Source organism: Lactuca virosa, chromosome 7 (genome assembly GCF_052849685.1).
Source record: "Lactuca virosa cultivar CGN04683 chromosome 7, Lactuca_virosa_CGN04683_v6, whole genome shotgun sequence".
NCBI classification, from domain to species: domain Eukaryota; kingdom Viridiplantae; phylum Streptophyta; class Magnoliopsida; order Asterales; family Asteraceae; genus Lactuca; species Lactuca virosa.
The window spans coordinates 246,300,116-246,372,204 of record NC_136432.1 but is presented as its reverse complement, the minus strand read 5'-3'; the positions used below and the strand labels follow the sequence as shown (position 1 = coordinate 246,372,204).

General features: G+C 36.8%; 4 protein-coding genes and 1 non-coding gene across 6 annotated transcripts; 2 read left to right on the top strand and 3 right to left on the bottom strand.

Moving 5' to 3' along the window:
• Window positions 1-13,547: 13,547 nt before the first annotated feature.
• Window positions 13,548-14,309, top strand: LOC145127686 (uncharacterized). The gene has a single exon (XM_079062835.1). It carries the CDS (start codon window positions 13,548-13,550, stop codon window positions 14,307-14,309), a length of 762 nt encoding a protein of 253 aa, XP_078918961.1.
• Window positions 14,310-16,316: 2,007 nt separating this feature from the next.
• Window positions 16,317-20,285, top strand: LOC145126133 (glycosyltransferase BC10-like). The gene is made up of 2 exons (XM_079061539.1): window positions 16,317-17,382; window positions 19,448-20,285. The coding sequence occupies exons 1-2, from the start codon at window positions 16,807-16,809 to the stop codon at window positions 20,087-20,089; spliced, it is 1,218 nt and encodes a 405-aa protein (XP_078917665.1). The 5' UTR covers window positions 16,317-16,806; the 3' UTR covers window positions 20,090-20,285.
• Window positions 20,286-28,116: 7,831 nt separating this feature from the next.
• On the bottom strand, window positions 28,117-31,737 carry GRP23 (glutamine-rich protein 23). Of its 2 annotated transcripts, none has more exons than XM_079059663.1 (2): window positions 29,537-31,737; window positions 28,117-29,191 (listed from the first exon to the last, which is right to left on the bottom strand). In XM_079059663.1, exon 1 carries the CDS (start codon window positions 31,644-31,646, stop codon window positions 29,538-29,540), a length of 2,109 nt encoding a protein of 702 aa, XP_078915789.1. In that variant the 5' UTR covers window positions 31,647-31,737; the 3' UTR covers window positions 28,117-29,191; window position 29,537. The 2 variants fall into 2 exon arrangements, with proteins under 2 accessions (XP_078915789.1, XP_078915790.1); XM_079059664.1 differs by having other exon boundaries at window positions 28,117-28,808.
• Window positions 31,738-31,889: 152 nt separating this feature from the next.
• TRNAR-ACG (transfer RNA arginine (anticodon ACG)) lies at window positions 31,890-31,962 on the bottom strand. The gene has a single exon. It is a non-coding gene; the product is annotated as a tRNA-Arg (tRNA).
• A 27,508-nt stretch (window positions 31,963-59,470) lies between these two features.
• Window positions 59,471-65,007, bottom strand: LOC145125477 (uncharacterized). Its single transcript, XM_079060933.1, has 15 exons — window positions 64,597-65,007; window positions 64,075-64,323; window positions 63,410-63,526; window positions 63,280-63,327; window positions 63,093-63,194; window positions 62,038-62,121; window positions 61,814-61,932; window positions 61,609-61,710; window positions 61,152-61,268; window positions 60,944-61,009; window positions 60,744-60,864; window positions 60,569-60,652; window positions 60,352-60,426; window positions 60,225-60,266; window positions 59,471-59,899 (listed from the first exon to the last, which is right to left on the bottom strand). Exons 2-15 carry the CDS (start codon window positions 64,075-64,077, stop codon window positions 59,801-59,803), a joined length of 1,179 nt encoding a protein of 392 aa, XP_078917059.1. The 5' UTR covers window positions 64,078-64,323; window positions 64,597-65,007; the 3' UTR covers window positions 59,471-59,800.
• Between the last annotated feature and the right edge of the window lie 7,082 nt (window positions 65,008-72,089).

Below are 72,089 nucleotides of genomic sequence, written 5' to 3'. Positions count from 1 at the left end.
CCAAGTGGTTCAACTGGTTTAGGCGCGTTGTTTTTGCTAACCAGTGCGTGTTCGATTCGTGTCATGTACAATTTAATGACCTTTTATGCTAAACTGTCCCACCAAAGCATCACTTTTTCTTCAAGTTGCATTTTCAGCCCCTAATTTATATTCAATTATTCATAATCTTCACCTCTTCCAACTTTTCTTTATGATTCAGAGTCTACCCATTTCAATTTTTTTAATAAATAAGTTTCGCAAGTTACATATTTTGCCACTCAAAATTTATAAAGAAAAATTACATATTTTGCCACTCAAAATTTATAAGTATATTTCTTTGTTTACTCAATTTTAAGTTTCATTTATAAGTTTTCTCTTTACAATTCAACCCCATAAATTATTTTTCACACTCACACACTTATATATATATATATATATATATTTATATATATAGGGGCCCATATTTTTTACTTCTCGTACAGGGCCTTCAAAATCAACGGACCGGCCCTGACTGTATGGACTCATCATCTCCACCTTTGTTTTTCTTTTGTTGTTCCCTTTTCATTGTGATTAAATTTGGACCGAGAGACCCTCCATTTTCAAGCCTCGATCTCTTTTTTTTCCTTTTTGTGATACCTGCGTGAAACAGAAGGGAGGGAACGAACCCCCTCTCTTTTCCAAACTCCAGTTGAAAATAAACAATTAACCCCTTCCATTTTTAATTTTTCAAAAATTAAATCCTAACCCTCAAACTCCCATTTAAATTCTTTAAAAGCATCCCCTCTTAGAGAAATGTTGACAAATCTGGTCCCCAAATCCCAACTTTGAATTAAAATAAACACAATAGCCCCTCACTTGAAAATAGTTTACAAATTTAGTCCAAACCTCAAAAACTTGGATTAAAATTAATTTGTTTCAGCCACTCCCTTAGAAAAAGTTAACAAAATTTAGTCCAAACCTTGAAGTACGCACCACCTATATGGAAAGAAGTGTGTCATGTTCACCAACCACAAAATCCTTCAACAGATTTTCGATCAGAAGGAGCTCAACATGAGACAACGAAGGTGGGTAGAATTGCTAAATGATTACGAATGAGAAATTTGTTATCATCCTGGTAAAGCAAATGTCGTAGCAGACGCTTTGATCAAGAAGGAACGAGCAAAACCACTTTGTGTAAAAGCTCTAACCCTAACAATCCACTCCAATTTTACCACACAAATTCGAGACGCTCATCTGGAAGCCCTTAAACCCAAAAATATTATGGAAGAAAACATGCGAGGATTGGACAAGCAGTTCGACGTCAATGAAGACAGAACATGATAGTTCATGAACCGAATTTGGACATCGAAGTTTGATGAAGTCAGGAACATAGTTTTAAACGAAGCTCATAAGTCGAGATATTCGATACATCCCGAATCAAACAAGATGTATCTCGATCTTAAAAAGCTTTATTGGTAGTCCAACATGAAGGAAGAGATTGCCACATATGTCGATAAATATTTGGCGTGCGCCAAATTCAAAGTAGAGTACCAGAACCCATCAGGACTACTACAACAACCATTGATTCCGAAATGGAAATGGGAACAGATAGCCATGGACTTCATAATGAAGTTGCTGAAAACTTCGAGCAGCATGACACCATTTGGGTAGTGGTTGACCGTTTGACAAAGTCTACCCATTTCCTAGCCATCAAAGAAACCGAAAAGATGGAGAAACTCACCAGGACATACATCAAGGAAATGGTCAGACTGCACGGAGTGCTAATATCTACTATCTCGGACCGAGATAGCATATTCACTTCTAGATTTTGGCAAATGTTTCAGATATCTCTAGGAACAAACTAGACATGATTACCGTGTATCATCCTCAAACGGATAGACAGAGTGAAAGGACAATACAAACTCTGGAAGTCATGCTTCGTGCTTGTGTGATAGACTTTGGTAATGCATGGGATATCCACTTACCACTAGTCGAGTTTTCATATAACAATAGTTATCACACTAGCATACAGGCTCCTCCATTCGAGTCCTTGTACAGGCGCAAATGTTGTTCTCCGCTATGCTGGGCGAAAGTTGGAGATACTCAACTGGCTAGAAAGCACGTAGGGGATACTTTACGCACTGGCCCCGAAATCATTCAGGAAACCAAAGAAAAGATTGTTCAGATCAAGGAACGATTAAAAGTTGCACGTAGTCGTCAAAAGAGCTATGCTAACGTAAGGCATAAACCACTAGAATTCAAGGTAGGAGACCGTGTCCTACTGAAAGTCGTACCGGTGAAAGATTTCATTAGATTTGGAAAGCGAGGTAAGTTGAACCCACGATACATCAGACCTTTTGAAATCCTAGCAAGGGTTGGTCCAGTGGCTTACAAAATCAAACTACCTCAAGAGCTCAACAACATTCACGACACTTTCCACATGTGTAACCTCAAGAAGTGTCTCTCTGACGAGAACCTTGTAATCCCCCTCGATGAGATCAAGGTCAACACTAAACTTTACTTCTTAGAAGAACCTGTGGAGATCATGGATCAAGAAATCAAATGCCTCAAACAAAACCGCATACCTATAGTAAAAGTCTGATGGAACTCTCGAAGAGGGTCGGAGTTTACTTGGGAACATGAAGACCAAATGAAGCAGAAGTACCCACAACAATTCAACGGTTCTCCCTATACTAGTGGAACAAAATAGTAATATAAATGAAATAATTTCGACACGAAATTCCTTTAACGGGGAGGTAATGTGACATCCCGGAATTTAGGTCTAGATCTATAACCAGTCGGTTCACCGCAAACCTATTTGTAACTTGACCTATTGAGTTTTAATGCATGTTTTGGAAAATATATAGTGTCATTATAATAATAAGATATGAATTGGTATCTTACTTCCCGTTGCGGGAAATATCAAACAAATCATAAACACAAACGGTAACTCTAGTTAATACGTCTGAAAAACTGAAATTTTGTATTAAGCATTTGTGAGCAAAGCAAACACTCCAATCTCGTAGTTCATGTTCACCTGAGTCCGAAAATATAAAAGAACGCCCAAAACGGAGTTCGTATGCAAAAGATTCAACTGTTTTAAGAACCAAACCGGTATAACACTGATTTTACATGATCTGCATAAACCGTTTTTAATCCGTTGAGGCACTTGTAGATGGAAATTCCAAGAGCATTTATGGACTCAGACTACAGTCTAATATTGGATTTCATACTCGAAATATTTTTTATAAAAATATTTGTAAAAGTTGAAAAATCAGTCATTTCAGACCAATTAGACGCGAAACTTTAAACGCAATTTCACGGAGTTCTTCAACTCGAAAAATTTATCCATTCAGGTTTTTGGAACCCTTGAATTAAATTCTATCATTCGCCGCCTTTAGAAAAATTATTAGATGTCGGGATTTGGCACATGAACGAGAAAGCCTTTTATGACATTTTTAAGGTCATAAAACATAACCACTTATTTTAGTATTTTAATATTTTATGTTGATGAGGTGGTACTTAAATTTTCAACCAACGCCTTTTTTTCCTCCCTACCCCATTCGTCTCTCTCTCTCTCTCTCTCTCTCTATATATATATATATATATATATATATATATATATATATATATATATATATATATATATATATATATATATATATCTCCCCATATCTCTCCCTCTCATGTCTCTATCCCTTCCTCTACCTTGGACTTTTGTGAGAAGTTAAACCCTTACAATTGATGGTATGTGCAGTAGAAAGTTTCTACTTGACCAAGAGATCAAGCATAATAGGTGAAAAAGACCAAGATTCTTGTTTTGATCCTCTTTGCCTATACACACGTATACACCACCATCCATCATTCTTGCTTGCCTTCTTGGATGATAAATAGGGAGCATGGGTTCATCTTCCTACTCATGAAAAATAACACAGTCTCACTCTCTCACTCTCTCACTGTCTTGCTTTTCTTGGTTTAAAGCTCCACCAAGAACCACCATAAAACACCACCACCAAACCATCATAAACTCCACCTTTATTCCCCCACTTTTAGATTGATCAAACACCACCCAAGCATCCTCAAACACCACCAACTACTGCCTTCCTCTTGTTCTTGGAGCTGTGCCACCGGGAACCACCAGGAACCACCAAACTCCGCCCTTCTTCTTCCTTCGATTCCCGACCAACAGCCCCCACCACCGTATTTTGGCTGTTTCCAATCACCACCAGCCTGCTCCCTCTTCCCTCTCGTCAATATCGCCGACCAGAGGCAAGAATGAAGCAAGAAGAGGTTGTCGGAGCAACATCCTGCCGCCATAGCCACCACTCGCTGCGATATTGTTGCTCCCTTTCCATTGTGATTAAACTTGGACCGAGAGACCCTCCATTTTCAAGCCTCGATCTTTCGTTTTCTTTTTGTAATACCTGCGTGAAACAGAAGGGAGGGGACGAACCCCCTCTCTTTTCCAAACTCCAATTTAAAATAAACAGTTAATCCCCTCCCTTGTTTTTTTTCACAAATTAAATCCTAACCCTCAAACTCCCATTTAAATTCTTTAAAAGAAGCCCCTCTTAGAGAAATGTTGACAAATCTGGTCCCCAAATCCCAACTTTGAAATAAAATAAACAAAACAGCCCCTCACTTGAAAATAGTTTACAAATTTAGTCCCAACCTCAAAAACTTGGATTAAAATTAATTTGTTTCAACCACTCCCTTAGAAAAGTTAACAAAATTGGTTCAAAATTCTCAAACTTGATGTAATTTAATTAAGATTAGTCTCTCATTTAATATATTTTTACAATACAGTCCCGGTTTTGGAGCGTTGCTAGTTCGTGTTCTCGTGGTATTTCCCGGCTCAAATCCAATACTTAGTTAATTCGAAATCACGCTACAAAAGGTGAGTGCTTACGGTCCCTTTTTAATGTTTTATTATTTTGGTGGAGAAGACTTATGAAACATATTTATCGATTATGAAATGTGTTTGCAAAAACGTATATCTAGTTATAATTAATATCATGTCGAAAGTTATAGACTAATTTTATCATGACATGCATATGTTGTAATGGTTTAGAAATGTTATCAACCTTGTAAATATTTTAAACCTATATCATGCATGTACAAAAACATATTAAATATATTTGTATAATTTATAACAAATATATCTTGGAATTTTTACATGCACTCGAGAAACTCACTATCTATTTAAGCGATTAATATACATTAATTTATTTTGGATATATCGAAATTACTCGACTTTTATAGTGAAACTTTATCGTATACCTTAGTTAATAGCCTTTATAGTGAGACATTATTCATTACCTAAGTTTGACTACTTAGTATACCCTCTAGGCTATAACCGTTAATCCTTGGAGCGAGATATGTATGTATAGATCTATACGGGTTGACACCCCTACTTGCGGTTGCTAGCTACAACTTCGACGGATCAATCGAAGTGGGTGATAATTATCTTTAATCTCTATCCACGATGTCTAATAAAGCGTCGTAAGGGGTTATATCTAGTCACATAGCTCGGTTATAGGAATCACTATAAGCATTAACTGGAATATATATCTAGAAACCACGGTTTCAGTTTCTCTTTTTATCAAACATTTTTCAAACATGGTTTTAACTACAAAAGAAATACTTTTTAGTCTTTTTAAAGGCATTATTACTGCAGTTAGTAGAAAACTTGTAACTCTCACCAACCTTTGTGTTGACCCTCAAACTTCATGTATTCTCAGGAGATCATTGGACCAGCTTTTAGGAGAAGAAATGTTCATGGATTTCAGGCAACCTAGTTTTATCTAGTTTTTGTTATATCGGCCTATTGTTAAGGCAAATTCATTAACTTATTATTATTATTTGTATGAACCTTGTATTCAAACCTTAAAGTGGAATGTAACTACTGTGTTATTATTGTTGTAACTTGTGATGTATATTCAATTTGGTTGTGATCCATGAACTAAGTCGCACAGTCTGACATGTTCTGCCGCTTCGGTTGGGGTGTGACAGTGAGAGCTGTAGCAATTGAGCATTTTCTGAGAGGTGAATCTTCTTATTGTACTTGTGGGTTGGATGCACCAATGTTGGCCTACTAAGTTGTTTATGTAGGATGCTAGTTGTCTGTGTGAATCTTACATGTGTTGTATGATTGGGTTGAAATAAACCCCAAGGTTGGGCCCATCATTGTATGATTAGGTTGAAATAAACCCCAAGGTTGGGCCCCAGGGTTGGGTCCATGAGTATGGGATTGGATGAAAGAGACCCCATGGTTGGGCCCCAATGCTAGGCCTATAATTGTATTTTGGGTTGGATTATACCCCAGGGTTAGGCCCAGTTTTATGTTTGGTATGTGGTACTTTGGGGAGCTCACTAAACTTTGTGTTTAAAGTTTATGTTTATGGTTTCAGACACTTCTAGTATGAAAGGGAAGAGCCCGACGTGATGGCACAACATCCCCCTCATGATTCCGTACTTTTGGCTATTTGTACTCTGATGTTTTGACATTGTGTATGGTGATTGACTTTGAAACATTTAATGTATGGAACTAATGATTTTTAAATGAAAAAAAAATGATCATTGTATATTGGTTCGTTACACCTCCAGCTTATGGATGGTTTTAAGAGGTTTTGGAAGAGTTCTGGATGCCTCCTAAATCAGATAAGGAAACAAGATTTGAATAGGAATAATAATATTATTTTATTATTCAAATGTAGGGTTTCAAGTTATCAGGCAACTATATAAAGGTTCCTAACCCTAAACTAAAACTGATCCCTCTCCTTACTTAGAGAATACAAAATTCTCCTCTCTCCTCTCTCTTATTTCGATCCTAGGGTTTCCTAAGGTTTGGGTGTGAAACATTAGAGGCTTCCAAACTATTGGGGCTAGCATTCCAATAAGGGTTCTACAAAGTACATTGCTATTTGTGATAATAGGAATAAGGTATGTAACCAAACTTTGTAATTCTCGATTATAGCTAGGGTTATTTATTTTTTCAAAGTATGTTGTTATTATGAGAAAATCCATAGAATTTTTAGGCTTCATGTGCCCATTGTATCCTTTTTTTCATATAAAATCATTTTTCAAAAATGTTTGTAAAAATTATCAAATCCGTAGTTTCAGTTTGGAATAACACGAATGTTCATCCAAATCACTTGAACCAAGGCTCTGATACCAACTTATCTGTCCTGATTTTCAACCAAATTTTTCACTTTTAAAACATAAATAGAATACCTCCAAACCTTTTTTTTTAGTTGAAAGATCATAGTCTAACATTCATTAAACATAAAAGAGAGTTTAGCAGAAGTCTAAAAACATAATTATTTCTTCGATGCAAGTACAGTCACACTAGAGCCTTCCCACGATCAGAGGAACAACTTGAAAAGCATTTTATCTACAAATGTACACCAAGACTTAGTGAGTTCCCCAAAATACCACATATAACAATATACATACAATGCATACAAATAATAGCCTTCAACACAAAGTTGGTCCGCCCCCTTGACCTTCATCATCAAGCTAGTCCGCCCCTTTGGCCTTCAACTTAAAGTTGGTCCGCCATGAGTATCTTGGTCTTCAGCATAAAGTTGGACCTCCCTCAACTCACAACCTAATATGTCAACACATATAACAGACAAACAAACAAACAGTCCAACACAACATGTAGTTGACTAACTATTCTATTTACCTAACAACACACTTTATCCTAACATACAGAGGATAGATATTGTAATATATAGTATAGTGATAAAACTAGCTTGAATAGTCACGAAGTAGCTAAGTAGATTGGTTTGCAGACAGCTCAACCAACACGTAACAACCTATAATATACTATATTGGTTATGAATATTTGAGCATAACAACTAATATTTAGATGCTTCAGCAATCCCAAAATATACTTTCATGGCTATCAAATAAGATCAGCCAGTCAAGACAGTCATGAGACATGACCATTTCGACATATAGCTTTTTTTTTGAAATCCAACAACTAGGACAACGTATCTATCCAAAACACCTCTCCTGTAAGTAGACCAATCAGTACATAACTGGAATCAATGGATAATCTAACTCTTATATGGTTCATAACAATGATTATGAATATAAGCAACTATAGATAAGAGTAAGTGTAACTTACTCGATTTAACAATATATGAATAGTCGCGAGCAGAACTTCAACGCCATCTTTCTTATATCCTTTCGAAAGTTCCAGAGCTTCGCTAACAAAATTACAGAACGAGAAGTCGAATCACAAGGGACCAAAATTTTCGGACCGAAATACAGTCCGAAAATTTCATTTTTAATTAATCAATAAAATCATAGTTATCAAAATCATTCCATCAAAACACAAGTAATAGTATCTCATATCAAAACATTTGTCAAAATATCAGAGTAAACATCCCAGCCTATAAACATAATGGTGTGTGCACTGCAATCATCCCGAGCTCTTCCCCTTGCTACCGGAATTACCTGAAACCAAAACTGAAAATTGTAAGCACGAAGCTTAGTGAGTCTCCCCAAACTACCACATATCATACACATAACATGCAACTAGGAGATACAGGCCCCGCCCACACTCAATGAGATACGGGCCCCGCCCACACTCAGCTACTATGAGATATGGGCCCCGCCCACACTCAGCTACTATGAGATACGGGCCCCGCCCACACTCAGCTACTATGAGATACGGGCCCCACCCACACTGAGCTACTATGAGATACGGGCCCCGCCCACACTCAGCTACTATGAGATACGAGCCCCGCCCACACTCAGCTACTATGAAATACGGGCCCCGCCCGCACTCAGCTAGTCATGAAACACATACAAGTATCACACAGACAACAAGTATAACTAAGCATATAAATCTGTACCATATCAGCTATCTATGAGATACGGGCCCCGCCCACACTCAACTACTAATCAGATCACATATACGGGTCGACCTTGGTGCCGTAGACTCGTTCCTATTGGAGAAAACTCGCCTCGCACTGCAGACGATCCCTGGCTGCTGGCTGACAGATTCCTGAACTGTCAACATCAAAATAAAACCCAATTAACCATTTGGGTTTCAATGCATCACCATAAATACACACTTGGGGTAAAAGGACCATTTTACCCCTAACATAGCTTGGTCCAAGATCAAGGCCCAACTCATACTCTGAAGGCCCAAAAGTTAATTAATCAACCAATGCCCAACTATGGCCTAGTTTTCCAAATTGGGCCCAAACCCCTCACATGGGCCTTACCCTAAATCCCATACAAATATTCTAGTCCATATACTTGTTCTTAGGTGGCCCATCAATAGCCCAATCACCAAAGCCCTAAAGAAAGGCCCAACCAAAATTAGGGTTTTCACATAAAAATGATGATTAGGGTTAAGTGTTCTTACTTAACCCATTAAGGTCTTAATCCATTAAGTTCATCACTCCACTAGTCCATTCATACAATATAGTCAGACATAATTCAAATTTCCAGTCTAACAGTCCAAACGCGAGTCTCGGCAATCCAAAACTAACATCTTCCAAAATTAGGGTTTCCTAAACCCTAATTAGGGTTTCTAACCCAAGCACATGCCAATTAGTCCAATGATTAGATTTTTAGGTCAATTATGGTTTCATTAGGTCAAGTAGGGTTTCATTAGGTCGGGTACCACCCACTACCACCTCGGTAGTGGTGGTCAACGACGGCTTACGGGGGCAGCCACCACCTCGCGGTGGTGGTGGTTGTGATTCTAGATCCAAAACATGTCCAAGCATATCTCAAATAGCAATCCATTCACACTCAAATGCACACCGCCACCCAACACGACAGTTGGTGGTGGCAGAAGGCGACAGCCACCACCTCACGGTGGTGGCGGTGGGTTTCTTCGGATTTTCCGGCCATACAAATGCATTATACAACATTTCATCCAAAATAAAACACACATACAATGTAACACACAGACGCACAATCATCCTTGTGGCGACCGGCGGTGGTACAAGGTGGAAGCCACCATGGTTGGCCGCCATGGTGGTTCCCTTGCAGTTTCCGGCCAACAGAAAAACGCACACACACTCCAAACACAAGGTCGGACCCCAAGAAAATACATACCAACATAACCACCTCGTGGCGGCATAAAGGCAGTCGGAGGAGGCGCGTCCGAGAATGGCAGCAGACAGCCTTGACGTCGTCTTCAACAACCTTGTCGTTGTTCATGGTGGTTCTTCCATCTGTTCACAACGTCACCGACAGCTAGGGTCACGATGGTGTTTCAAGGGCGAGGAAGTAGGCGGCGGTCGGTCCTTGCGGTTCACAGCTTCACTGGCAACTTGAAACAACATGGCGTTGGACGTTTGACAGCTCACACCGGTGGCAACGTCATCGGCTGGGAATGGTAGGTGCTCGCCGGTCTTGCCTGATCTGAACAACGAAGAGAAGGGTGGTGGCGGCTAGAGTTAACCATATGGTGGCTGTTCTAAGAGAGCTAGGTTTAGGGTTTCCATCAAGGAATGAGTGGGGAAGGGATACCGGATTTAACCTGTGTTCTCTTTCAAACATATGAGCATTTTTTTACAAGTTTAGCCCCTCCACACCAGATTCGTTTTCAATTTAAATCCAAAATTTACCTTTTAGCCCTTGCTTCCATAATTCATTTCATAATAAGTCCTAATAATTACCAAGCAGCCCCTGTCTTCAAAAATCCTTTCAAATTAAACTCATAATTTACTAAACATCCCTCAACCTTCAAAATTCTTTACAAATTAATCCGGAAATTACATATTAACCCCCAAATCCTCAATCATGACTTTTTAACCCCCAAAACCAACGCCTTGCTAAATTATTCCGCATTTAGGGCTACTATTCATTTATCAATTTTATCTATTTATTTATTTAATAAACGAGATGTTACACTTTTATAGGTGAAAAATCTCAGGCCGCGCAACGCCTGTCCTTCAGCTTTTCCTCTTTTGTGCATACAAGTTTGAACGTGTGGAGTCAAATGCATTTAAAGCACCGCGTCGCGGTAATTTTTATAAATTCTCCAAAACTTATAAAAATCATATCTTCTTTCCACGAACTTTATTTTCGACGTTCTTTATATCCTTGTGTTCGTCTTGACGACTACTATAACTTTCTTGTTGATCATTTTAGCTAGAAAACTATATATTTTCACTTTGATTTATATAAACAAAGGTTTATATTTATTAACTTTTATAAGTGAAAACAAATGTTACATTTATGTTCCTAGCTTGAAGAAAAAAAATCATTCAAATGGACCCCATATGATGTATAAGAAGAAGAAAAAGCGGAAACATGATCTGGGGTTTTAGATTCGATTATTCGAGCGATACTTATGACGCACATGAGTTAGGGGATATAAGTTTACCTGTTGGTAACTGGCTCCATTAATAAAATAAAAAAGAATAGGTTAAAATTGTTTTTTTTTTAAGAAAAATTTAGGTCTAAAATGAAAAAAATACAAAAAGCATGGTCTTTTATGAAAAAAAAAATTCAATTTACCTATTGGTGACCTGCTGGGGTCTGAAATAATAAGTGAACTGAAATAACAAGTGAAACCTAAAAATTAGGCATTTTTTTTGAAAAAATAAAAGTTTTAGATTTTAAAAAAAATCAAAATATAAAGTCTTTTATAAAAATAACCCTTTAAACAATTCACAAAGGCATTTCACATCAAGTTTAATAGTATCTTTTAAGATTGCACCTAATACATAAGATATAAAATGTCACATTTTAATTTTCCATTTTAAATCCGAATCGATACATAAGGTATAACACCTCAACATGTTTTACAGCCTTTTTTAATACAACTTATTAAATATTATATGTTTTCTAAGTAAAAGTATTTCAAAATGTTATAAAATATTAAAAAAAAAATACTTGTATACAAACTATAAAAAAATAAAAATAAAAATAGTGGTATGAAAATAGTGGTATGAAAATATAAATTTTAATAAAATATAAAACAAATTTAAAACATTATAAATACATTTGTATGAAAAATATTTGTACGAAAATATAAAAAAATAAAAAAAAAATATGTATTGTAAACAAGTTTAAAACTTTGTAATGAAAAAATTGTCAAAAAGTATTTATAAAAAGACTTAAAATGATTTAAAAAAAAAGTTATAAAACACTGTAAAAATAGATTTATAAAAAAAAACAAAAAACAAAAATAAAACAAAAATAAAAAAACCAAAAAGAAAAAACAAAATTTAATGTAAAATTTTAAACTAAAAGGTTTGGAGCTTAACAAAATTTAAAATTTAAATCAAATTTATAATAAAATTTAAAACTTATATCAAAATGTACAATTGAAATGTGATCTATTATTTCTGATATAACATGTATAACAGGTGTCATATTACGTGAGCCTTTTATAATATTATTTTAGTTGTTCGCAATCGAAGATAATTTCAATATTTCATAGTATCTTTCTCAAAAACAATTTATATGAATTTCAAAATACCTTTTCACTTAAAAAGTTATGTTCCACCGATCTAAGTAGTTTTTTCTAATTTTTAATAAGATGATCTTAAGGCGCTCGACTCTCTTAATTGGAGTTTTTTGGACTCGATTCTTGATCAAATAAACTTTGGGGTCAAATGGAGAAATTGGATGAAAGGATGTCTCTCTTCCGGGAAAGCTTCCATTTTGGTAAATGGTTCTCCTACGAATGAATTTACTATTAGGAGAGGTGTGAGACAAGGAGATCCTCTATCTCCTTTTCTTTTTATTATTGCCATGGAGGGTCTTAGCATCTCAATGAAGGAAGCTTGTGATCGGTTCATCTTTAAAGGTATTTTTTTACCTCATAATGGCCTTACTTTATCTCACCTTATGTATATGGATGATGTTATGTTTGTGGGAGAATGGTCCGAAGTTAATTTTATCAATTTGAATAGAATTCTTCGATGTTTTTTCATGGCTTCGGGGTTGAAAGTGAATCTTCATAAAAGTAGAGTTTTTGGTATTGGAGTGGACGATCTTGATGTTACTCGTTTTGCGAATATTCTTCATTGTGAGCCAGCTTCTTTTCCTTTTACTTACATTGGGCTTCCTATTGGCGCCAACATGAAACTTGCTAAGAATTAGAATATCATTGTGGATAATTCAAATCAAAGCTATCTTCATGGAAGGCTAGAAATCTTTCTTTTGGAGGAAGACTCACTCTTATTAAGTCTGTTTTGGGGAGTCTTCCGCTCTTCTATTTTTCTCTTTTCAAAGCTCCATCAAAGGTGATTGAGTTATTAGAAAGATTAAGAAGGCGGTTTCTTTGGGGCGTGTACGATAACACTAGAAAGATACATTGGGTCGCTTGGAAGAAGGTCACGCAACCTAAAAAGTTAGGTGGTCTTGGTGTTGGTGATCTTCGTTCTATGAATATTGCGCTTCTTGCCAAGTGGTGGTGGAGGTTAAAAACTGAAAGTAACTCTCTTTAGACATCTTGCATCAAAGCCTTGCATAATACCTCTTGTATTGATGGGAAACCGTTTGCTAAGAATGGTATTCCAGGTACTTGGCGAAATATTTTCCAAATCGCTTGGGAGCTTAAGGATTGGGATATCTCCCTTGAGGAGCTTTTTTGTAGAAATATGGGGATTGGTGATCAAACTCATTTTTGGAAGGATAAATGGTGCAGTGATTTGGCTTTAAAAGATACTTTTCCGGGCTTATATAAGATTGAAGCTAATAAGAATTGCATGGTCTCAGAGAGGGTTATGATTGATGAGAAGGCTGTGTTTATTGGTGATTGGAAAAGGCCACCAAGAAGGGGCATTGAATCTGAGGAGTTGGTGAGAGTGAGAGATGTTGTTGCGGGTTCCCGCTTCTGTAATCGTCCGGACTCGTGGTTGTGGAAAGGTGATTTGACAAGAAGTTTTTCGGTCCATTCATTGAGGAACCTGATGGCACAAAAGTTGTATGATGGTGGTACTTTGCAGAGCTTCTTTTGGATAAATTGGATTCTCATCAAAATTAATTGTTTTGTTTGGAGGATGCTTTTGAACAGGATTCTGGTAGCTTGTAATTTGGTCGAAAAAGGGATTGTGCTTAACTCCACTGTTTGCGCGATGTGCGGAAATGTTGAGGAGTACGTCGACCACGTGTTTTTCTCATGCTCTTTTTCTTCTTTGATTTGGAATTGGTTTTCTTCTTGGTGTGGTGTGATGCCGCTGATTCCGAGTTGCATGGAAGATTTCTTGTTGTGCTTAAAAGCTCCGTTTATTGGTAAAAAGCGGAAGAAGCTATTTTTGGCCTTGTTATATACTGTGTTGTGGTTCATTTGGAAGGCGAGAAACTCGTTGGTGTTCAACAACCGGAGATGTTCCCCTTTTAGAACGGCAGATGATATCTAATTAATTGCTTTCAATTGGATCAAACATAGGTCTTTGTTTAAATTTATTTGTTGGTTTGATTGGTGCATGTCTCCTATTAATGCTTGTACTTTGTAATCTTTTGCTAGCTTCTTGTTAGTTTTTTAATGCATTTGTCGTTCAAAAAAAAATCTAATTAAAAGGTTTTGGCTAAACGGTATCTAATTTTTAATAAGGTGATCTAAATATTATAGACAAAATTGCAAAAATGGTCCCTGTGGTATGCAAATTTTTTGGGTTTTAGTCCAAACCACGACTTTTTTGGATTGGTGGTCCTTTTAGAGTGGTTTGTATGTGAAAATAGTCCCTCCGAAAATTGAAATGACTATAATACCCTTAGGGTATTTATTTTTCATTTTTCGTAAAATTTAATATTTATTTATTTATTTTAACAATTAAAAAAAATAGAGGACCCACCTCTCTCTCTCTCTCTCTCCCAACACCCAAGAACACCTTCATAATCTTAAGAACACATCTTCATAATCTCAAGAACACTCAAGAACATATTCATGAACTTAATAATATCTTCCACAACCACCACCCTTTGACCACCGTCCGCCACCACCACTACCCTTTGACCACCGTCTACTTCCACCACTGTCCGCCACAACCTTAGTCTGCCACTACCACCGTCTGCCACTTCCATATATGGTTGAAATCTAATTCTAACAACCAATCACGACATCCACCACCATTGTTGAAATGTAATCCTAACCTCAAATCAAAACCAAGAGCTTAAACTTAAAATCTAACCTGCAACTCAAATTCTTCAACACCTTCATCTTCTTCAAAAATCCAAACCCAACTCATCCATTACTCATTTTCTCTTCACATACGCATATACATACACCACACAATCGGAGATTTGGTTCCCAGTTTACAAACCCATAAATTTGCAGACCCGTCTCCATCTACGCACCAACCATCACTTCAATTACCCTCCTGTATCAACCTCCATTGTTTCTACAAACCTTACACCACCAGGCATCACCTCCTGCATCATCTTCTTTACATACCCACCTCCATTACCTTGTTCTTGATTCGTTTTTTAAGACTTGTTAATCGATTAAGAGTGTGGGAATAATAGAACGCAACACGTCACCAGGTTCTGCATCGATTGCAAAAAAGATGAGGGGATGAGCAGATCTATTTTTTCTCTCTGTATACACTTTGACAGAAAAAATCCTATGTTGTTAATCGATTGATAGCTAGGACCGGTTCTGGATTTTTTTGGGGTTTGGAAGGCTAGAAGTCAATTATTCAGAGATTCAAACAGAGGATGGGTAATGCGACTTTCAGATCACTTAGGGAATTTCACTATAGTTGTTTGATGGGTGAAGAAGAAGAAATTCATCACATGGCTCGTTTTTTCCTGATGCATACCATCTGCTTCTTCCCCAAGTTAAAATTACTCAGTTAATTAACTTCCTTCTTGGAGGAATTAATCAGCAACAAGTGGAACTTCAGTTCCTGGAACAGGAAGCTTGAAGATCGAATGATCGATCGTTCTTTTCTACTTTTCTTGGGGTTCTTAAATTTGGGGTTGGGGGTATTAGAAAGTCACAGGGACATTAACGTGTTTGTACAAATCTATGGTGCTTTCCTACGAGAGAGAGAGAGAGAGAGAGAGAGAGAGAGAGGCCCCAAATTAGGTAATTATTTTATTTTTCATTTAAATTAAATAGAAAAAGCATAAAAAATATATCAGAAGGGCATAATAGTCTTTTCAGTTTACTGAGGGACCAAAAACGCAAAGAAACTAGCTCAAAAGGACCACCAATCCAAAAAAGTTGTGGTTTGAACTAAAACCCTAAAAATTTGCATACCACAGGGACCATTTTTGCAATTTTGTCAATATTATAATCTAATTTAAAGTTTTTGGCTTAATGGTATGCCGATATGCTTAGTAGTTAAAAAATATATATATTTTTTTAAATTAAATTAAAAATATTTGAAAAGTAGAATTGTTGTGGCAGTGGACATGTAACCTCAAAAATGCCGTTTGTTATTGCACTTTGTCTCTTAACACGTTGCCGCCTCAACCATCGCTCCAAGACACACACAACTCAACTCCTCCCTTTCACCATCATCTTAGTTTAGTCCAACGCCAACAACAAAATCCACATCAACATATCATTAGATTCATTTTGTTCTTTGTTCTTTCTTCTTCAGTCACAACAACTCCTCCCTTTCGTTTGATTTTCATTATGATATCCTTGTCACCCTGAAACCCTAGTTTTTTCAGTCCCTCAAAATCAACAGTGAGAGGTTTTGGTTGCTAATCTGCTACTGAGTTATGATTCGATGTTGGGTTCCTTCAGATAGAGACAGATTGGATGAGCAAAAATGGAAATTCAAGTGCGATTTGCTAACCTTGTGAGCTTCTACTCAAGTAACTTCCTTTAGTACATTCGATTTGTTTCCATAGTTCTTGAATGAACAACAAGCTATTTGATTTATTGGAAAATTGAAGACTAAGATGAGGGCAAGAACCGAAAGAGATGAACTATCTAAAGATTTATCAGCGGGGGTAACGAAACCTTTATGCTTTCTTATAGTTTTTGTGATTGGGATAGTGATTGGTTTAGCTTCAAGTTCACATGTCGATAGATATTTCACTTCACAACCCTATAATCTTAATCGGGGTCGTGAATCTATACCCCCTAATTCTCCTTCTACTTCTAGCATCACACAAACTACTTATCATCAGAACTGTACAACTTCTACTGATATTGTGAGTAATTGTGTGAAAGACGAGTGTTTGAGTATGAAAAGCTTTCTATCGCAAAAGAATCTGAGCCATAGTATGACAGATGAGGAGCTTTTTTGGAGAGCTTCATTGGTGCCTGAGAAAGCACACTATCCGTTCGATAGAATGCCTAAGCTAGCTTTTATGTTCTTGACAAGAGGACCTCTTCCATTTATTCCATTGTGGGAGAGGTTTTTTAAGGGTCAAGATGTGAGAAAGTATTCGATTTATGTTCATACAAGTCCTGAGTTTGATCTTGGTGTTTCAAATTCTTCGGTGTTCTACAATCGGCAGATTCCTAGTCAGGTATAACTTTGTTGCTTCAATCTTGTTATAATGTGTAGTGATAAGTAATCAGTTATATTGTTATAATGTTGGGATATGAAAAAAATAAAAAAAAAGTAATAAGTAAAATGTTATAATTGGATAGAATTTTCAAAGGACAATGCCTTAATAACAAAAAAATCGGAAGTAAATTGATGTTATAGAAAGAAATGAAAGTATGATGCTATAATCAACAAATAGATGAAAGTGCATTGTTATCTTTTGCATTTAGCCCCTTTTCATTTGCTTCTCAAAATCGATAAAGAATAGAAATTCGTAAACAAAATTGAGATCATTAGGCATTGGAATTTCCCAAACAAAATTCTCTCTTATAGTTATCTTGGATACACTTTACCTAAATGTTATGTTTTATTTAAAGCATATTTCCTCTTCTATTTTTGGGTTAATTGCCTCATTGCTTGTTTATGCAACAACATTTTTTTTTTCAGTTTATGCAACAAAGTGGTTTTTAAACGAAACATGCAACAACATTTCATTCTAGGACCAAAACATGGTTTCATTAATTTGGGAAAAATGTTAAAAGTGAAACATTGTTGCTCAAATAACCTGTTAGAGATCTACATTAGCTTGCAAGAAGCCTTCCAAATGCTCTTTCATATTGCCAACTAAGCACTTTATGGTTTCACATTAGTAAGCCATTTTGGGCCCCACCACTAAATTAAAAACCAAATTATTTATCTAATGAAATATAAATATATTTAAACCATTTAATTATTAACTAAAAATAATTATCAGTGATTATTTTATTATTATATTTATTTATTACATTAATTTATTATTAAACAAATATATTTATATATTAAAAATATGTGATTTTATAATTTATTAATATTTATTTAACTAACTTTCTATATTATAAAACAAATTAATAGAAATATAATAGTATTACTTTAAAATACTTTAAATAAAATATAGATATAGGAATCCTGAGAAAGCTAAATAGGTAAGCAGGACCTACTATGACCTAATAAAAGGAATTGAAACAAAAACACAAGTAAAATTACATCATGGCTTTGTAAGATCTAAACTATGTAAATGTTTAATAGATAAAATTAAATTAAACATTTATTATTATTAAACTATTTTATATTTTATTAATTACCTATTAATTAATATATCAATCATCATATTCATGTTAATATTTTACTGAATATTTAACTAACATATATGTTAAAAAGTTATAAATTAGTCGATAATGTGTCAACGGGGACCACTTTCAAAAGATTCTCTGCATTGTACTATCAGTCCAGTGTAATTACAAAAGCTGACGTGACGACATGACATTGACACTGACACAATAATAACAGACATCTAAGGCTGAAGGGTGTGGGCGCGGTCCCAGACCGCAGTTTGTGCCACGTCAACCAAGAACACCGCCCCAGACCGCGGTCTGGTGCGGTCTTGGCCGCAGTGCGGTCCTTAAGTGCCGCGTTTTCTGATTGGTGGATGGGAAAATGGGAGGATTGACCGGGTGTTGGGTATTTAATTTTTTTCTTTTTTCTTTTTTTCTTTTTTTTTTTTTGCTTTTTCTTTCTTATATATACATATCTAACTTCATTTTTTTTTTCACAACACAATCTCTTCTCTCTCTCAAAAAACTTTTTTTAAAAAATCAACACTCTCTCGGAGAACGACTTTATGTAGTTTGCTTTAGTTATTTTATTTGTGTTTTTAAGTTTCTAGGATTATTTAAATGTCATGTGTGTGGTTTTCGTGTTTTTTTTTTATTTTTTTTTTGGTAATGCAATGTAATGTTTTTTTTAATTTTCAAGTAATGAAAAATTATGTTTTTTTATTAAAATAGAAGTTTTATTAAATTAAAATAGTTAAAAGAAAAAAAAAAGTTTTATTAAATTAAAATAGTTAAAAAAAAAAAAAAAAATGTGTGGCACCACTCCCTTGGTGTGGCAAGAAACCACACTTGAGTGGCAAAAAATGACATGGCGCTTATGTGGCGGGGGAGGGAGTGCGGTTTCGGTGGCACCACACCCTCCAGCCTAACACTTCATTTTTTTTCCATTTTCAGGCGGTCGAATGGGGAACCGTATCTTTAGTCGACGCGGAACGCCGACTTTTATCCAACGCACTGCTCGACTTCTCAAACGAACGATTCATTCTCTTATCCGAAAGTTGCATTCCAATTTACAACTTCCAAAAAATCTACAAATACCTAACAAAATCCATCTATAGCTACCTCGATTCCTACGATGACCCGTCACGATACGGGCGGGGCCGTTACAACACCTATATGAAACCCGAGATCCGGATCCGCGACTGGCGAAAAGGGTCACAATGGTTTGAAATGCATCGGGCACTCGCGATTAAAATAATATCGGATACAAAGTATTATGATTTATTTAAAAAGTATTGTACGGATGATTGTTACCCCGATGAACATTATATGCCGACTTTTGTGCATATGTTTTATGGGGAGCTTAATTCGGATAGAACGGTGACGTATGTTGATTGGTCGGTGGGGGGCCCGCATCCCGTGATCTTTGAGGGTGGAGATATTACCAAGGGTGTTTTGGAAAGTTTGAGGAAGAGTGGGAAGAATTGTGTGTATAATAAGGGGACAACGGATGTTTGTTATTTATTTGCTAGGAAGTTTGATCCAACTGCTTTAGAGCCGTTGCTTGAGATCTCATCAGAAGTTCTTGAATATTGAAGAAGATTGGTTTTGGGGAGATTGGTTTTTTGAGAAAAAAATTGTTGTGGTTTTGTAGTGTTTTATTGGGAAGTGATTGGTTTAGTTAAAATGTACAAAGTTTTTGGTGTATTGTTTTGAATCTAACATTTATGGTAAAGGTGCTAAATCGTTGTTGTAATCGGTTTATAATTTTATATGATCATTGTTGTAGTCATTGTTGTGCAAAGGTTTCCATCAATCGATTTTTCACTTAGATCTGCAATGGTTTAAAATCAATTTCTTCTACACCTAGATTTTCCTCTAAGCTTATAAGGTTACTTTTCAGTTTAACTTGTTAAGGCGATATTCGACAATGACATCTATGAAATATGACCTACTGTTAGATTGAGATACCCGTTTCTCATTATGACAAGTCAAGATGTGAGCGTTATTAGTACAAACAGATATTATAATGATGCATTGGATGCACTTGGAAGTAACTTTTAAGAAACATAATTAAAATGAATTAACTTTTAAGAAAATCAAAAGGGAGAAAACACAAAATAATATATAAGTAATGTAATATTAATTGCATTTGATGGTTTTAATTGTTCTTGTAGATAACGTTGTATTACTTGGATATAAATTTAATGTATTAAATGTTAAAGAGATCAAAATAGAATATAGTATATAAGAAAAAGACCATATACGTAAAATTAAATGTATTCATGGTTTTTTGTAGGTAATAATTGTGGCAGTAACTTTGACTATAGTTTGAGGATTAATGGGTGTGTTTAGATAAAAGGGGTAAGAATAAATCAATCTTTCAAAATTCATATTTCAAATTTAAATAAAAAGAAGTCAATACTATGAGAGTGATGCGTTGTAATATTACGTCGTTGTTAAAATCCTAGTTTCGGGAATCGTCATCACAAGTTATTTTTAACAAAATTACAAAAATGGTTCTTATGATAGGCAGAAAATACCAATGCATTATTTATTTGCATGGTTACCAAATTTTTGAATAAAATGGTGTTCCTAATGAACATCATTTTATGTTTGCCATTGTTGTTAAACACAATGGTAAATTAGACATATATATATATATATATATATATATATATATATATATATATATATATATATATATAACATCTTATCTACACACGGACATCCTTTATCTATTCGGCCACATTGTTCGTACATAATGGATAAAAAAAATAATAATAATAACATCCACTTAGTACGACTAGTGAGGGAGAGTTTGATCTCGTATATGACAAATTGCAAAGTCAATGTCACAAGGACAAACACCTTTTAAGATCATGAGTATAGGACATGCAATCCAATTTCAATAGTTATTGATGGGAGTGGTGGATCAATGAATTTTGTCGTTTGGGACACTTATATGATCATGTCGGTCAAAATTATCATGTCAAAATGATCACAAAACGATCAAAATGATCAAAATATGGTCAGGTTGGATTTAAATGATAAGTTTTTTCATTCCCAATTAATGAAAAAAAACATAAAGATAATTTTTTTGGCATAACCATCTGAAATTGTCAAAATCCACAAACTACATAATTGTAAGTGAATTAAGCTATTCATAATTAACGCGTTAAAAGTTCGACTTGAGATCGAGTTAAATGAACTTAATCTCATTTTTTGAGGATCGTTTATTAAACACGTTTGTCCATGTTACTAACACCTCTGTATAATATTATATATAATAAATTACAAGTTTGCTCCCTGTTCTTTACCAAAAGTTGCAAGTTAGATCCAAGTTTTTGATTCCTCTAATAAGCGTCCTTTGAATTTGTAATTCATTTCAGATTTTCCCACAATCATCCATATAGAATATTTCTGGTGGAATGAGGAGGTCCGAACAAAGGTTGGGGTAAAACATGCTTGCTTTAAGGGGTTTCTAGAGGCTACTGGAAAGAAAGAAATAGGAAGGACGAAAGAAATGTACAAAGAGGCCAATCGTGAGGCAAAGAAAGTTGTGGTTATAGTTAAGGCTAAGGCATACGAAGAGTAGACACTAAAAAAGGGGGAGCAAAGAATTTACAAGCTTGATAAAGCCAGAGAAAGAAGATATAGGGATTTAGGGGGTGTTAGGTATATTAAAGATGTCAATGACCATGTTCTAGTGAATGAAGATGATATTTAAAGGAAATGTGGTAGTTAATTTAATTCCTTATATAATGATAGTACCTTACAAGATACATGATTGTATAAGGCTCTGTAGCAAGGCCTCATACTGAAGTAGAGAGTGTGTGTTGGAGGATTAGTAGTGAGGAAGTGAATAGGAATTTGATGAAAATGGGGAGGAACAAAGTTGTGTCCAAACCAAATTCCTATTACCGTATGACGATGGCTTGAGGATGAAGGACTTAGGTGGCTGATAAAATTATTTAACATTATCCTAGAGCTACCAACATGCATAAGAAGTAAAAATTAAATGTTATGATCCTAATTTATAAGAACAAAAAGGATGCCTAAAGTTATAGGAATTATAGAGGTATTAAGTTATTTAGTCATACAATGAAGCTATGGGAGAGAGTAGTGGAGGCTAGGTTGTGAAAGATCATGATTGTTAAAGAGAACTAATTCATTTTCACGCAAAGGAGGTCGACGACTTAGGCGATCCATCTCCTTAAACACCTTATGGAGAAATATAGAGAAAGAAATAAGAATCTCCATATGGTGTTTATCGACCTTGAGAAGGTGTATAACAGTGTCCCTGTGACATCCCCAAATTTCATGGCCAGAAAAGACTGATTTGTTAATATTTATTTAAAAATCAAAGTACCCTTTTGAAGAATATTATTGCGGAATTTGTTCCCAGAAAACAGGATAATGATATTATCAAAGCATTTCCGAATAAATGTATTTTATTAATATTAAAACATTGGGATGTCATCATCAATACATAAACATAAGCGTAAACAGACCTTACATTAATTTACACTAATGATCTACATCTCCTTGAGTCTCTCAGCAGAGTGTATCTTTAATATTGCTACCTGTGATACAATAAACTGAGTGGGTTAGGTTGGGAAACTTGGTGAGTACATAAGGTTTTCAACCCACAATAATATAATTAATATGTTTAACCATCAAACAATTAACCCAATTTCTCATCCCCATTATCTTCTTTATTCTTAAGGATCTACCCTAAGGATCAAATATGCTGGTAGTACTAGTTTAGGGATTCCTCCATGATACTTGTCAGTGGGTATTCTTCCATATTTATTCCTAAGGATTTGTCCTAAGGAATAGGCACGAAGTCCGTCGCTTCCAGGGTTTATCTAATAGGCACTAAGTCCATAGTTGCCAGTGTTATCTATTAGGCACTAAGTCAATAGCTGTCAATGTTTATCTAATAGACACTAAGTCCATAGCTGCCAGAGTTTATCTTCTTTATTGACAAAACTATTTTAGGGAGTCCACCCACAATACATGTCAATAGGTTTTTTTAGAGTACATCTGATGAACACATGGTTCCAAAACACCTACATGTTGCGAGCCTACTAGCGTTGCACTTGACTGTCTAGAATAGTATGTGGTTGTCATCTATACTCTGCTAGATGACATTATCTTTAAAGTCAAGCCCTCTCATCATCTATTTCATCTTTCATCTCTCATCATCTATATCATCATTCATCTCTCATTATCTATATCATCTTTCATCTACCCATCTTTACCCAATATATTTATAGGTATAAAAATACATATACAGTTTAAATCAAGTAAAACATGTATAAATCATTTATCTAGCATAGATATCAGGAACACAGATAATAGGCACATATAGCATGTATTTATATTAAATACTTCATATATATGTGTAAGATTAAAGTAACTATGTACTTACTTGTTAAAATGACGATTTGAAATTCGGACAACGCTTTGTTTCTAGCAATTGTCTTTTCCTTTGACGTAACCTAGTATCATTATCAATAAGTCTTAGTCTAATATTTATTGCGACTAATTATTAGTATAGATTCATCATTAATTCAAATTCTACTTCAAGATCTATCAAGTAAGGATCAGTCAGACAGGACAGTTAGGAAGCAGGATCATTTTGGCGTATAGCTTTTCTAAAATCCAACAACCAAGCCAACGTGACCATTCTAGACACATCTCCCGTAAGTAGATCAATCAGTATAACAACTTGGAAACACTGATAAATCTTGTTTATAGGTTCATAATAACGATAATGAACTTAAATATAAGTTATACTTAAAGTACGGTAAGCATAACTCAATTTACACGTGGTTTAGCGAGAAACCGGACTCTGTGCTTGCAGAACTTCTAAATTGAAAGCTCTATTTCTCTGGGCTTTCTGGCGCTTCGGAGCTTCGCTACTAACACGTAGGAAGTGCTAGAGAAAGGTCTTGGGACCTTGGGAGGGTTTTGGAAGAGAAGTGATGGAAATGTGTGAAGAAAAGAATGAAATTTGGCCTCTATTTATAGGCTGCAAGTGTTCCAGTATGCATGGCATACTCAACTTATGCAGGGCGTACTGGGGGCCACGTTTCGTCATCATATCACAAGCCTTGGGGAGGAAGGTGTGTGCCAGATTGCGACACGTGCCGCCCTCTTGTTAATCCGAAAATTAATTATCTTGTAAAATCCATAACTTTCGCATACGAGCTCTGTTTTTGACGTTCTTTATATATACGCGTAGCTATCGACGAGACCTACAAGTTTCATTTAGACTTTGTTGGCTAATTTTAACTTTATTTTTAAAGTTATATTTTAACAGTCTTGGACAGTTAAAGTTCGTTAAAGATTCATAATTTTGTCATCTGACGTCCGTTTTCGACTGTCTTTATATTTTTTAGCTCCTATTAACGATATCTTCAATTCTCATTTAGATTGTGTCGGCCAATAATCAATCGATCTAAAATTTGATTTCCGAGTTCTACACTGCTACGCTGAATCTTAGAAAAATCATAACTTCCTCAAATGAAGTCAGATTTGGATGCTCTCTATATGCACGCTCTCGGTTTAACAACTACTACGACTTTCTTTTAGATTAATAAGGCTAAAAAGTAATTTATCAAAAATTTACTTTTTACGATACGCGGAGACGTGTCGGTTTAATCGCGAAACTTTGACGAGTCATAACTTCTTCGTTATAGGTCGGATTTCAACGTTCTTTATATGTACGCAATCATTGTGACATACTCCCTCCGTCCCAAAATTATTGTCCATAGACAAAAAAAACACACAGATTAAGGAAGCATTAATTACCATTAACTTTATACAATAAAATGACAGTTTTGTCCTTACTTTGCATTTAATGTTCCATTAAATGCTTAGTTGGTTAAGTAATAATAAAATGGTATTTTGGTAAAAATGTTATTTATTTTTAGAAGTTGACTATTATTTTAGGACAAACCAAAAAGGAAAGATGAACTATATTTTTGGGACGGAGGGAGTATAATATAACTTTGGTTAAGATTATTTATTCTAAATAATCTTCTATCAAAAAGTCATTTTTAACGTTTATTATCTCTAAATTGACTAGCCCGAATCTACGGGCATTACAGTCCCACAGGAGGCGATTTATAGGACTTTGGAAACTAGAAGGGTCCCTAGGAGATATGTCATGGCTATTCACGATGTGTATTGCCGACATAGCACATGTGCCTAGACTCCTGTCAGAGAAACATACCATTTTCTGTCAGAAATAGGCCTATACCAGGGTTTAACTCTTAGCCCCTACATCTTCACATTAATGTTGGATGAGATGTCTAGTGGGATCCAAGGGGAGATGCCTTGGTGTATGTTTTTTTTCTGAGTACATTGTCTTGGTGGCCGAGTCGAAGGCTGAGTTGAATGCCCCATTGGACACCTGGAGAACGAAATTAGAGGAGAAAGGCTATGAATCAACACACTTAAAATTGAGTATCTTTGGTGAAATTTTAGTGGGGAAGCAAATAAAGGAGTAGACGTAATTTTAGGGGAGCTGACTCTTTCTTCGAAAGAAAGCTTCAAGTATCTAGGTTCTATGATCCATATAAGATGAGGTGTGGAGGTAGACGTTTCACATTACATAAAGGTTGATTGGTAGAAGTGGAGGGCAGCCTTAGGAGTAGGGGTGGCAAGGGGGTGTGTTGGGTCATAAACCAGTTGAATAGTTTAATTAAACGGGTTGAAAATCTCTACCCAACTCAATCCAACCTAACTTGTTTAAGTAAATAGACTGAGAATTATCAGCTCAATCCAACCCAACCTTTTTAGTAATGTGGTTAAAATCGAGTTGACCTATGTATTGTTTTTCCAACCTAACATATTTAATAAACATGTTGAACTTGGGTTGATCAATTTAACTTTACAAAAAAAAAAAAAAAAAAAAAAAAAACCTTAAAAAATAACCGGAGTACGTATTTGAAATAATCCTTAAAAAATAACTTAAAACTTTAAAACTTCAATAGTTGTTGAAGTTTGGAAATAATACAACCATAAGTCTATAAGTCCATAACAAAAATACAAATCAAGTCTTTACAACTATAAAACATTATAAATGTTTAATTTCTGAATTTACCCAACTCAACTCATTTTCACCAACTCGACTTCCAATAATGATTACTAAACTACATTTTTTGAGAAATAAAAAAAATAATCAAAATATAATATTCAATTAAATAATAATACTAAATAAATATAAATTAAAAAATATTTAAAAAATTTAAACAGTGGCGGGTTGTAAACAGGTTGGAAATTTTAACCCTAACCCACCCAATTTAATTAAACGGGTTAGACGGGTTGACCCGTTTAATTAAACGGTTGAGAATATCAACCCAACATGTTAATTACTAGGTTGGGTTTGGGTTAGGTTGGCGAGTTAGGGTAAGATGGCTAGCCCTAGTCAAAAGTCTTGTATGAGAAGAATATTTTGTTAAACCTCAAAGGGAAACTTTACAAAGTAGTTATTAGGCTTGCTATGTTGTATCAATTTGAATGTTGGGTCGTGAAAAATGACAAAAGCAAGATGGAGGTAGCTGAAATAAGGATGTTGAGGTTGACTTGTGGTAAACTTTGTTGGCTAGGGTACCGAACAAAGTTATAAGCAACTCGTATGGGAGGCCCACGCATCAATGAATAATTGAGGGAATGACGTATGAGATGGTATTGACATGTCATAAAGAGGCCATCATTAACGACCGTAAGAAGGGTAGAGAAATAAGTTATTATCGATATTAATATAGAAATGAATGACTACTTTATCAAAAATAAATTATTATTATTATGTTAGATTTCCTAGTTTGATTGAAATGTTTCACAAAAAAAATTAATCTAATCCATCACAATTTACTTGTATGGTTTTAACCAAAGTCTTGTAGTCCACAATATCTGATGTATTGGAAATGTCTCTCTCCTAAGTGGCGTGGCAAAGGGTTCAAGTACCATAGTGGACAAAAAATATGAATTAAAAATAGGATTAGTAGGTGCTTATGTGTGTTTGTCGTTCTAAAAAGAATGTATAGTTTCCGTTTTTTTGTTTGTCTTTTTTTTTTTTTGCTTCTTATTTTATCTGCTTCCCTCATGCACATAAACTTTAAAAGAAAAGGTTTTTTGATAATGGATAGTTGACGTTTGAAACAAATTCTTATGTATTTTAAATGACGCTTTAGAAAACAAATACTAGTACGTATTTTGTATTTTACATTAAGCTAGAACAAATATTCATAAGCACATATATAAATTAAACAGTTATGGCCAAGTAATCCTATATAATGTGTACTTTATGTTGTGTAATGTGTGCTACAGCCTTCAAGTATGTACATTTATTAATATCAAACCACTATGGAGCAAATTGCAAGAAATAACAACATACTTTACTCTTTTTACCAATATAGGCAACATACTTACATTTATTTACCCATAATAGCAACATACTTACATTTTTGCCAATAAGAACAATATGTAACTCATTATAGCATTATAGCACTGTACTTACATTTTCTTTATATACAATTGCAATGTACTTACAATTCTTTATTCATAATAGCAAAACAAGTAAATTTCTTTACAGATAATTGCAATATATAATAAATAATGTACATTGCCTATACTTGTAGCAAAATGAAAGTATATTGCTGTTATAAGTACAAAAAACAAATAAAATACATTGCTATTATCAGTAAAGAAATGTAAGTATGTTGCTATTATCAGTAGATGCACTCAATACACTCTTTCAGGAGGACATTGATGACCATGGTATTGGTTTTAGAAGAAAGTGCAAGAAATTTCAGTTGAAATGCTCAATGATGAGTCAGATGCTGATGTGGCAAAGTTGGAATCAAAACCAGAACAGGCTTCCAAAAGGAGAGGGACTAAATCCGACACAGCAGTAAACTCCGGGGAGCCTTCTGATACTTCTCATGTTGAAGGTGAGAAAGAAGAAGCAGAGAAACAACATGAAGTTCATAGTTCGTCTGTTAAGAGTCCTCTAATGAAGCAGATAATCCATCAGAAACAGAAAAAGACGAAACTGCCCCTGAAAGTTAGGCTGAGAATGTTTCTTCCCCTTCGCCATCTCAAAGTGACAGCCTTCCAAATGAAAGACTTCAAGAAACCCGTCCGGTCTTTAAAAAACAAACTCTTCAAAAAGACGAAATCACCCCTGAAAAAGCCGATTCCCCATCCAAAGGCGGTTGTTGCCAAGGAGGTCAAACTTCCGGCCACCATTGATGAAGCAGGAGATGGTGGAGCCACTAGTGATTCTGATGATAAACCTCTGAGGAAGCACAATAAGAAAGTGGACACAGGTAGTTCAGGGGCAAAATCGTCAAAACAATCAAGGAAGAAGAGCAACCAGGCTTGTAAGAAAATGGATGTGGGTGAATTAGATGGAAAAGAAGGAAAAACAGGGTGAGAAAGTAGATGAGACTATAAAACAATCTGTGAAGAAAGGAGAAGATAGTGATTCAGATGCTAAACCACTGAAACAATAGGTTAAAAAGGGGGAGAAAAGTAAGGTAGAAAGTAAAAATGTTGAGGAAGATGAGGAAAGTGATTCAGATAGCAAGCCACTTAAGCTGTCTGCTAAAAAGGGTAATGCTGGTAATTTAGGTGATGTTAAATCTTCTTCAAAGAAGAAAGATGATGGAAGTGGTAAAACTGTTACAGAAAAGAATCAAACAGAAGAAGACAATGTAAATAATTCAAAAGATTCAAAGAACATTAATAAAACTAAAATATAAAATACTAGTTTATGAATTAACATCATGAAAAATAGGTATTTCATAGCATGTTTAGTGTCATCAACCAATAAGAAATTTTCATAATAATTTGTCATTATAACCTCAATGTATAAGTTAGACATAGCATAAACCAAGAAACTGTTTCACAGAATAAAACTTGAAAATGTTGATCATCATGTGAGCCATCCATTTCTTGGGAAATATAATCTTGCAGCCCTTTTTTCCTTTTAACCAAATCAAAGAACAGATATAATATAAATACCTTAAAGTGCTGCTACAGAACCAGATTGAGCTTGTTCATATCCCTGCTCCCCATTTACATTCCGCTGCTCAACTCCATTCCCATTCTGCTGCCAATTCCCATGGTTTTGTCCACCGCCATTCCCATTCCAGCTTCCATTGTTGTACTGTTGCCCATTCCCATTCCCATTCCAGCCTCCATTGTTATACTGCTGCCCATTCCCATTCCCATTCCCATTCCAACCTCCATTGTTGTACTGCTGCCCATTTCCATTCCAACTTCCATTGTATTGTTGCCCGTTTCCATTACCATATTGCTGTGTGTTTCCATTGTTGTATTGTTGTCTATTCATAATATCATTTCCATTACCATTTTGCTGCCCATATCCATACTGATTCCTCTGTCCATAGCCATTTACATTTCGAGGTACACCTGGCACATAACCTGTCCCTCTTGCAATTAAAAGTCTATCAATTTCTTCTTTACGCCCTAACTTATCAAACACCTCTAACACATACTCCTTAAGAACAGGGGCAACCCCAACACCATAGTTAACCATTTGTTGCAACAAAATCAAAGTCGTGTCATAATTAGAAGCTACACAGAGTGCCCTGATCACCATATCATAAGTAGTAGCATCCGGTTTCGGGTCTCTTTCAGCCATTTTAGTCAAAATGGGCTCACACTCCACAATCTTTCCATTCTCAATCATACTAGAGAACCATTTGTTGGCATAAGTAGGAATCACTCTCAAACCAACATCCACCATCTTCGCGTACTTATCTATAGCTTCATCAATTCTTCCTGCCTTGAAATAAGCATCAATCAAGGTTTTATAAGTGTTGACTTCAGGTGATAAAGATTTGCCACATAATTCCACATACATTCTTTCTGCATCATCTATCATGTCATTCTCACAGTACCTCATGATTATATTGTTAAAACCCGCTGCATCCATTGAAAAAGGTTTTGACTTGGGGGCATTACCAGCCTTCTTGAAAACACTATAAGCCTCTGATGCTTTCCCCATTTTGAAGCATTCATTTACCATGATATTAAAGGTATCAGAATTCACTGCTTGGACAACAGGCGGAGTGTGCCTATCTAACATGCTATCGAACAAAGCCTCAGCCTCTGGTTTCTTGTCCCATTTAAGCAGAACTTCTAAAAGCACATTACATGTAGCAGGAACCATTTTGAATTCTTTATCTAATAAAGATTTGTAAGACTCCATGGCTTCTTTTGGCTTACCTTTACTAAAGAACCACTCCATGAAAGTAGCATTAACAATACCATCATAAACCATGCACCTACTTTTCAGCTCATCAAAGAATTCATTGGCTTTTTCCAGATTATCCAAATTGAGAAAGCCAGATATGATGTTGTTGAAGACAATAGAGTCAGCCCCGTGGCCATCACTCACCATTTTCCATAGCATGTTCACCGCTTCATCAATACGCCCAGCATCAATTAAACCCTTGGTTAAATGACGAAAAGTAACTGCAGAGGGGCTAAAGGGAGCATTGTCCTTAATTTGTTGATAGACTTCCAGAGCTTTATCAACTTCTCCGTTTTCACAGTGAGAGACAATCAAGAAATTGTAGGAAACAACATTAGGAACTATGTTCGATTGCTTGAAAAAATAGGCAAAAAGAGCTATGGCATCCAAATACCGCTTGGCGCGATACATAGAGCCAATGATCGCGTTGCAGGTGAAAACTGTAGGACGTGTGCTGGAAAAAACCGATTGTCGAGCAACAACAGAGGCGTTTTCGAGGTCTCCGGCTCGAATTAACGATTGGACGCGGTTGTGGAGACTGAGTCGAGGTCCAACGAGGGCAGATGTAGTATCAGGTTGGTTAGGGTCGCGTCTAAGGCGTGGGGCATTTGGATCGCGTTGGAGGGCGTGGAGTGGGGGCTCAATACGGAGGCGACGTTTGCGACGACGTCGTTCGGCGGCGGCTTCCTCTGCTGAAGTAAAGGCAAAGGTTCTAACAGGGATTAGGAAGTTAGGGTTTGTTGTTGGAGACTGGAGATATAGGGACTGGAGGTTGAAGGCGGCGGCGGTGGTGGTGGTTCGGAGAGATGTGGGACGGCGGAGGGATCGGAGAATTAATCGAGCAACCGTCATGTTTGGACGTGGGGATTGGGATTTTGGAAGAACCCTAGTTAAACCCTGTGATGAAGAGCTAAATATCTGCGTTCGTTTTCTATAACAGAGTATCGTCTCAAAAACCTCTACTATTCTACGTGTGCAATTATGTTTGAAATTTACAAGTTTGCCATCACTCGAACTCAGATATTTTATATTTCAGTTCATGATAAAAAAAAAAATAAATCAAACTTTTTTAAAAAAGAAGTAAAAGGTAAAGAACGACTCTGCTGGGGATCGAACCCAGAATCTCTGGTTCCGTAGACCAGCGCCTTATCCATTGGGCCACAGAGTCAATTTGATATATCAAAACTAGTTAGCTTTATTACTCGAAAACGTATAAAGGAGGACCTTCAATCGAGGATAATTTAGGTTTTGTTACTTTGGATGCATGACCTTAAAATGATTTTATTTTCCGACTAATAAACTATTCGAAACACATAAAACTAAACTTTTGATTATGTTAGATTATATATGTTTTGTATCATTGTTTATAGTGTAGGGTGTTATATATAAATATTGTATACTCTTGTATTATATATATTAGATGGAATACCCTAACACGAGTTTATTTTAAATATCTATCATGATATCAAGCCTAGCATTCAAACGGCGCCAACCCTAAAAAAAAATTCTTTTCTTTCGTTGGACCTGCTGCACAACATCAACATCCCTGTCGACTACAATTTGTTGCTACCTCGCTTGGATCAGTATCGTGCCTATTTTCGGTAATTGATCGATCAATTGGTCATTCCTCTCACGCTCCATTTCGTTGCTACCTCTCTCGAATCAGTTCAAGCAATTCACTACTTATCTACGGGTTCATCATTCCAGTTTGCTGGCCTTACCGTCTTTGTAGGTATAATTCTTATCATTTGTTCGTCTCTTTATTTTACATGTTATTGTTTTTGTTTCCCCGGATCTGTGACAACATCAGCAACATCCTCTACTGCTATTCCCACAAAACAGCAACCGCTCTATGTTGTTACGAATGTGTACGACCATTTTAGTTTTAAACTAACATCGGATGGATCCAATTACAAACTTTAGAGGCGTATTTTTCTAGACCTTTGCAGAAGTGCAAAAGTTCAAGGTCATGTTAATGGGAAATCTCTCCTTACTGGATATGATGATGAAGATTGGTACTCTATTGATTCCCGAGTCAAATCTTGGTTTTACTCTACAGGTGACTCAAATCTTCTCAAAATTATATCAAGTGATGACTGTACAACAAAAGACTTATGGGATAAGTTAGATGAATTCTTCCTCAATAACAAAATGTCTCGCATTCTACATCTTCAAGACCAATTCCGCAATACAAAGAAGGGTGCTTCTTCAATTACAGATTTTTGTCATACATTGAAAAACATTGTTGATTCTCTAGCAGATGTGGATTCTGAAATCTCAGAAACGAAACTTGTGATGCAGATCTTGAGACAACTCCAGTCGTCTTATCACAACATTGTTAGTTTCATCACTCACAAGGATCCGTTCCCGTCCTTTCTTGAGGCTAAGAATATTTTGTTACTACATGAAGCTCGTGAAGAAAATGTTGGCATGCCCACTGATAACAACTCCACCACCACTAGTCTCTACTCAGTTTCTACCACAACCGGGAAACAAAAAAATAATAGGTGGAATAAAAACCGCACTGGTGGTAAAGGTTCTACTAAGGGGCGGGTAATCTTGGTACTTTTGTGAATGCTAATCCTTTTGCAGGCACAAACACGAGTTCTCAGTCTTAATTTGCAGGTTTACTTGGAAGTGCACCTCAAGACAAGCAACAACTCGCAAACAACAACATTCAAGGCTCTCCATTTCAACATTTTTTTCATGTCATCAGCTCTTGGAATCACGCCACATCTCTTTCTTGGACCACCCTCCGGCTATTACTTGCTTGGAGCCAGTAAGTAGACCCCAAACTACCATGCAGTTATTTGCTATTGTGATATGTTAGAACAACATGATAGAGATAGGCCAAGGATCTTCAGGAATTGCATGATAGAATTGCCTGATTATATGATGCCTGATAGCCTAAGGTTTTCCTTATCTGAAATTGACATCATTATTGTAGTTGCTCAGTGTATGCATCGTAGTTATACATAATTAAGATCTTATAGCCTGAGAATGTTCGGTTTAGCCTTATTTCTTGTTCTTGTTTGATGAAGGGCTTAGGGTAGGATCAGATATTCGAAAGTATATAAGGTCCAGCGTTATGTATGACTAGCATACACTGGTGATGCGGGGTTGGTGGAAGTTTCATGGGTGAGTTGTGCGGGGCCAGTCGACTAGTTACGAGATATTTAGCCGTCTTATAGGAGTGAGGATTGAGCGCTCGCCATGCATATGTATATTGTTAGGGTGTTGTGATGATACTTGAGACAAATATGGGTAGGTGTGGAAGGTGGTATGGGCCCGTACTACTGAAAGCATAGGACCCATACGCGTAGAAAGGAAGCCACAACCCCTAGGATTTAGTTGGGAGTTGGTTCCCCGTTTTTTATACGGATTATCTGATATTTTCCAAGTGTATTTTCAGTATGGTGGTTACGAGGCGATTTGAGGCCGGATCCAGGTCAGGATCAGGAGCTGGCAGCCAGGATAGGCCAGCGTTGACAGAGGATCGTGTCAGGGAGATCATCCACGAGGAGGTGGTCGAGATTGTCTGGGGTCAGATTCCGGAGATGTTTGGGTCTATCAAGACCGCCATAATAGAGTATTTTGATGATAGATACGCAGCCATTGCTGAGACTGCAGCTGCTGCAGCCTCTGTAACTGTGGCGGCTGCAGATACGGGGGACTGGGCGGGCTTTTCAGTATCGGGACTTCGATAACACGAAGCCCCCGACTTTCAATGGGACTCAAGGTCCGATCGTAGCCATGAGGTGGTTGTCTGACGTGGAGGGATGTTTCTTCGCATGTTCATGTCCTGCTGACCAGAAGGTCAGGTGTTCTCTAAACCTGTTGAGGTCCGGAGCAAAGGATTGGTGGAGGTTGATGACTTGGTCTTATACTGATGATCAGAGAGTTGCAGTTACTTGGGAGCAGTTCAGGGAGATGTTCCGCGCTCGCTACATTCCACGGGTCGAGCACGAGCGGCTGTCATAGGAGTTTTTGGATCTGAGACAGGGTACGGAGACGGTGACAGAGATCACCCGCATGTTCATTGAGAGGGCGATGTTTTGCCCGGAGTTTGCTTCTGATCAGGCTCATATGACACGTTATCTAAGCATGCTCAAGACCGATATCTGTCATTTTGTTGCTACCCAACGTTGTGATACACTGATGGAGTTACAGGAGGCCGCTAGGCGGCGTGAGCTTGAGATCGAGTTATAGTTACGGGAGCAGAGGCAGGCCCCGACACAGTCACAGTCGGTGCCAAAGCGGTCCAAGACCGTTGATTCTAGGTCTGGAGGTCAGCCCGGCCACACTTGTGGGAAGTGCGGGAAGGCTCATTCGTGGGTTTGCTGATCTGGTAGCGGGTGCCACAAGTGTGGCAAGTAGGGCCACATTGCTAGGGATTGTAGGCAGCAGACTCCAGCTTCTGGGGTCAGAATTTGTTACCATTGTGAGCAGGTGGGCCATATGAAGGCCCAGTGTCTCCTACTAGCCGCCAAGCCGACGCTGGAGCTGAGGATTACTGACGGGGGTCAGGGTAGAGCAGAGCCTCCGAATGCTCAGGGAAGCACCTTTCAGCTTACAGCCGAGGAGGCCAGGACAACACCAGATGTGGTTGTCGGTATGTTTCTATTCTTTATCTTATTGATTATATCTATTTTATGCTTATGTGTTTGTACCTATGATTAGGTACGTTTTTAGTGAACTCCTTACCTGCTTTGGTATTATTTGAATTGGGGGCGAGTCGGTCGTTTGGCTCTCGATCGTTCAGTAGGGAGTTTGGTTTGCCTGTAGGAGAGATAGAGTGTCCGTTGTGAGTCTCTATCGCTAACGAACACGTGATTTCTGATTCATCAATCTATCGGGGCTGCGTTTTGGAGATCTTCGGGGTATCCTTCCCGATAGACTTGATTCTGATTCCCATGGGGGATGTATGTGTGATTGTGGGTATGGACTGGTTGAGTCGCTTCGGTGCCATGATCGACTGCGAGGGTCAGCGGGTGGTAGTTCGAACCCCAAGTGGGGGAGAACTGGTTATCTTCGGCGATGGCACCAGGTTAGGATCAGGGTTTTGATCGGCTGCCAGGGCTCGATAGTATATTCAGCACGAGTGTGCGGGTTACTTAGCGTATGTGGTGGATACGCGGGTCAGGGATCAGGTTTCGGTTTCAGATTTCTGGTTGTTAGGGAGTTTGCTGATGTGTTTCCGGAGAAGTTACTCGGCGTGTCTCCGGAGAGGCACGTCGAGTTAAGGATCGACCTAGTGCCAGGTGCGGCCCCCATCGCCAAGGCGTCGTACCGATTGGCACCACCAGAGATGCAAGAGTTGTCATCACAGCTATAGGAACTGTTGGGCAAGCAGTTCATTCGTCCGAGCAGTTCCCCGTGGGGAGCACCGATTCTCTTCGTCAGGAAGAAGGATGGTTCACACCGGATGTGCATTAACTACCTGGAGTTGAACAAGTTGACGGTGAAGAACCGTTACCCACTCCCAAGGATAGATGATCTTTTTTATCAGTTGCAGGGAGCATCTTGGTTCTCCAAGATAGACCTGAGGTTCGGGTACTATCAGGTCAGGATTAGGAAGGAGGACGTGGAGAAGACCGCGTTCAGGACTCGTTATGGACATTACGAGTTCGTGGTGATGTCGTTTGGGCTCACCAACATGCCGGTAGTGTTTATGGACCTGATGAATAGGGTATGCGGACCGATTCTCGATCGTTCGGTCATCGTGTTCATAGATGATATCTTGGTGTACTCCAAGACGAGAGAGCAACATAAAGAGCACCTCCGTGAGCTACTGGGAGTTTTGAGGCGAGAGCGGCTGTATGCCAAGTTCTAGAAGTGCGAGTTTTGGTTACGAGAGGTTCAGTTCCTTGGACATCTCGTTAACCAGGAGGGGATTTTGGTCGACCCGACCAAGATCGAGGCAGTTATGCAGTGGGAGGTTCCGAAATCTCCCTCAGATATCAGGAGCTTCTTGGGATTGGCAGGGTACTACTGGAGATTCATACAAGATTTCTCCAAGATTGTGATACCTCTAACTCGTCTGACGAGGAAGGGGGTGGATTTTCGGTGGGGCCCTGAGCAGCAGACTACATTCGAGACGCTGTGACAGCGACTTTGCGAGGCGCCAGTGTTGACACCCCCTGAGGAAGTCAAGGATTTTGTGGTGTTTTGTGATGCATCGATCACCGGATTGGGAGCAGTCCTTATGCAGAGAGGACGGGTGATAGCATATGCATCGCGACAGCTGAACCCGCATGAGACGAGATATCCCACGCACGATCTGGCGTTGGGAGCAGTGGTATTCGCTCTCAAGATTTGGAGACATTACCTCTATGGGGTCCGCTGTACCATTTAAACGGACCACAAGAGTCTGAGACACATCATGGATCAACCGAACCTGAACATGAGACAACGCATGTGGCTTGACGTAGTCAAGGACTATGACTAGGGGTGTTCACGGTTCAGTTTGAAACCGTGAAACCGGACATTGGTTTGGTTTCGCGATTTGTATTTATTTTTATGGTTTGGCTTGCGGTTTCAAACTTTCGAAATCGTAGTGAACGGTTTGGTTTGCGGTTTCAATATTTTTAAACCGTATAAAACCGAACCGGACCGTAGGATTTATATAAATATATGTTAATTAACTATTTTACATATAATTGTATATATTTTTATTATACATTAATTTTTATGTATTAGTAATAAAAAGTTATAACCCAACAACTTAATAACTTACCAGCCCAATCCTTTTTGTGTGAAGCCCGTTCCCTTTAATCCAATAAGGCAATAAGCAACAACCCTAATCAACACAAATACTTAAATCGGAAATCGCATAGTTGCATGTATTGGATAATATTTGATATTTTTATTTACTGTTTTGGACAGCTTATTAGTTGCATGTATTGGACAATATTTGACAGATTTTAAGATTTTTTTGGCATATTTTATGATTTTTTTGACAATTTTTATTTAACAGATTTTTTGATAAAACTAGTCTAATGGAATCGATTGAAATGAGCCTAAAAATCCCAAACCGTGAAACCAAACCAGAGCCAAACTGTTAGTAACGGTTCGGTTTGATTCAGTTTTCATTTTTTAACGGCTCGACTTTGGTTTTTGATATACAAAAACCGTTACTAACGGTTTGGCTTCGGTTTGACCAAAAAACCAAAAAAAAACGGATCGTGAACACCCCTAACTATGACTGCGAGATCCTTTACCATCCTGGTAAAGCGAATGTGGTTGCAGACGCCCTGAGCCACAAGTCAGCTGGATCTTCTGCTCCAGCTGCATGTATGAGGATATCTGTGGATTCTCCACTCGTGAGCTTGATTAGGGAAGCTCAGGCTGAGGGTATGTGACATGAAAACTGGAAGCTTGAGAGGATCAGAGGCGAGAACACCCGATTTGTGCAGGCTAGCCGGGGATTATGACCCGATGCGGTCGGGTATGGGTTCCGATGTCTGGTGGGGTCAGACAGATGGTTCTGGAGGAGGCTCATAAGTCTCACTTCCCTATTCACCCAGGGGCCACTACGATGTGCCAGGACTTGAGTATGAGTTATTGGTGGTCGTGCATGAAGCGAGAGATCGCTTGGTATGTCGAGAGCTGCTTGACCTGTAGGATGGTCAAGGTCGAGCATCAGAGACTGCATGGCAAGTTGCAGCCTCTAGATTCCCATGTGGAAATGGGAACATACCACGATAGACTTCATTACCAAGTTGTCGAGGACGGCGAAGGGATTTGATGCTATATGGGTTATCGTGGGTCGATTGACCAAAAGTGCCCATTTCCTGCCCACTCGGGAGAGCTCATCGCCGAGAAGCTGGCTGACGTGTATGTTTGCGAGATCGTTGCTCGCCATGTGGTTCCGGTCTCTATTGTTTCCGACCGTGATGTAACATCCGGATTCCCATGTATGGTCATTTGATTATTTATTTGAGTTATGAGGAGTGACTCGACGAGTTGATGCCCTAACTCGTCGAGTAGGATCGCGAATGATGACTCAGATTAATGAGTGGACTTGACGAGTCAGTGAATGGACTCGATGAGTCCGTGCTGTTGGCAGAAACCCTAAATCCTTGGGCATGTGCCCTATTTAAGGGTCCTTATAGCCTTCATTTGCAACCACCCTTTCAGAGAAAAGAACCCTAGCATATTTGAGTGTGTGTAGTGAGAGAAAGAGCCATCTTGAACCATTTGTTGTGATTTTGCTAAGGAGGAGAAGTGATCCAGCAAGAAGGACCAAAGGAGGTTGTTGTTTTGAGACTTTCAAGCAAGGAGGCTTCACTTTGAGGTAGCAATACGACCCTTTTCTTCTTTATTGTGTAGGCTTCTTGAATCAAGGGTTTCTTTACCCTTTCTTGAGTTGGAATAAGAGCATGAGAAGTCCCAATGTGAAATAGACCTTAGATCTGGACCTTGAGAGGTCCAGAGAGCCCCAAGCATCCAACTTTATGCAGTCCCTTTTTAGGTTTTGGATCATGGTTGTCATATTAGAGCTAATTCATCAAATAGAGCCATATGAGTGTTGCATGAGCATAAAGTTTGGACCTTTACGTGACTTTTGAGTGTTTAAAGGTCAGATATATAAGTTAGAGAAACAGATCTGACCTCAGAAGGTCATTTGGGAGTTGCCATGGAGGAAACTCGCCGAGTCCATGAGAGAACTCGACGAGTCGAGTCGGCTTGCCCCGCGATTCGTGATCAGTGGTAACCCGTCGAGTGAAAGGATAACTTGACGAGTCGAGTGAGGCCTTAGAAGGATTCAGAGGATGCGCATGAACTCGCCGAGTCCCATGAGTGCCCTCAGCGAGTCTGGTCAAAGTTGGACCGTTGACTGAGGTTGACTTTTAGGGTTTGGTCAACAATTGGACATTGGACCATTGGAGGGGTAAAATGGTCTTTTCCCCTTCTGAGAGAATATAGGGAGGAACTAGTCTAGTCTTTGAGAGCCGTATTAATTAGAGATAATTACTTTATGTGATTAGGCGGAGGCTAGATCAGTGATTCGAGTTCGATACTTTCCGAGATTACCCGAGGTGAGTCTTCTCACTATACATTACCTAGAGTGGTATCTATGTGCAGACCGGAGGGTCTTACGTGTTATGTGTATGTGTATGTCTGAGATTTATGTGTATGATATGTGTTATATAGACCGAACCAGAGGGTCCAACGACTCATGAGGCCAGAGGGTCCTCGATCAGACCGAACCGGAGGGTCCAACGAGCTAGACCGGACCGGAGGGTCCAAGGAGCTACGTGACTGGAGGGTGGAGGGTCCCGCTGAGACACATTGACCGAAGGGTCAAACTGAGTTATATCCTCGAGTGACTTATGTGTTGTATGTGGTATTTGGGGAACTCACTAAGCATTTATGCTTACCGTGTTATGTGATATGTGTTTCAGGTACCAGCGAGGATCGCGGGAAGGCGCCGACATGATTTGTACACACTGCCAGTGGATTATGTGTTGAGATTCTGGGATATGTTTTATTGTGATGACAATTGATATATAAGATTTTGAGAATATTATATGAGTTTTATTATGTTTGAAAAATGAAAAATTGTTTTAAAATTTACGTCGTTACAATTTGGTATCAGAGCCTTGGTTTGAGGGATTCGGATGCACCTTCGGGCGTATCTGAACTCAAACTGAGGATTTGAGAAAAATTTTCATAAAAGAAACGATTTTTCTAAAAGAGTAAAGATTTTTGAAAAAAGCAGAACGGAGCAGTGTGTACGATCAGCCAGCGCCCGAACGGTGATTTCCCAAAATACCCTTACATTATGTGCTAGGAGATATTATGTGATATGCTATGCATGCTAGAGTAGGCTAGGTATTCATATCTAGGACTAGAGTGCCCTGATTTGTGATGCCTTAGCCTAGGAGATTACTGCTACTATGAGTTACTTCAAGAGTGAGTAGGTAGCAGCGAGGAGCTTATGAGTGGTCTACTGGAGGGTAGCCTGTGTTCAGCGAGATATAGGGTATTTGTGATCTGCGATCCTAGGAGGAGGACTTGGGGTGAATACTAATGCGGTGTGGAAGGTAGTATAGGGCCCGTACTACTGGAAACACCGGATCAGTGAGCAGTCCAAGTAAGAATCCTTAGGATACTAAGGAACGAGTAGGGTTGAGTTATCGAGTGCGAGTATACTCGAGCGAGTCTCTGATTTCTTTTGTGTTGTGTTTCAGAGACATTATGGTGGGCACGCGCCACACTCCAGAGAGCAGCGGTGTTAGCGATGATGAGATTCGCAGGATGATTCATGATGAGGTGGCAACAGCCATTCGTGCTGAGATACCAAAGATGTTTGGGTCTATCAAGACCACGCTGATTGAGACATTTGACGAGCGGTATGCTGCTCTTACCGATGCTGTTGTTGCTGCGGCCACCGCAGCCGTTGCCGCTGCTAGGCCAAAGGGGGGTGACTCGTTGCTGTACTGGGAGTTCAGCAACACGAAGCCACCAGAGTTTGATGGGACTCAGGATCCGATAGCCGCGATGAGATGGATCTCTGACATTGAGGGGTGCTTCTACACATGTTCTTGTCCTGAGCATCTGAGGGGACGGTTCACGCTGAACCAGCTTCGCTTGGGAGCGAAGGACTGGTGGAAGTTTGTGACGGCAGACTTCACTCCTGCAGAGACTACAGCGGTGACCTGGGAGAGGTTCACCACCATGTTCCGAGATGAGTATGTTCCCCCGATGGAGAGGGAACGGTTGGCGCAGGAGTTCTTGTCCTTCAAGCTGGGGACGGAGTCCGTGACTGTGATTACACGGATGTTTCATGAGAGGGCGTTGTTTTTCCCTGAGCACGTGTCTACCGAGCAGGCACGTATGAGCCGGTATTTGAGCATACTGAGGAGGGACATTCGTGAGTTCGTGGAGAAATCGACATACCGGACATTTGCCGATCTCCAGGCAAATGCCCGGAAGAGGGAGATTGAGCTAGAGAATCAGGCCAGGGAGGAGGCCGAGTCTCAGAGGAGGGATAGGCGGCTGGTACAGTCTCAGCCGGTAGCCAAGCGGGCAAAGCCCGCTCATTCGAGATCTGGAGGTCCGAAGGGCCGCACTTGCGGGAAGTGCGGCAAGATCCATGTGGGGGTATGCAGAGCGGGGGTGTGCTACAAGTGTGGTAAGGAAGGGCATTTCGCGAGGGATTGCCCCAAGGGGTTTGCAGTTTGCTTTCACTGCAACCAGACTGGCCATCGGAAGGCCGAGTGCCTATAGGTACTTCAAGGATCAGCACAGGGATCTGCACCTGCTGTTGGAGCTACCGAGGTCTGGCCAGCGAAGGCCGAGGTACCAAAGGCTCGCGGGAGAGCCTTTCAGTTGACAGCGGAGGAGGTCCACGCAGCGCCCGACATCGTGGCTGGTATGTATTCTTTTATTTACTTGTACTGAGTTGAGATATTGTGCTTATACTGTGGTATTCATAGGTACTTTTCTTGTGAGTTCTGTACCTGCTTTGGTGTTATTTGACTCGGGTGCGAGTCGATCTTTCGTTTCATTATCTGTAGTTGTGTTGATTATGATGGCATGTGCGGAATTAGAAAAGATCTAGTGAATCATCATGCAAACTCAAGAACACAAGGAGTAAATAATTCTGTGTAAGCTCATATTAGATCTAGAAAGGATATACAAATGGGTTTGTACACAATTTCTCTCTCTAGTCTAACACTCCAAATGGTTCCTTACATAATGGGAGTCACTCACTTCCTATTTATAGGAAAGACTCAACCCATTTACACATACAAAGGGGAAAGCCTAAAACACTACATCCAATAGTGACTTTGCACCCTAACATTCTCCCCCTCAAAGTTAGGATTGGATGTCCTGGCTTCAGTCTCCAACGAGCTAGCACGATCAAGACCAAACTCCCCCTCGAATTATCATCGGTCTTCAAGATCTGCAAAGAATATTCGAGAAACCCGCTTCGAATACCCATCATTCTCCCCCTTTTTATAATCAAAAAATGATTATAAAACCCATTAAGGGTGAGAAGCGCCCGAGGAATGAACAATACAATACTCCCCCTTGATGTGTATCAAAAATGAATCACCAAAAATCTTGCACGGAAAAACAATCACGAAAAAGCCACAAAAAATTTCCAATTTATGAATTTTTTTGACTTTTTGGGTGAAAGTTGCAAGATTTTTCAAACACCGGGTAAAAATCGTCACTTTCTGAATTCTGCAGGGACCCGTTGTGCCCAAAACAGCCAAATATGCAAAACTCTCCCCCTTTTTCAAAGCTGGGTAGAAAGCGTCAATTTGCACAAACTGCAGGGGCTTGAAATGCATTTTCTTCAATTTTCAGCAAAAACAGTCCTTTTTCGAATTTGGGTATGAACCGCCAAACATTCGAAGCCTCAGGGACTATTTTCGAAAATTCTGCCATTTGTGTTCCAAACATACGCAGAGTTATCCCAAACATTCGAATTTTCAGAAAATTTTCGAATTTGGGTGAAAAGTGTCAAACATTCGAAACTTCAATTAATTGATGAGGTTGCCAAATATTCGAAAGTTCAGGGGCTGAATTCGAAAATTCTGCTTTTTTTTATCAAAACATTCGAAATTTGGATCATTCATACGAAGCCTTTTTCCATTTGTCAACCATTCGAAACTTGAGGGACTACATTCGAAAATTTTGCTTTTCCATTCCAAACATACGAAATTTTGCAACGCTTCGTACGAAAGCATATCCTCTTCATACGAAAATTTTCCCAAACACACGAATTCGAAGGCATTCGAAGCCTCTTAATGAACAGTAACCTTTTAATCATCCAACCTCTGAATCGAATTTTCGTTCTTACAGTTCTTCCAAAATCATTAACAACAAACTCAATCTTCTCGATTTCAACTGTAAACCATGGCTTCGCTTTTTTTTAAAAAAAAATCGTCGATATCAAAATCAACAATCCGTGACCATCGAATTTTCAACATCCAAACACAGTTCTTCCCAAACTATTACTTTTGAATCACATCCCCAGAGCTATTACTTTGCCAGGACATTCGAACAATCCCAAAATCAAATTTTCACAGTTCATCGTTTTTTTGTTCCTTGACAATCGATCACAAAAGCAAATTTCCATCAAAATCATTCTTCCCTGTAGACGCGAACGAACACACATACAACATACAGGCACGAAATCGACTCCAACTCATAGTTTACACACAGATTCGAATCAATCCCTTAATTCCAAAATTGAAGATTATTTCGACCATAAGCACTTAATACGATTCCAAAAATCCATTACAGTCGAAACCTTCTTCTATTGTTCGCTTCATTTTCTAGTTCCTAAACAGAATCATTGATTCCAAACGTTCTTTGACTTTCGTTCCTTTCACAAGTAGCTAACTCAATCTTCACATATAATCGTTACCCACCTGTTCATCCATTCAAACCATCGATTCCTCTCATTTGATCCTTGACATCGATAGCTTCAAAATATTCGAAATTGTTCAGACTGCAATTCCAAAAACCTTCGAAAACATCAACCCACAAAACTGATTTCATCATAACATCAGTTCCGTTACTGAATCATACGAACCTATCGACATCGTAGCTTCCGTCATCAAGAACAAGATCCATCCAACTTCAAAATTAAATCCCAAATTGAGCCTGATTTCGACTTTCACAGCCTCTAAACAACTTGTAATAACCAATTTCAACTTTCAATTCACTGAATCAACCAATAGAAATCGAATTTGACATTTTCTGGGTTTGACTTTTCGAAATCAAAGATCACTAAACACGAAATACCTGATTCTAATGTCCGATTTTAGATCAAAACCGTGATAAATCAACTGTTGTTCACATGTTCGTCACAAATATTTCAAAGTTTTTGATCAGTTTTATCAAAATCAAAAACAGTGATCGACAATCACTTGATCATCATCGGTTTGTTAATATACGAATCCATACACAACCGATTCACAAGTATTGATTAACACAAGCTTCTAATCGATTTTTCAGTAAGATGATAGCGAAATCAAACTTCAAGAACAATGGATTAAGAACAAGATATGCGAGTGACAGTGAAGAGAAAAAAAAATGAGACCGGCGACGAATTGAACGAATCAAGCACTTCAATTGACTTTGGGCTTATTAATTCAAAGATGAACAGTAACATATCATTAGATTTTGGGCTTACGAATCGGATTACATGATTAAAGAATAAAAATGATTTTGATTATGGTTTGGGCTTGGGCTTGATCTAAAAAAAATAGATTGGATCTACAATTGGGCATGAAATGAAGTCGATCCAATCGAGTCAAATCGATCAAAAATTGAAAAACGCAAAATACGAATCAAAATCATGGACGTTTTGGAATCCATTTGAGAATTTGAGATACCTTTTTGACGAATTGAGTTCCATTTTCAACGAACAAATCAAATTTAGAAGATCTCGGTTCTTTTGTTGGAATGAGAAAATCTCCAATTTGAACATTGTACCACCCATTATGCGAGATGTACAACTCGTTCTTTGTGTTCTTCGTGTTCTTCATCGATCCAAGAACATCTTCAAAAGAACCATCAACACTTTTGGGTTTTGACTTCAAATTCAATGCAACCTTTGGAGATTGTTGCTTTGGAACCCAAATTTGCTTCACAGATTTCGACTTCACAACATTTGACGATTTTTGTGAGTAAACCCGCTTGTTTTTCAGATTAATCTTCTTCTTCTTTTTCTTTCTCATCTTTTTGCATCTTGGAGACTTGATTTCATGAACAAACCCACTTTCCACAACATCAACTTTATGAGTTTGAATCAAATCTTATGGAGTTTGATACTTGTGAATTTCTTGGATCACCGGCTTCCGATAAGGAATCATTCCTTCAAACGAATCACAAGAACACAAAATATCATCGGTTTGAACTCCAATCGAGCAAAAAACTTTTTCATCTTGAAAATCAACTGGAACGCCTTTTTCTTGAACATCAAGAACACCTTCCCGAGCTACACGACAATCTGCATAATATTCAAGTTTATTGCTTCCATATTTGCATTCAGCACGAGAAATTCCTTTTATGACTTCTCCATCTCTTCTATTTCTTCGTCTCTTTTGATATGTTGTAACCAAACGATCAAACAAATCTTTGGTTTGAAAAATTGGACAACTAATTAATTCTCCAACTTCATTCTTTTCTCCATTTACAACGATATCACATTCACTTTTCAATCCAACAGTCAAGCTATAAAGAAGATATTCAAAAGTGCATTCACCTTGAACATCCTTACTATGTATCATCCATTTCTCCATAATTGCTTCTTTTCTTTTGAATCAAATGATATGAACTTGGGTTTTCTAGAGAGAGAAAGTGATTTTGAATGGGTTTTCTAGAGAGATAAAGCAAAAATCACTTGAATTCTAGTGAAGAAACTCGAATTATGAGTAGAATCAAAGATCAATTCGATTTCTAGAATCCAAACTCTCCAAATCACGAAGATCAATGATCAAAAAATGAATCACCAAATCAAGATAGCCATCAAGGATCAATTCTTGATCAAATCAAGAACACCCGCTCTGATACCAATTGTAGTTGTGTTGATTATGATGGCATGTGCGGAATTAGAAAAGATCTAGTGAATCATCATGCAAACTCAAGAACACAAGGAGTAAATAATTCTGTGTAAGCTCATATTAGATCTAGAAAGGATATACAAATGGGTTTGTACACAATTTCTCTCTCTAGTCTAACACTCCAAATGGTTCCTTACATAATGGGAGTCACTCACTTCCTATTTATAGGAAAGACTCAACCCATTTACACATACAAAGGGGAAAGCCTAAAACACTACATCCAAGAGTGACTTTGCACCCTAACATTATCGTTTAGCCAGCACATCAGTACCCGACGAGAGGCGATGAGTCGACCTCTACGAGTCTCTATAGCTGACGAGCGAGCGGTTTATGCTACTGATGTGATTCGAGGATGTGTACTCGAGATTTTCGGTGTTGAGTTCCCGATAGATCTGGTACCGATTGCGATGGGTGATGTCTGTGTCATCGTGGGCATGGACTGGTTGAGTCGATTTGGAGCCGTTATCGACTGCGAGCGTCAGTTGGTGACCATACGAGACCCTAGTGGGGGAGTACTTACGATGTATGGCGAGGGTACCCGATCTGGGTCAACGTTTTGATCGGCTGCCAGAGCGAGGCATAGTCTACAGCAGGGCTGCAGAGGGTTTGTAACCTACGTGATGGATACACGAGTTGCCGCCGAAAGGCCGAGTTCAATCGATGAGGTCCCGATAGTGTGTGAGTTCCCGAATGTTTTCCCCGAGGAGTTGCTGGGTGTGCCTCCGGAGAGGCAGGTGGAGTTTCATATTGATTTGGTTCCGGGAGCGGCGCCTATTGCCAAGGCACCCTATCGCCTTGCGCCGCTAGAGATGTAGGAGTTATCCTCGCAGCTTCAGGAGCTGATGGGGAAGGGGTTCATCGGACCGAGTAGCTCGCCGAGGGGAGCGCCGATCCTTTTTGTCAAGAAAAAGGATGGTTCGCACCAGATGTGTATTGATTACCGGGAGTTGAACAAGTTGACGGTCAAGAACCGTTATCCTCTACCGAGGATTGACGATCTGTTCGATCAGTTGCAGGGTGCGTCTTGGTTCTCCGAGATTGACTTGAGGTCGGGTTATCATCAGATGAGGGTGCAGGATGAGGATATCCCGAAGATGGCGTTCAGGACTCGTTATGGGCATTACGAGTTCGTGGTGATGCCTTTTGGGCTCACCAACGCACCCGCAGCGTTCATGGATCTCATGAACCGGGTGTGCAGGCCGATGTTGGATCGTTCGGTAACTGTGTTCATCGACGATATTCTAGTGTATTCGAGATCCAGAGAGCAGCATGGGGAGCATCTGAAAGAGATCCTTGGAGTGTTGAGATCAGAGAGGCTTTATGCCAAATTCTGCAAGTGTGATTTCTGGTTACGGGAGGTCCAGTTCTTGGGACACCTCGTTAATCAGAATGGGATATTGGTCGATCCGGCCAAGATCGAGGCGGTTATGAGTTGGGAGGTGCCGAGATCCCCCACCGAGATCAGGAGTTTTCTGGAGTTGGCCGGCTACTATCGGAGGTTTATCATAGATTTCTCCAAGATTGTCGTTCCCCTCACCAGACTGACCCGGAAGGGCGTTGCTTTTACTTGGGGTCCCGAGCAGCAGACCTCGTTTGAGACTCTTCGCCAGAGATTATGCGAAGCCCCGGTGTTAGCCCTTCCGGAGGGAATGGAAGATTTTGTGGTGTATTGTGATGCGTCTATATCGGGGTTGGGTGCGGTGCTTATGCAGAGAGGGCACGTGATAGCATACGCATCGAGGCAGCTGAAGCCTCATGAGACGAGGTATCCCACCCACGATTTGGAGTTGGGGGCAGTGGTGTTCGCCCTCAAGATATGGTGCCATTATTTGTATGGGGTTCGGTGTACCATATACACGGACCACAAGAGCTTGAAGTATCTGATGGATCAGCCCAACCTGAACATGCGCCAGAGGAGATGGTTGGATGTGGTAAAGGATTATGATTGTGAGATCCTATACCACCCGGGAAAGGCTAACGTGGTAGCCGATGCTTTGAGCCGCAGGGCGGAGAGTGCCTCGATTCGAGATATATGCATGAGGATGACGGTGATGACTCCGGTATTGGATACCATCCGAGAGGCCCAGGCAGAGGCGGGGAGACCGGAGAACCGCAAGAGAGAACGGGTGATTGGACAGGTATCCGAGTTTGTGACGGATAGCCGGGGGCTTATGACCTTTCATGGTCGGATTTGGGTGCCGTATACGGGTGGGGCACGTAGCACTCTGATGGAGGAGGCACATAGATCGAGATTCTCGATCCATCCCGGGGCCACTAAGATGTATTTGGACCTGAAGAGAGATTATTGGTGGCCCTGTATGAAGAGAGATGTTGCATGGGTAGTAGAGAGGTGCTTGACCTGTCGCCGGGTTAAGGCCGAGCACCAGCTTCCGCATGGCAAATTGCAGCCATTAGAGGTCGGCGACATGGTATTGCTGAAGGTCTCACCCTGGAAGGGTGTGATCCACTTCAGGAAGAGGGGAAAGTTAGGTCCCCGATACATTGGTCCCTTTCGAGTTATTGCCAGGGTTGGAAAAGTGGCATATAGACTGGATCTCCCGGAGGAGCTCAGTCAGATTCACAACACTTTTCACGTCTCCCAGTTACGGAAGTGCATACTTGATGAGGAGGCGATAGTGTCATTAGACGATATTCAGGTCGATGAGCGCCTGAATTACGTGGAGAGGCATGTAGCAGTTCTGGAGAGGAAAGTGAAGGTTCTACAGAACAAGGAGGTGCCTTTGGTAAAGGTACAATGGGAGCATTGGAAGGGATCCGAGTGGACTTGGGAGCCGGAGGCAGAGATGCGTGAGAATTACCCGGAGTTGTTCACCGCAACAGACTTTGAGGGCGAAGTCTAGTTAAAGTGGGGGAGAATTGTAACACCCCGACTCCCAGGTATAAATTTCAAAGCTTTACATTTATGTTGTTAGACCTGCTCGACGAGTTGGATGCCCCAACTCGTCGTGTAGAAAAGGATCCGTCTGCGTGAACTTTAGGACCTACTCGACGAGTTGGAGATGGAATATGAAACCCTAATTTTTAGGGTTTTGTACCCTATTTAAAGGCTCATTAGCCCCCCCTTCTACCTCTCTTATCGCCCCCTTGACCTCAGAAAAACCTAATCATGTATTACTCCTTATTTTGTGTGTGTAAAAGCTTGGAAGGTGGTTTTAGTGAAAGAAACTTGAAGACTCAAGAGCTTGTATCAAGGAGAAGCTTGTAGATCTAGTACCTACTCCATCTTGGCTTCCATTTGAAGATAACAAGTTGTTACCTTGATCATTCTAGTGTTAGATCTCCTCATTCAAGGGTTTTAGCCCGTTTCTAGCATATTTGTGGGTCATTTATGGTATTGAGCATGATCTAAAGTTGTAACTTCAGATCTGGACTCCTCTAAGCCCTCATAGTTATAAAGTTATCAAATTTATCAAGCTTTTACCATTCTCTTTGGCTTAAACCTCTTCCTTAGCTTGGTTTTGGCATTTAAGGCCTTTTATGCACGTAAAGTTTGCAACTTTACGTGGTAATTATGCCCAAGGAGGATAGATCTATAATTTGGAGTTTTGGGGTAGCTTAAAAACGTCTGAATGAGAAATGGCTGAAGGAACTCGACGAGTTGGATAGCCAACTCGACGAGTTAAGACGAGTTTTCCCGCTTTAAGGATTCTGCACGAACTCAGCGAGTTGTGAGTTAACTCGACGAGTTGGTTAGGATTTTCCCGACATTTTGGATATTGCATGGACTCGACGAGTTGTCTGGAAAGTCGGCGAGTCAACTAGGCTTTTCATGATTCTTTGAGTTCTAAAGGAACTCGACGAGTCAGTAAGCTGCACTCGACGAGTTGGGTCAACATGGACTGTTGACCTTGACCGTTGACTTTGATTTTGACTAAGGGTTGACCAGTTGACTTCTGAGGGTATTTTGGTAATTTGAGAATTTATGGAAGTGGATCATTGGTGGTTATAGGTGTTGGTGTTTGGAGCCGTGTTTCGGGAGTTTGATATTTCAGTTCCGATCGACATTGTGAGGTGAGTTTTCCTCACTATACTCAAGGGTCGAAGGCACCATGGCCGACCCTTTGGATTGTTATCATGCTTTATTGTTAGTGTGATATGTTAGATCGGTATCCTGGTAGATATGATATTTTATGTGGTTATGATCAGTTAGATCGGTATCCTGGTAGATAGGATGTTGCTATGCTTAGTGATCTATATATCGGGTTGTTTGTCTGTAGACTGTTATGTGATTATTTGATATATGTGCACATGATTGATTGATGGTTGAGGCTTATCTGCTTTGTGCGAGAGCCAATAATAGACCAGAGCATTCCAACCCGATGGCTGTGGGCCAAGAGTACTCCATCCCGAGGATGATTGGACTCATAGTGGGCATTCCAACCCAATGGTTGTGGGCCGAGGGTATACCATCCCGAGGATGATTGGACCCATAGTATGTTGGCATTCCATCCCGATGGTTGAGGGCCTGGGGCATTCCAACCCGATGGTTGATTGGGCCCATTGTATGCTGTTATTATATGTGTGTTATTGTGGTGCGGGTATTTTGGGGGAACTCACTAAGCTTCGGGCTTACTGTTTTAGGTACTTCAGATGATCGCGGGAAGACGAAGGTGTGATCGTGCAGCTCCTCACATTTTTATGATTTTGATTTCTGGGATACTCTGATATGAAACTATTTTAAAAACAATTTGTAATAATTAAAGGTTTTTGAATGCTTGAAAAAGTTTTAAATTTGCTTGAATTTTATGGATGTTACAGTTAGGGTTTTTGAAAAGACAAAAGATGGTGACCAATGAGAAATAATGTGGTAAATAGAGAAAATTTAGAGGTGTAGAAAGTGTTTTAATGGTGGTGGGTGGTGGACTAAGATGAAGGCCATGGAGGTGCAGAAAAGGGTTAGAGTTTTTTTAAATGATAAATATAATTTTTTACAAAATAAACAAATAATGGTAAATTGGTTAGAGTTTTTTTAAATGATAAATATATTTTTTTACAAAATAAACAAATAATGGTAAATTGGTAATTTCATAATTATTTAACTCTTTTTTAACAGATTTAACACAAAAGGACCAAACATATAACGTTTAAAAACCATAAAGACCAAGGGCGTGGCACTTTTGATAGTTGTCTTTAGATTGAGACTTTTTGAAAATCACAATGACCAATTTTAAAATTTTGTCTAGTTCATATATGCAATCTCAATATTATGTGGAGACCATTTTTGTAATATCTTTGTTATATAGGACTATTTCTATAATTATGATCTATAGTGACTAAGTAAGTACATTGCATAGAGACCGTTTATCTAATTCTTAATTTCTTTAGAGAATTATTTTTATAATTTTGTAAATCTTATAAAGACAATTTATTCCAATTGCAACTTTTATAATTTTGTGACTAAAGCATTTTTATAATTTTTTGTAAAAAATAAAAGTTTCTTTTTGGATAATTATTAGAATAATAGGAATATATAATGAACCACCTCTACGTCACTGTAATTGAATAGCTGCCACGATCATCAAGTGGTCGGTGAGCCCATACTATTGCACTTAGAGCAACTCCAATGAAAGGTTTTTCATAACTTATTACTCTGTATTTTTTTTAAATGGGCACTCAGTATCATTGGAGAAGAACATTTTTTTGCTTTTTTATTTTGACAACTCAATAAATATTGAGTGATCAAGATATTTTCACAACCTGAAAATATAACCCCTTCTACTTTAACAATATTCAATTTAGCCTTTTCATTATAACTTAGTTTTAAATATTTTTTATTTCTTTACTGATTAATTATTTCTACTAAATATTTAATAATATCTCATTTATAACATATAGTTTTTATGATGATAATATAATATTTTCAACGTTTTTATCTTATTTTTATAACTATAACATAGTATATATATATATATATATATATATATATATATATATATATATATATATATATATAATTTTATTTACATAAATAATGAATCGATATATTAGTATTATTAATTTGGATTAAATAATTAATTTTGTTTAAAAATATACTATTTAAATGAAGGGGTTTTATAAAATATTTTAAAAAGATAAGGCTAAATTAGTTAAATTTATCAAAAAAAAAAATATTTAAATAAGCTTAGCGTTGGAATAGTCTTTTTATATACAAATAAATATTAATGAAATTATGATGTGAAACCTATTTATAATGTAACAAATAGTACAATAAATCTACTTTAAATTAACTTATTTGCTCAATCAATTTCTGAAAATAAAACCTTTGTAAAAAGAAATCTCCCAATCAAATACTTTATTTACAAAGGTTAAAAAAGTACAAGTTGCAAGAAGAAAAAAAGCCAGGTCCATGAATTGCATTTACAGCATTTAATCCATTGCTATTAACGCTATTAACGGAGGTTCTTTTGACTAAATTGCTACACACCAAGTCTTTCCATTACCAAAGAATGGATCCAATACTGACATTTATAAAATATGCTTATTTTGATTTTTTATAAATAAATACATATAACAATTGATTTCACTATGGGTGAGCATGTGTCGGTTTAAGTCGGTTTGACCTAAAACCGAACCCAAAACCGATAGCCACGGTTTTCAAAATTTTAAACCGAACCCAACACAAACCCATCGCTTTGGTTTGTACTTGGCTTTCTTTGGTTTGGTTTCGAGTTTTAAACCCAAATCTCAATCGAATTTGTAACTAACCTCAAGTTTTCTTTTCACCTGAAGTTGAAGTATATATAGAATCCTGAGCTGAGAAAATAAAACTAAGGGAAACAAAGTGTAAGTACATAGTGAGAATCCAACCTGAGATGCTTGTTTCAAAGAGTCGGCACCTTAACCACTAGACTAACTATTTGTTTGTGTTTATAAATAACGATATATATATATATATATATATATATATATATATATATATATATATATATATATAATTTGTTTGGAAAAATAAATAAATCATAGCACAAATGCCATGTTTTATACGTGAGACATTGGCTTCAAAGAGCCAAGATGCTAACCACATGAATGCTATTTTTGTTTTTAATTCACAAAACATATTTATATTATATATAAAAAACTATATATATATATATATATATATATATATATATATATATATATATATATATATATATATGCTTAGGTTATTCTATTCTAACTAATTATTGTGCGGACGTATGGACAATGTTATTCTTTGAGAATAATAAAGAAAATATGTTGTTTGATAATATAAATACGTTCAATCTTACATAACTATTGTCATTAACACATATTCTCACTAATTAAATCGTCTATAAGGTTATTATACACTTATTATTATTATTCTCATTTCTGTCAGAATGTTTATTGAGTCGTATTCTGTCAGAATGAAAATGAGTGAAAAACGATGTGTGAAAACAAAAATAAATAATAATTAGCGAGAATGCATGAAAATGACGATATTTTTGTAAGGTTGAACGTATTCGCATTGCTAAACAACTTATTCTCTTAGTAATTCTCATAGAATAACATTGTCCACACATCCGCACAATAATTAGTTAGAATACTTGAACCTAGCTATATATATATATATATATATATATATATATATATATATACATATATATATATATATATATATATAATCGGTTCGGTTCGATTTCATTCGGTTTTACCGAACCCAAAACCCGAACCCAAACCAAAATTTTTGTTTTTCTGAAATATTTAAAAACCCAAACCGTCGGTTTATGCTTTGGTTTTGATTTTGTCGATTTTTATCGATTCTTCGGTATCTGGGTTCAGTTTTGTTCACCCCTAGATTTCACAGCTAACATGAAGACATTTGTTGTAGAGTTTTAGAAGACAAAGGAAAGAAAACATGAGAATTGGTAAAAAAAAATCATTGCTCATGAGTTTAGTTATTGAAATGAAGACAAGAGAAAGGAAATGAAGATTTATACTAATCTTCCTTATAAATTGTCCTTCCAAATTGAAAGGAATTGGAGAGAAAGAAAAAGAAAATCATCCTTTTTTTCACTCTCATTTTTTTAGTGAACTCAAAGCGGAATGGAAAGAGATTATATAAAAATAGATTGAAAAAATAATTACACCCTTGGCTATTTTTCGTCTTATTAAACTGAAGTGATTTTCTCACTGCTAATTTCTTTGAAAGACCATCATCGAAATAGTAATAATGATATTAACTTACACTCATCGATATATATATATATATATATATATATATATATATATATATATATATATATATATATATATATATATATATATATATATATATATATATATATAGAGAGAGAGAGAGAGAGAGAGAGAGAGAGAGGTTCTTTAGAGAACCAAAAGATTTGTGAGAACTTACGAACTCATAATCAACTCATCATTTTCAACACCAAAAACACAAACCTTCTCCAAATGGTGCATCTAAGTCATATCTATGCTAAAAAAAGATTAGACTTTTTTTATAGGTTTTATTTTATGACTGCTGATGAGCACAATCAGCAGTCATATGGACTGCGGATGTGCACAATCAACAACCATATGGACTGCTGATGAGCAATCAACAGTCCATATGACTGTTGATTCTGCTCATCAACAGTTCATACGACTGCTGATTGTGCTCATCAACAGTGCATACGACTGCTGATTGTGCATACATGCAAATTTTGAAAATAAATTAAAAAAAATTGTCAAATCTTTTTTTTAGCCTAGATACGGCTTAAACTCACCATTTGAAGAAGATTGATGTTTTTAGTTTTAAAAAATAATGAGTTGATTATGAGTTCGAAAGTTCACACGCTTTTTTTAGTTCTCACAATAACTCAACCATATATATATATATATATATATATATATATATATATATATATATATATATATATATATATATATATATATATATATATATATATATATATATAGAGAGAGAGAGAGAGAGAGAGAGAGAGAGAGCTAGGTTCAAATGTTTCTCATATTTATTGTGTGTTAGAATGCACAAATAAGAATTTAGTAAAAATTAAATTATTATTTAATCAAATAAATATAGATATTTAATGATTTCCATAATTATATGTATATTAAATGATATCCATAATTATAATTTTTTTATGGAAACTAATTAAATTCGTCATTAATATCAGAAATAATATTTTTTTAGAATGAATTCACATCTAGTTTTTCATGTATGAGTTCGTATTTTGTTTAATGACTCACTCACTCAAAATAGAACAAAGTTGTCTAGAACATAGAGAACGATAGTGTATTATACTAGAATGAGAGTTTATTCTAGAAGAATGAGAGTATATTTTAACAGAATGAGAGTGTATTCTACTAAAATACACTCTCGTTCTTCATATTATATGCAATTTTGTTGTATTTTAAGTGAGTGGTTACATAAACAAAACACGAACCCATACATAAAAACTTAGATGCGAATTCATTTTGAAAGAATGTTGTTGCTAACATTAATGACAAATTTAATTCGTTTCTATAAAAAAGAAAATTATAATTATGGATATCATTTAATATACATACAATTATGGAAATCATTTGATATCTATATTTATTTAATTAAATAATTATTTAATTTTACTAAATTTTATTGATATATTCTAACACACAATAAATATAAGAAACACACGAACCTCTATATATATATATATATATATATATATATATATATATATATATATATATATATATATATATATATATATATACTCCTAATAAAAACTTCTCCTAGAATCCACTTGTGAATATATATATATATATATATATATATATATATATATATATATATATATATATATATATATATATATATACTCCTAATAAAAGCTTCTCCTAGAATCCACTTGTGAAACTTTTAGACTAAGAATCTGCCATGTGGCATTATAAGAAGCAATTAACAAAAAACTTTCCCGCCCAAGTTGTTTTGACGCTTAAAACTTTTTCACTTCAATTCAAACCGCTTAAAAATTTTTCACTTCAATTCTTTAATTCAATAAATCACGGAAAATCAGTAATCTATATTAAAATCTTTAACTATATCTTGCCTAAAATCTCTGCCCATGATTCTAAATTTGATTTCAAAATCCCTAACTCCCTTCGGTTGTAAATCAATAGAACCCATCTTCTCGGCATATCCATCTCAACTTTGAACTTTTAGGGGTGTCGTTGTAAACCCTAGGGCTTAAGGAGACGCGCCCAACTTGCAAATGGAGGAGCCAGGATGGGATCTGAAAACTTTCGAAGTGACAACGAACTTGTCAATAAAATACAATTGACACTGTGATAATAATAACAGGTTTTTATTTAACTAATTCGATAAGATTGGTTGATTTTGTTGTAGTTTGGTGTTCAATTTACTGTGCAGGTACCTTCCATTTTCTTCATTCCATTGATATAGACAAAAAGAAAAAGACATCTCCTTTGCTATTTTGGAATTCATCCCAAAGGTCGGATGTACCCTTCCATAGTCTTAATTCCGTTTTCCATAATACTCAAGGAGTTCAAAAGGGAGCGAGAGGGGTTGGTTTTCCCTTGAATTCTAGGATTATAGCGCTAAAATATTGGCAACTTTGTCAACTGGGTCAAATTCGGTCCACAATTCAGTCATTTGTTGATGATTTTGATGGGAAATTTTCTACAGATCATCAATTTGGTGAAAGAGAATAAGGGATCCCATTTATACTTATGAGTTTAGGTGAAAACTTATTTGCACTTTACATGCTCGATGAAATGCCTCAATGATGCATACTAATTAATTTTTTACCAAATATAACATTATTGCCCAACATCAATTGCTTTCGTATTGGCCAATTAAGAAAACAGAGAAATTTGCAGGACATGGTGTTGTGTCTTTACTGTATAAAAATTGAATATTAGCAATCACATTTTATTTATTGGCCAATTAAGAAAAACAGAGAAATGGTTTATCTGGGCATAATGGTAAATTTGCAGGACATGGTGTTGTGTCAAGTCGTGAAACAATGAAGCTTGCAAAGGGACTCAATGTTGATTTACTTGAGGTATAGTATTTGATATATGTCTTAAAAATTTGTTAATTTTTTAATATTTTCGTTATTATATATTTATATATCTTTTTGTAAGTTCAACCAGATGTTAATCCATCTGTTTGTAATCTCAGAGTCTATAACATGGAATTGAATTTAAGAAAACCAAAGGAGAAAGAACAAACAAGAAAGAAAGTAAGTGATTCCCCTCTATAAAACACAACCATTATCAAAATATGTTGCTTTGTTGCTTTTATTTTGATTTATATATGTTCTTATTTTTTTGAATTTTGTGCAATCTGACTTGGTTTTGCGTAGCATAGTTGTCTACTTTGCCTATTACCTAATATTCCACTTCTTTCATTACTTCTTCCAATATGTTATACGTTTTTGGATTGCAAGTTTTCTGTTGTTTTATACACATGACGTTTCTTATGTATTTTTGTATTGCATGTCAACTGTGTTTGATGCAAGGTAAAAAAAACATACCAAGTCTTTTCAATATAATCTTCCAAAACTTTGTGACACAAACACAACCTAAGTAAATTGTTTAGTTTAGGTAATACCCAATTTTTAACAATGGCAATCCAATGGTAAACTAGGACATCATCAATTCACAAGCAATTCATGTGAAGTCAAAACTAAAAGGGTTATTGCTTATCCATTTTACCATGAACTAATATGTTGCCTTTTATATTGCTTCACTAACTTCCTTCTTCATTTTATGCATCAAAAAGTGCTATTATTTTAGATAATATATTTCTTTACTACATTTTTCATATAGGATGAGATAAAAAAAAACAAATTATAAGAGTGTGTTTTATAAACTATTTTATAAAGATGAGATAAATTAATTCATAAAATTCTTTTCGAAATGGTCAATGATACGCATATTTTGTTTGCCAACATTAATAAGAGGTGAGAAAGAAAAAAAAACATAAAAGAAGTTGATGATTTAAGATGCTCATAGTGTGTGGTTTGGTGTGGAAATGAATTTGGATAAGAAAACCAATAGCATGAATACTGGAGGAGGGTTTTTAAGATTAAAATAAGAATGTAATTTTGTTTTTATTATAAACATTTGGAAATAAATTAGAATGAAATAACTTATTAGAAGATGTTTATGATTGTTACTAAAATGTTATAAGTAGAAACAAATTTTTGCAAAAAGTATTTAAAAGAAGCGCAAAATGATGATTTTTGTAAGGGTTTAACGGATTGGAGTCAAGGACCAAAATTAAAGGTAGAAAAAACGAAACTGCAAACCGAAAAAACTAAAAATCAAAACCGAACAAATAACCGATGACCAAGTATTTACGGTGCAACTTTTGGTATGCGCTTCTTACGAATGGTGCAGTGCAATTTTTTTGATGCGGTTTCAACTAAAAACCGCACCATGCTCACCCCTGTTGTCCATGACTACAACAAAATTCTGTCATAATAAGTATATTTTTTGCTAAAAAATCCATTTTAAAACCATAAATAATGGAATATATACACCATAGAATTTTTTTGCAGTTTACTGAAAAATAAAATGTGATTATTTTTTGATAAATTGGGTTTTTGGTTAAAGTCCATTTCTTAAAGATTATTATTTTATTATTTTATTTTTTTTATAAAGATCTTATAATATATCAAACAACATGAAAATGTAATGTAATTTGAGTGATCATATTTTGAAAACGTGCACTAGCTAGCATCCAAAAACTGGAAAATGTGTTTTTTTTTTTGAGTCTCCAAAAACTGGAAAATGTGTGTTTTGAGCAACTAAAAACTGGATTTGCTCAGTCAATCTCGGGAATTCTTTGCAAAAAGAAATCTCTCAATCAAATACTGAAGTTAAAAAGGTAACCAAAAAAGAAAAAGAAATCTCAATCAAATACTTTATTTTAAAAGGTAAAGAAAAACACAAGCTGCAAGAGGAAAAAAAAAGAACTGGCCCCATGAATTGCATATGAAACCTTTAATCGATTGCTATTAACCAAGCTTTCTGAATAAATCCTTATTTATTCAGATCTTGCAATTAATCAAGTATAGATCCCAAACTCACCTCTTACAAAATAGGCACATATCAACCCTTTCACAAAATAAATATATGGATACATACTATAGTGGCTATTGTTCATCCTATCAAACTTAACTGATTTTCTCACTAGTAATTTCTGCGAAACACCAACATCAAAATAGCAAAAAAAATAAATAAATAATTACAATCATCAATGTATATATATATACCATCGACTTCCATCCCATCACGAGCCGAAATCGGAAAACCCAAATATAACCTTTTACCAGCTCGTAACGTTTGTTCAAAAAATTCATGAATGGAGGTTTGTAGCAATCTTTTCCAACATGATCTTGAAATACATTTCTAATTTTTTTGTCAATTCGCATATGGATCAACCCAACATTTGTCATTTTCAACTGCTTTGTCCCATCTACGCCAAAAGACCCGCATTTCGTTATACGATTGCCTCCTCACCTGTAACAAAGACGAGGAGAAATGTCAAAAAAGTCCTTATTTTTAAGGTGCCTCATTTGTTATGCACAACAAGACAGAAAACAGAACATAACAAGTTTCATCAAACTGGGATTGAGACTGATGCCAATGGGACCAAAAGGGTGGGGCAGAGAATTGTTATCGATCCTCGTATTTGTAAAAGACATAAATGTCCTCATCAGTATCATCATAATGATAAAAAAAATAGGCATAGAAAGGTCCAATGTAACAAATGCTGCCTTAAGGGAAGCATAAAGCAATGTTTCAGCTAAAAAGGCTTAAGAGCACTTCCAAGAGGTTAACATACCTCAGATCTTTCATCGCTAGCAGGGAGATCACTACTGTTTGACTGAAATTAAGAATCAAACACAAACATTATGAATAAAAAAACATGCAAAAGAAAGTAATAAAGAGTTGAGGTCTAAGACTTATACCGGCAGGAGAATATTGTGTGTATCTAATGTTGAATTCTTTGCAGTTACATGATTAGTTAGTGACATTTTGCTCGCCTAGTTAAATGAAAACAAAGAATATTAGAAACCACGGAACAACATAAATTATCGCGTCCCACCTTTTGATGTATAACAATATCAGTAAGTGTCAAATCAGTATCAGTATCAGTACTAGCACAGTGTCAGGAACAATACTTACATGGTTTGCACCACCAAGAGAAGGGACACCCAAATGAACTATGTATTCAGCATCAACCACACCAACCTTTTGCTTGCGGTCGCCCTGTAAGAACATGCTTTTAATTTTAGTCAGAAACAACCTAACTAGAGCTATAAATGGATGAATTTTATTTAAGCATAGATTTGTCATTTGCCTGAGCACAATAGCCTAGCTGAAAGTCCATGCCCCATCCATGAATCAAATCATTCTGAATCAGATACCATGAGCATCTCCATGCAGCTTTTGAGAATACAGGAGCCATCATTTCTACCCATCTGCAATATGAAAAACACCATAAATACAAGAATCCTTTGTTTTCTGTATGCGTTAAATTGTTGCGAGTTAACACATTACCCCAAGCATGGTGGACCTGTGCTGTTGCCATAACACCTTCCACCTCCTCTAAACTTATAATACCTCCTGCATGTTGACATCATAAATAAAATCGGTGTTTAATCTTTTTGCATCTACACAAAAATGATAGATTGTTTATGCTGAAGGGTTATTCTTCTACAAAGAGTCCAGTCTACAATGGAAAATGATATTTTGTTTACATCAATACCTGTGAACTTTTGAGTTTCTTCTACGCACAGTAATTTGGTGATGAATCTCCGATTTTGCAGGATCAAGTGCTGGCTGTGATATGTCGAGTTTTTCCTCTTTAACGATTGATATATACCTACACATGAATTCATTTATAAGATTAAAGATATAAAGTTTTCCTCCAATACATGATCGTGTTTATAAGGGCGAGCCTTGTGGCAACTCATAAAGTTACTTATTTGTGACTCATGGTTGATGATTTTGTATTGTGTTTGACGTGTATAGGATTATGACAGGGATATATGTCAATAGGAAAAAATTGTAATTTTTTGCTCCATGCAAAAAGGTGGGATAGGCACTTTGTATTATCTATCGGCTGTGCAAAAGACGTGAATGCCCTTCTCATCTCCATCATCAAAAAAGCCCTAGAAAGCTTGTCTAGTCCTGTGTAACAATATTAACAAAAACGTACATACCGGCTTGGATTAAAATGTTCAACATCAAGGTCCTCGTCCCAAAGAAAAATGTAATCATATTCTGCAACTATGTCGGGGTGCAAGAAACGCTTAGCAAACCACCTAACACATCAACAACAATACAAAAAGAAAGAAAGAAACGTTTCGATCACATGCATAGATATAAAAAGTTAAATGAAAAGCCAGAAGGGCAAAAAGATTTTACCACTTTGTTTGGTTTGCAGCTGAAATATGAATGACACGACTAGACCATTGTAAATCATCCCATTGATCAACAATACCATCATAATGAAACACCATTACAACAAACCCATTTTCTAAAAACTGCAAAAATGATATTTAAGAACAAACAAATATTTTTGATCAGTCACACTCACACGTGCACGTGTAAATAAGTAGAAACAAGTAATTAATCGAATGATTGATGACCTTTGTTATAATTTTATTAACCAAATACTTTTGCTTTATTCCAGCTGCAATCGCCAGCAAACTGACAGGAAGGCTTGAATTGTTCTGAATCAAAATGAATGTCATATATAAAAGACCAAACATGTAATAATTACTTAAGTCCTACCTTTCAATAAAAGAACCCACATCAATATCATCATTTTATTTGTAACTATAGCCATAGGCAAATTGGTCATTTCAATATAAAAACGTTCCAGAAAAGAAAAAGTTGCAATTTTTATTAGACCAATGAAGTATTAAGGCACAAGGTTATTATATAATATATAGTACTTAAGTTTCAAACATCTTACATCAGCAAATCTCAAACTTCTTTTAATGATATAACCGCTTTAACTTTCTATTTCATTCAATTCTTGTATTTCTTTGGTTCCCTTATTACAAAATTTTCTCTCCCAAATTTCTTTTAAAGAGATATAACCACTTTAACTTTCTATTTCCATTCAATTCTTGTAATTCTTTGGTTCTCTTAATACAAAATTCTCTCTCTCTCTCTCTCTCAAACTTCTTTTAAAGAGATATAACAACTTTAACTTTAATTTCTATGTCATTCAATTCCTGTATTTCTTTGGTTCCCTTATCACAAAATTTTTTCTTCTTGCGTGGGACCATTAAAGTACTATTAACCCTCCTTCCGTTACAAGGTTTGTATTCTTTTTGGTGACATGACACTGATGTAGACACATGATGGAGACGTGCCTAGTTTATCAAAACAATTTTGTTGGATATTTATGAGTTTCAGTTTTGTTCTAATGTTGTAAATATATTTATATAAAGTTGGTTAATATTCAATGTTTCAACACTTCAATAACATTAGACCAAAACTCAAACTTAAATCATATTTTAATGAAATTGTTCCAACGACATGACAACAAACATAAACAAGTATAATAAAGGAACAACAAAGTACAAATTTTCATAATACACGAACAAAACTAATGGTTAAATCAATAAATCCCTTGAAAATAGTTTGAGGTATGTATAAAACTGGGTTACTATTTAGTGATTGCATAACTTACATTATCAGGATCCGAACCCCATAGAGGGCGCATCTCCAAGTCAGAAGTTTTGGCAAGAATTCCTGCGGGTAATACATCGGTCCCTTGAGGCCTACACTGATTCTAAAACAATAGGGAAACTTTAAGTATAAGCTTTAGTAGTATAGCAAACTCAAAACTTTAATATTTATCGATGAATGATAAAAACCTTGCATTTTTCAGCATCTTTCAACTCCATTTTTGATTTTTGTGGAATCTACAATTGGAAATTACGTTACTAGCCTTTGATATTGTTAAGAATCAAAGGTAAATAGACAAATGAAAGAAAATGTATTTACTTTGAAGTCATGTGCAAAGAATGGGTTTCCCATGAGATATAGACCACAAATTAAAGATGCCATGATAATGAGTTTGATTATGGTTCTTTTACTTTGGGGATCAGACGGGAGAGAGACCTGAAATTTTGAAAAAAAATACTGAAATCAAGATCATAAAACATCTCAGAGCATGTTTATGGAACATGGGTAGTATTGACTTTTGAGAGTCAATCAAAGTGATTTTAATCATAAATGATTTAAAATCCATACCAGCATTTTTCGATTTTTATAATGGAACATAGTTGTTCGACTCTATAAGGTTAAAGAAGTGTTGAATTTTGGACGTCAAATTGGTTATGTTTGAAAATGAAATTTGATATATGTGTGTTCTTCATTTTTTAGGAAAATCAGAAACCCATTACAAACAGATATATATGATCGTATAGCTGTATAAAATCTCTACATTGAACCTTTTAAGTTTGAAACAAAATGATATGACTCTATACGGTCAAAGTATAACTCTGTAACTGGAACAGAGCCATAATTTTATATAAATTATTTAAACATAATAGACTTATCTCGTAAAAAAAATAAAATTAACAGACATAAAACACAAACATCAAGCGTTAATCCTTCAAAAAACATAAACATCAAGGTCAAAGGAGGATGAATTTGCATCTTTTTACCATTTTTACAGGTTCGCTTTCTCTCTAATTTGCTGCAGAAGGAAGTCGAAGGGTCAAAACCCTTTTAAAGTCGTCGTTTTTCAGGTTGTCGGAGCATATAACCAGAGGTGGAGTTAAAGACGTAACAAACCGGATTAAGAGCTATCAGTAACTATCTCAGCTTTCTTTTCCAGTAATCTACTCTTAGAATTCCTCAGATGGACTTCTTCTATCAAGAAATGACGAGGGAATTTATACCCAAACTATCACCTGAAAAGTATGAGGGAAAGAAAAAAGTTCAATTAAACAGATACATGCACATAGAAAATGATTCCAGATATCCCCCCACCACACTTTCAAATATTTAACTTTTTTAAAGCAACCAGGTTTTACACCAAAAATTTCCTTTTGTTACCCAAAAGAACAAGACATAATCGAGTAAAAGAATCAGAGACACTGATGGATATATACATCCATATCATTATACATATATGTATGAGAGAGAGAGAGAGAGAGAGAGAGAGAGAGAGAGAGAGAGAGAACCTTCAGCTTTGTATATCTGGAATTGAAAGCGCCAAAGCGAAGAAGATAAACCAAAAGCAACTTTTTATTACGTTAAATCTTTACAGGAAAGTGGATCGTATTTGTAAAGCAAAGAATAATTAGAGGGAGAAAGAGAAGCAAGCAGCAAGTTTAAGATTAATAATAAATGGAAAAAGTTTGCGAAGAAAGTAAGGAAGTTTTCGGTTTGCAGCAATGAAAGCGTCGCTACGGATCACGTAACGTGAAACGCCGTCGGTTTCAAGTCAGAAACCGCCGTGAGCCGACGCCGGTAGAGGTGGCCGATGGGACATAAGAGACAATAGTAGAGAGAGTGGGTTTTGTTTTGAAAGCGAGATGCATCCGTGTCGTTCGTGCGTAGACGTGAAGAATGACATTTCTAATCTGGTTGTCGGTCTGGCACTTCACTTTCTAAACAACTGTAATTTTGCGGTTGGCATGCTGGGGCCATATGGGGCCGATATCTATCCAAGATGAACGGGGAAGATTTTGTGTTATTTGCTTTTTTAATTAAGGTTTATTATATTGATTGTTTGATACACATATGATTTGACATATTCTTTTCAATTATTTCACGTAACAAGTTTTTTGTTTTTATTATTTTATATAAAATAAAAAATAATAAATAATAAAAAAACATCTTATGGTTGGTAAAACATGAAAAAGAGTAAATTTCCATAGAACTTTGGAATTGCATCAAAATTCATAATTTTTGTGATTTATATTTTGTAACGCGTTTTGTCAAAGGGTATAAATGAGAAATGACTTATTTATTACTTTAGGGTGTGTAAATCACTTATAGCGGTTAGTGTCAACTGTATATATGCGATAACATCACACCATGGTGTAACAAAGTTGCGGTGACAAACACCATGATACATTAAACCACTGCCTGTTTCTCTCCTCCTTTTACTCCCTTAGTGGTCAATTTTTTTGTTATACTAATTTTTTATAAATTCTTTTATCGTTCTATAGATATCATCCATTTTTAACCTCCAATTCAATCTCACTAAATCTTCTATATCATTTTTCTTTCATTCAATCCGATTTTCATCAAAATAGATTCCAACAATCTCACTTCAAGATCCAGAAAAATAAAAATAGAAAAATAAAAAATAGGGATAATGACTTAAATGGGTAAATATATTTTTCGATTTGTACATATTTGGTTACTAAGTTTTTTTTCGTCCATATTACCTTTCAACTTGTTAAACTGTATACATTCAGCCCTTATGACCGGCTACTCTAGGCTAGTCAGTAAAATGACTTAATAGGGTAATATATTTATCATTTTGTACACATTTAGTCTTTTTTTTTTTTTTTTTTTTGCAAAATAAGTCAATTTTGTTTTTGTACTCATTCAGTACTTATGAATGATTTCTTAAGGTTTTCTCATGACATCTTATTTGGGACAATCATTAATGAGGTGTTTGAGACTTTTGATGCTTATGTCCATCGTATCTCGACTACTTGGTGGCTTAGGTTATGTGTTCTGAACGTCATAACTTGTACATACAATCTCAGATTTTAACGATCTTTATATCCATACGTTCGCATTTTAGTCTACTACAACTTTCATTTACATTACTCCCGTTACAAAGTAATATATTTTTACTAACGATCTTTATACCCATAAGTTTTTTATGAATGCATGTATGAATATTTTTTTTTAATAAAATCATAAGTAAAAATATATTACATTTTAACGGGAGTAATCTTAACGAAAGTTGTAGTAGACTAAAAAAACGAACACGTAGATATAATGATCGTTAAAATCTGATATCGTATGAATAAGTTGCGACGTTCAGAACACAAGACCTAAGTCAAACCACAAGACCTATGCAACCATCAGTTGAGATTGCAATGGACATAAGCATCAACAACCCCAAACACCTCATCAATGATTGTCCCACGTAAGATGTCGTGAGAAAAAACTAAAGAAATCATTTATAAGTACTAAATGAGTATAAAACAAAAATGACTTATTTTGAAACAAAAAATATATTAAGGACTAAATGTGTACAAACATAATAAGGACTAAACGTGTACAAAATGTAACAACGTAATTTTTCAAAACAATTTTTCATTTAAAAACATGCATTCATTCACACGATAATCATAAAAACATAATGTGTCCACTGTAACATAACAAAACATGTCCCAAGATCTCGATATCATAAACTCCATAAGTGTGTACGGATCATGCCGGCGCCTTCCCGCGATCCTCGCTAGTACCTGAAACACATCACACAACAACTGTAAGCATAAACGCTTAGTGAGTTCCCCAAAATACCACATACCCCACATACGCCTTTCCAGGCCACAACTCTGTAGGATCTTCCGATCCATGTGTCTCAGGGGACTTCCGTCCCAAATCCCGGTAGACCTTCCCGTTCGTACCCTCTTGACCTTCCGGTCCATATCATCTCGACCTTCCGGTCCTTACCATACGTAACATACATAGCATATACATACATATCATCTTGACCTTCCGGTCCTTATCATTCATAGCATACATAACACATACATATCACATAACCGCATATAGCACATACATCATAACATACAAGACCTTCCGGTCACACATAGGTACCCTTCCAGGTACAGTATAGTGAGAAGAATCACCTCAATGAAGTCGGATAACCTCTCGTGCTCAACGTCCCGACTTAGCCTCCTCCTATTATTCAAATAACATTCCCGATCAATACTCTCTCATGATCTCATTTCTACAGACTGGGTAGAAGGTTATTCTACCCTTCCCTGAACTCTCCTGAATCAGCCTTGACCAGAACCCTAAGGTCAACGAAAGTCAACGGTCAACTTTGACCCGACTCGCCGAGTGCACTAGGGTGACTTGGCGAGTACACGCCTGCCCTCTACGCCCCTAGTCCTCCCTTGACTCGCTGAGTCAACCTTATACTCCACGGGTCGTCACAGGTCGCGAGTCGCGGGGCAACCCGACTCGACTCGTCGAGTCTGCTCATGGACTCGGCGAGTTCATTCCATGCTCACACTCAAATGACCTTCTGAGGTCAGATCTGTTCCTCTAATCCATAGATCTAACCTTCCCAAGCTCAATAAACACGTAAAGGTTCGAACTTGATACTCATGCAACGTCCAAATGACTCTACTTGATGATTTAGCCCCAAATAGAACATCCTAAGTCCATTTCTTTCATATCTCATCATAAAGCAAGATGGATAAGGTTCTCTGGACCACTATGGGTCCAGATCTGAAGCCTAAACATGATAAGGGACCATATCTCCAACAAATCATCCCAATAAAGGGTATAGAAAACCCTAAATCCACGGATTCTTTAACAAAACAGAAAGAGGATCGATATGCTACCTCAAAGATGATGCCCTTTGCTTGAAAACCACAGATGTGCAACCTCCTTGGCCTCCTACAAGCTGGAATCAACTTCTTCTAGCAAAACCAACCCACAAAGGTCCAATATGTTGGATTAATGTCTAAGTCCATAACTATAATTGGTAAGACTTGACCCGACCCGGCATGGTCCATTTGGGTTGCATGGCATCATGCATTTGGATAGACTATAATGAGAGAAATAACACTTAAGGTTGGTTAATATATTATAAGTTCTAATATATTAATAAGGTTATTTAATTAGTATTGATCAAGAATTAATTTGGAATTAATTAAGTGATCAAAAGGAGACTAATTAAATATATGGGTTGATTGTGTAAATCATTCATTCTTATATATGTGGGCTTGTGATCCAAGATTTCTTATGTTGGACTAAGTCCATGGGGTGACCCATGGATACTCCATGGAGGTTAAAATCCATGGAGCATAAGGAATGGGTAAATTTATGAGTTACATGGTGTAACCCTAATAGCCACCATATAAAAGAATCACATGGCTCAAGAAATCGTGCACTAATGTGTGAATATAAGGGCTAGATGATTTCAAGGAGTGTTCCATTTCTCTCAAGTCATTCCATGTGCATTTGGTGTTGTGTGAACCATTTGAGGTGTCACACTTGGGGCACTAGGCACTCAAGCTTCATGGAGACAAGCTACATCAAACAAAGGTATGTATTCTATCCATTTGATTACCCAAGTATCAAGTATTGTATGCTAGATAGGGTAATACCTTGGAAAGTCCATAATTGCATGTATAATAGAGAAAACATAGATCCAAGGTATTTAGGGTTGCATGTACACTTAGGAGTGTTAGAATGCTCAAAACCCAACAGTGGTATCAGAGCCAAGGCTTGTTTTCTTGTTATACTTGCAAAATTAGCTGAAAAATCGAATTTTGGAACCCTGACAGCATATATTCGACTGTTTTGGCTAGAAATGGACTAGGAACATTACCCTTAGATGTTTTTGGACTTATAAACTTGTTTTTGATGTGGTAATGTTCATGCTAATCCAATTTCAAAGATAATTGTCAATAGATTCATGTTTTGTATTAGTTTAAAAGTTATGCTAATTACTTGAAAAAAAATTTGATGTGAATTATCTTTGTTCATATGAGTTTATTAGATTAATAGAAAAGTTAATTGATTATGTGTTTTCAATCCATTTTAATCTAAGAGTTGATTCTAAAGTGTGTTTTTGTAACTTGTCCTCAAGTTATATGAAAAGTCACATTTAAGTTTCATAAAACTCATAAAAAGTTGGCAATGGTTACAAAAATGAAGAGTCTTGTCCTCATTAAATGGTTTTATGACTCCATAACTTGTCCTCAAGTTATGGAGGTTCAAGAGTCACTTCATTAAATGATAAAATGTGTAACCTTAATTAGTTCCATAAGTTACAAAAATAAAGAAAAGTTACATTCTTTTATTAGTTTAAAGTCTTCCATAACTTGTCCTCAAGTTATGGAACTTGAAGAGTTTTTTTTTAATTAAAACTACTTTAAACACATAAGTTATGGAATTAATTAGTTTTGAATATTTTCAAAACTTGCCCTCAAGTTTTGGAATTTGTAAAGTTTTCCCCATGAATACTTTAATTCCAAGTTAGCCCTTAGAATTTTAAAAGTTAAAATTCAACCCTTATACTTTATAGTATTATAAGTTAATAATAAATATATGTATAAGAGCAAGTCAGTCTTACCGTTAGTAGGCCTCATTCACGAAGCCGGTCTATAAGGGGGGGGGGTATAAGGTCACTGCCTATAAAATGGCAGTTTAATGGGTGTCCACTCTCACCCACCGCTTCCTTGACTGGTGGAGGGTCGTTAGCCGAACGGGTAGGACAAGGACTATAATTCTCCCTTCATTAAAAGTACTAATGATAAATACTAAGTAACTAAACACTTATAAATTCCCAATCTTAGTTACTTAGGAAAATGTGAATAAGGTGCTAATCCATGAAATTACACTTTGCACTTTGTTTAAACCGTTAGTGGAGCGTGTGTGGTTAACCGGCACACTAACCTGGATTTAACAAAGTAGGCAAAGGGTAACTTAATATTTATCATAGTATCGGTGGAGCTCGTGTGGTTAACCGGCACATCGATTGAGGGGTAAATATTAAGGGTACCAAGTATATTTGCATGGTTACTTCACACCTTGTTTTGTGATCCTCGGCATCCCAGTCACAAAACCTGAAGGGCACACTCGAGATTGAAACATGCCATTGAAAAGTTCAATGAATCTCAAAAGATCTAGGAGTTTCAAATCCAATTAAAAACCTAATTACATTATTTCGTTTTTCATGGTGGAAATTGGTAAATCGTCATTTACCTACCTTCAACTATTTTATAACTCGGATTACGGCATCCCTCTTCCAGTTATAAATAGGTTGTTGGATCCTAGCCTTAATATTTCATATTGGGTGTTATATTAAGGACTTTAGATAAACTATCTTGAATATCTCCCAAAAGATGTCTAGTTCAGACATCTATGATCTTCCCAAATCTCTTGGAACTTTACTTCCTCCACCTCCTCCAATTATTCTCCCTAACCCACAAGTTCAAGGTCACTCAAGCCCTAATGGCAAGCAAGGTCTATGTGTGATCACATCTTAGAGATGAAGTCACATATTGACAAGCTGGGAGAGTTGGGTGTCAAAGTCTTGAGAAAGTTGGATGTTCAATCACTTTCTAAGTCACATAGTGAGTTCCTTTGGGACTACTATGAAACAGACTATGACATGAACCTTAATGATCATATCTATTTGCTTGGTGCTGCTGAATCAGCAATGATTTGGAACGATAGTAAAGCAAATTTGATTAGAAGATCAACTTCCCAAAAACTTTATGGACAGTGACAATGGTGACACTGGAAATCCAGAAAAAGCATTCTCTTCCCAATGGAAAGGGATTGGCCATAGTCAACCCGGTTGACCAAATGGTAAAGAGAAAGGCTAAGTCTGAGATAGTCCCATTACCAAAGGGTCCATATGTTTATTTTGCCAAAGGAAGGGGCGTTGATTGCAAAGCTGCCAAGTTTACCTAAGGATGTTAAAGTCAATAAGTCTGACTCTACTTCAGGTAGAGCCCATTATCTAACTCTGTTAAGTTTCTATTCTAAGATCCTCATTACATGATGTGACTGGGTCACATGTTGATGTTTTAAGAATCAAAGAATAGAGAGAAAGCTTAAAGGAAGTATATGCTGATTCTGATCGCGTAGGCGGATTTCGATCGCATCAGAATTTTGAAGCTGTTACTTAGGAGTTATGATATATTGCTTAGGAATAGATAACAACAAGTTTTTCCGTATGCATTTGCACTATAAGGATAAGTTTTTTCCGCAAAGTTTTGAAATAAAATAAAAGTTTTTAATTTTATATTTATTTTAAATATCCTTACAAGTGGCATTTGTGGAAAATGGTTGTTTATATGATTCCATTGATAGCAATATTTGGAAAAAAAATGGACTTGATTCTTTCGTTTGTGGTAGTGTCATAATTTACCAAATAAGGAAAGATTCTCATTCCCAAGGCTTCAGTTGGATAGAAACTTGGAATCATGCAAGTTGAATAGTACGATGAATGAGAACTTTCAAGCATTGGAAAATTAAGACTTGTTCACATGGATGTGTGAGTCAAGTTAAGGACTAAAGGGATCGAGTAGACATTCTTGTGCACTGGTCAAGTCCACCACAAAGCTCGTTAAGACTATTCGTCATGATTTACTAAATTTTAGTAAATATGGTTATACTTACAAGTTTAAGTATAATTCTGAAACATTGGAAAAGTCTCAATGTATGGCAGAACGAATGGGAAGAATCAAATTAGGCAGACAGATAAAAGTTTCTCAAATCTGAAAAGATGGGAGAGTACTTTAGTATCATGTTTTGTGATCATATTAATGATTAAAGAACCACATCACAATTGGTCTTCTAAGGACAGCTTAGTGCATTCTTATGACTAAGAAGAGGAGTCATGAATTGTTGAAATGGTTAAATCAAGAAGATGAGTCATACTTCGTTTCAAAACAAGTCTTAGAGTCATACTCCAAGACTATAAGTTGAGTGACATATCTTAAAGAAAGGT

What these genes read in the sequence shown, in the direction of transcription:
- LOC145127686 (XM_079062835.1), top strand. Translation starts at nt 13,548, where the DNA reads ATGGGGATTGGTGATCAAACTCATTTTTGGAAGGATAAATGGTGCAGT.
- LOC145126133 (XM_079061539.1), top strand. Translation starts at nt 16,807, where the DNA reads ATGAGGGCAAGAACCGAAAGAGATGAACTATCTAAAGATTTATCAGCG. An exon ending in ATCGGCAGATTCCTAGTCAG is followed by an intron (nt 17,383 to 19,447) that starts GTATAACTTTGT and finishes TTCCATTTTCAG; the next exon opens with GCGGTCGAATGGGGAACCGT.
- GRP23 (XM_079059663.1), bottom strand. Translation starts at nt 31,646, where the DNA reads ATGACGGTTGCTCGATTAATTCTCCGATCCCTCCGCCGTCCCACATCT.
- LOC145125477 (XM_079060933.1), bottom strand. An exon ending in TCTTTGCACATGACTTCAAA is followed by an intron (nt 63,328 to 63,409) that starts GTAAATACATTT and finishes TTCCAATTGTAG; the next exon opens with ATTCCACAAAAATCAAAAAT. An exon ending in ACAGGTCCACCATGCTTGGG is followed by an intron (nt 60,865 to 60,943) that starts GTAATGTGTTAA and finishes TTCATATTGCAG; the next exon opens with ATGGGTAGAAATGATGGCTC.